At 36.8% G+C, this 72,089-nt stretch overlaps 4 protein-coding genes and 1 long non-coding RNA gene across 14 annotated transcripts; 3 read left to right on the forward strand and 2 right to left on the reverse strand.

Annotated features, from left to right (window-relative positions):
• The first annotated feature begins 8,257 nt into the window (after positions 1–8,257).
• On the forward strand, positions 8,258–19,960 carry LOC148854430 (Glycosyl transferase, family 35). The gene is made up of 15 exons (XM_088940871.1): positions 8,258–8,741; positions 8,977–9,206; positions 9,301–9,402; positions 10,135–10,311; positions 10,489–10,764; positions 11,094–11,365; positions 11,624–11,741; positions 11,847–12,278; positions 12,439–12,591; positions 14,018–14,146; positions 15,178–15,414; positions 15,898–15,974; positions 17,552–17,738; positions 17,861–18,061; positions 19,565–19,960. Exons 1-15 carry the CDS (start codon positions 8,525–8,527, stop codon positions 19,679–19,681), a joined length of 2,925 nt encoding a protein of 974 aa, XP_088796997.1. The 5' UTR covers positions 8,258–8,524; the 3' UTR covers positions 19,682–19,960.
• Positions 19,961–23,786: 3,826 nt separating this feature from the next.
• Positions 23,787–25,718, forward strand: LOC148854431 (uncharacterized). The gene is made up of 2 exons (XR_016112562.1): positions 23,787–24,049; positions 25,408–25,718. It is a non-coding gene; the product is annotated as an uncharacterized LOC148854431 (long non-coding RNA).
• A 1,008-nt stretch (positions 25,719–26,726) lies between these two features.
• Positions 26,727–35,545, reverse strand: LOC148854432 (uncharacterized). Of its 10 annotated transcripts, none has more exons than XR_016095014.1 (10): positions 35,315–35,545; positions 34,789–34,869; positions 33,554–33,613; positions 33,011–33,113; positions 31,767–32,376; positions 30,379–30,514; positions 29,967–30,134; positions 29,765–29,875; positions 27,044–27,286; positions 26,727–26,935 (listed from the first exon to the last, which is right to left on the reverse strand). XR_016095014.1 is itself a non-coding variant. In XM_088941662.1 (9 exons), the coding sequence occupies exons 2-9, from the start codon at positions 34,867–34,869 to the stop codon at positions 27,095–27,097; spliced, it is 1,461 nt and encodes a 486-aa protein (XP_088797788.1). In that variant the 5' UTR covers positions 35,315–35,545; the 3' UTR covers positions 26,727–27,094. The 10 variants fall into 10 exon arrangements, 5 of the variants coding, with proteins under 5 accessions (XP_088797788.1, XP_088797789.1, XP_088797792.1 ...); XR_016095012.1 differs by having other exon boundaries at positions 26,727–26,939; XR_016095013.1 differs by having other exon boundaries at positions 26,727–26,939; positions 35,148–35,483.
• A 17,809-nt stretch (positions 35,546–53,354) lies between these two features.
• LOC148854433 (putative WRKY transcription factor 57) lies at positions 53,355–57,471 on the forward strand. The gene is made up of 3 exons (XM_088982840.1): positions 53,355–54,073; positions 55,050–55,193; positions 55,811–57,471. The coding sequence occupies exons 1-3, from the start codon at positions 53,640–53,642 to the stop codon at positions 56,190–56,192; spliced, it is 960 nt and encodes a 319-aa protein (XP_088838966.1). The 5' UTR covers positions 53,355–53,639; the 3' UTR covers positions 56,193–57,471.
• A 5,937-nt stretch (positions 57,472–63,408) lies between these two features.
• LOC148854434 (zinc finger RNA-binding-like protein) lies at positions 63,409–70,417 on the reverse strand. The gene is made up of 2 exons (XM_088941915.1): positions 69,839–70,417; positions 63,409–64,090 (listed from the first exon to the last, which is right to left on the reverse strand). Exons 1-2 carry the CDS (start codon positions 70,217–70,219, stop codon positions 63,530–63,532), a joined length of 942 nt encoding a protein of 313 aa, XP_088798041.1. The 5' UTR covers positions 70,220–70,417; the 3' UTR covers positions 63,409–63,529.
• Positions 70,418–72,089: the final 1,672 nt, after the last annotated feature.

A 72,089-nucleotide genomic window follows, 5' to 3' on the forward strand; every position in this document is an offset into this window, starting at 1 on the left:
TGTACAACATCATCGCTGTTCATTACTTCCTTTCAACATCACAACTTGGGAGATGAAGAAAAGCTTGACCAACGGAGCCTCCTATAATGTGTTTCAATTTTCTGGCTTTTGAGTCTGCTCCGGGCTGTTGCATTTGTCTTAATTTTTCCTCTTTGTAAAAGTCTTCTCATAGCAAATTAAACAGATAAAAAAAAAAAAAGTAGAAGATCTGCGATTCTTTGCTTTATCGGTTTGATAAACCATTCCTCCTCACCATCTATATAGAAGTTCTTTACTAAGCTTTCTGAGTAAAAAAAACCAAAGTCTTGAGATTTAAATAGTGGACATATCGGAGTCCATGCAGGAGGGCCCACCATGCAGCTTGGAGTGGATTTGTTGCATTAAGTCTTCTACTACCTGAGAACAATGGAGAGCCATTTGCGGTCTGAATTTGGATTCCTGTTCTTGCCATTCCAACTGATGAAATAATGGATCCATCAATGAACATTTTGTATGCTACAGATGACAATATATGCGAATGCATGAACACTGAGTGGGAGATATGTGATTCCATTCTTGGTGGAAGATAACTTTGCATCCTCCCTCCAAGAGATTGTTTGGGTGCATGATATTTTTTGTATGAAGAGTTGCATTTCTCATATCCCAGATCAGTCTAAAGAGTATGAAAAATTTTGCTATGAACAGTTGTTTCTCATCCCTCCTTAGTACGTTTAGCTTTGTTTCAATCCATTCCATGATGAAATAATGAAGCTCTTTTTCCTGTACTTGTTGTGGGTTGATACCCAGAGATGCAGTTAGCGGCATATGGGCATTCAAAAAATATGTGTCGCCAAGTTTCCAGTGACATTTGGCATAGAGAGCATCACTTTTCTTCGTCCTTCAGAAAAGGCATTTTATCTCTCGTTTTAATACCATTCCACCAAGATTTTTTCACATGAAGATTTGGAATCTCATAGGTAAATTGCATTTCCATATGAGATTCCAATTTCGTTGCTGTCCTGACGTGGATGCTTGTATTGATCCGAAAAACCTATAGCCATTCTTCACATCATACTCCCCTGACTGTGTTTTTCCAGATTAGTTTATCAGCTAAGTTCTGGTGTGAAATAATGGTTTGATAGATATACTGCAATTCCTCCTCCTTGAAATGGGCTTTAACCTTTTGTTGATCCCAAGTGCCATCATCAAAGATGAATTCTTTGACTGTTAGCCCCATGCATGACGATTTTAACTCTGGTTTTAGTTCTGGGTTTCCATTCGGTATTGAAGGTACCCAGGGGTCAGAGATGTATGCTACTTCCCCATCTTTTATTTGCCATGTTGTGTTTGGTTTCATTCTTTCCCATAAGGATAATACCTGTTTCCACCATGCCGAGTCTCCTGTTTGGAGAATAATGCCGATTTTACCAAAGTGATTCTGCCTGCTTGCGATAACAGCTTTGCCTTCCACAAGCTAAGCCGCGATTTTATTTTCTCCAACAGATCAGCTTGGTCGTTTCTATTTACACCACTTAGGGTAAGTTGGACCCCTAAATACTTCTCCACAGTTTTAAGCTTTCTCATGTGAAGGATCTGAAGTAGCAATTTTGCTTTTTCTCCTGTGCACCCCCGGACTGAAATATACCCCAGATTTTGCTGTGCTTATTTTCTGTCCCGAACACTCCTCAAATTCCCGTAGCATTTTTAGAATCCGTTGAACTTGTGCCAATTCAGCCTTACAAATCAGCATACAATCATCTGCAAATAAAAGGTGGGAGATTTTTGGGCCTGACCTACTAATTTTTATCCTCTGAATTTTATTTTTGGCTTCCTCCTTAGGTTATGTTTGGTTTGAAGGAAAACGTAGGGAAAGATAAGGAAGCCTATACAAGATTTGTAAAGGTTTCTCTGCCTTTTCCTTCCTTTCCCTACTTTTTCCTTCAAACCAAACATAGCCTTAGAGAGCATGCATGATAGTATCTGCATTCCTACAATAAATAGGTATGGGGATAGGGGGTCTCCTTGCCATAGCCCATTTTGTAGGGAGAAGAATTCTTTATGGGTTCCATTTACTTTGGTTGAGAATTTTGGCGTTTCAATACACCATTTTATCATTTCACACCATTTTTCTGGAAAACCCATTTTTTTGTAGGATCTGGAACTATAAGATCTCTTCTCATTCTATCATATGCATTTGACATGTCAATTTTGATTAATAACCATTCAATTCCTTTTTTTTTTGTCTTTCCATCCTGTGCAGAATCTTCTTTTGTTAGTATCACATTATCCACACACTGTCTCCCCTTAATAAATGCATATTGATTTGGAGCAATCAATTTCTCCAGATGTTTTTGCATTCTTTGGACCAAGCATTTTGCTAAAATCCTATATATAACATTGCATAGACTAACGGGTCTGAATTGGTTTATTTTTTCTGGCAACTTGACTTTTGGGATGTATACCAGATTCGTAGAATTTATTTCTGGAGGGAACTTTGCTGTGTTAAAGAAATCCCGAACCCAGTTACAAGCATCCAATTTGACAATGCTCCAAAACTTCTGATAAAAAAAGGAGTGAAGCCATCAGGTCCCAGGGCAGAATGGGTCTTCAAAGATTTTACTACAAGTTCAATTTCATCATCAGTAGGAGGGAGCAGCAGTTCTTTTTCTTCCTCCTCGGAGAGTTTCTCAAATATCAGGTCCTGAAATTCGAGGAGTTGGCTATGCTCACAATTTCCCACCTCCTCTGCCTGAGTTTTGAAAGCTTCTACTACTTCTTATGGTGTCATTATCTCTTCCTCTGATTTTTTTTTCACGAACTCCAAGGCATTTCTTCTTCTGTTCCAATTTGTGATTTGATGAAAATATGTAGTATTTCTATCCCCGTCCTTAAGCCATAATTCCCTTGATTTTACTCTCCATAGTGACTCTTCTCTTTTCAGCCATTTCCCATATTCTCTCATTAGGGAGGCTTTTCTTTGCTGGCAATTCGTACTGTCTTCTTCTTCCAATTCTGATAACTGGACCTCTATTTCTCTGAGCTTTGTCTCGACTCTCCCAAATCTACAAGAGTTCCATTCCTTCAAAGCCATTTTACATCTCCTCAGTTTTTTGGGATTTCTACCTGTTCTGGAGAGGCCACCCATTGATCTTCAATTATGTTTTTTACGTTCTTCCTCCTCGGCCCATATAGGTAAAAAGTGAAACTGTTTTGGGCCTGTTATTTTCTGAGGATTTGTTTCTAATGTTAGTAAAGCATGGTCAGAGAGGACGGTTTTCAATGAGGTTATCTTGGCTGATGGGTGAGATGCCAGCCAGTGAACAGTGGCTAAGCCCCGGTCTAATTTTTCTCTTACCTTTTCTTGACCCCCCCCCCCCCCCCCCACCTTTTATTGGACCAAGTGAATTTACACCTCACCATTTCCACTTCTAAGAGACAGTCGCTATCCATCATAGAGTTAAACGAGGGTGAAATTCAATTGCAGGTCCTTCTTGATCCAATGTACTCACTCGGGTGAATAATCTCAATTTAGATCCCCTAGTAATACCCACTTTGGAGTATGTGTCATTTTCCTGTTTAATTCATCCCCAAATTGGGGCCTTTTATTTTTTTTCTGGGTGTCCATAGGCTAGGCAAAGATGCCATTCATGGGACGTTTATGTTGGATTTATATGTAGTAAAATCCACCTATTGGTTATCTCTTGCATGATGGTTGATTGTTCAGCTTTCCAGCATCAGAAAAGACCTCCTGAGAGACCTTGAGATGGATTGAAACAGGTTTGAGAGTAACCCAACATCTTTCCTAGATGTTTTAATTTTTCCTCATCTAGTTTGGTTTCAAACAAGAATAGGATATCTGGGTTCAGTTTCCAAACCTGTTATTTTAAGAATCGGACAGCGTGAGGGTAAAGAGAGCCCATCCTGGAACGGATCTATTTCCTCGAGGAGCAAAAGTTTTAAAGTGATGGATAGCATCTTGTGGGTAAAGAGAGCCCATCCTCCAAACCCTTTTAACTCCACCCTCAATTCTGGTGAGAGTGGGAATAAATCTCACGTCTTCACCAATTGAGCTGACTGGCACTTATTTTGTATTTGGCTTCATATAAAACAAGGGAAGTTATCATGGAAATTTATCGCATGTTGCTGATCTGTGTATTAAAGGAGAATTTTTCATTCCCCATTTGATCTTTTCTCAAGCTTGAGTACAAGGTATTCCCATTTGGTCCTTTTCACTCATCTTGGGCGTCAAAGTCTCGACCCTTTTTATATCTTTTACTTTTTTGGTCATTGAGTTTTTCCCCCTGGCACGTGAGTATGGATCTTCGACAACCATTACAACCGCACATTGGAAATATTTCTTCAGTATTGTCTTAATTTCAATTCCGATTTTGACTGTAAACCAAACGGTTAAAATCGGAATTACCCATTCTTACATTAAAATAGGGGAATGGCCATCCTTCCCCCCCCCCCCCCTTTTTTTGAGAATAAAATCTTATTGATTCTATTCTAAAAAATTTTAATAAAATCCCATTCCTGTCTGTATCAAATAGATTATGGGAATAGATCATTCTAATTCTAATTCTAATTTTAAAAAATTTCCATTTTGATTCTAATTCCAACTACAAATCAAACAGTCCCTAATATTTATTGAGGGAGAAGGAATGTCCATTCCCTCCTATGAAAAAAATACCATTCCACAGGAGCTCAGGAATGAAAATGGCATGATTTATGATTTTATGAGTTTGGTTCTGCGCTAATCAACGGCGGCCCTTAGGGGAATTCCGGCGCATCATTCGTGTAGTGTTAATATTTATTTGCATTCTCACACTAATATTTATCAAAAAAACTTCTTATATGTAAGATCGGGATGCTCTATTTGTGCACGAAATGAAATCTATTCGTGCGAGTAGATTTTAACGTGAGAGCAATTCATTTCCCAATTGTTAGATAATTATCTAATTATATTATTATATAATTATCTAATTATATTATTATATAATTATCTAATTATATAAATATATAATAGTTATTATATCGAATCATTCGAACAGTTTTGTCAGAACGACCAATTGTTCGACTCGGTAATTGGACCTCTGACCGGTTTGGTCTTTGGGTCGGTTTTAAAAATTATGATGTTATGTCATTGGGGCATGTGACTCATATGACCTAAAAATGGAATCGTTCTAGCCATCGGTTTAAAGGGGTCAACAGTTTGACCGTCCAGTTCGAACAGTCGAACTGTTCGACCTGATAACCAGACCCTTGATCGGTTCGATCTCTATGCCGGTTTTAAAAGCCATGATGCTATGTCATTTAAGCGTGTGACTCATACGACCCAAAAATGGAACCGCTTTGGCCACTAGTTTTCTAGTCGACGGTTGACCATCCGGTTCAAACGAACATCCCATTCTGACAACAAAAATTAAAAAAGATAAAAAACAACCAAAAGCCATTGAACCGGTTGACAGTTTGACCACTCAGGTCAATGGGTCATTGACCGATTCAATGGTTTTTGGCGAGAGACTAGGATTAGGGTAAAACGAAACTAGTTGCTTGGAAAGTTTTCAATTAAAAAAATAAAAAAAAGGACAACCCATTCTGACAATAAAAATTATAGGCACAAAATTGAGCGTGTGAAGTCCATTAAGTAGTACCATAATGTATTATGTAATTCGAGCATGTGACTCATACGACCTAAAAACGGAATCATTTTGGCCATCGGTTTTTGGGTTGACGATTTTATTGTTCAGTTCGAATAGATGGCCCATTCTGACAACAAAAAATAAAAAATAAAAATAAATGACCAGAAACCATTAAACGAGTCAATGGTTCGACCACCCGAGTCAATGGGTCGTTGACCGATTCAACGATTTTTTGCCAGGACCAAGATTAGAATAAAACAGAACTAGTTGCTTGGATGGTTCCGAATTAAAAAAAAAAACGGCCAAAAACCATTTTACGGATTAACGAGTCAATAGTTTGACTACTCGAATCAATGGATCACTGACTGATTCAATGGTTTTTTGCCAAGACCGGATAAACATATCAACATATCGACATTTCCATTCTAGCCCCTAGCCCCTCTGCTAGTTCTTATTATTTAAAATAATATTTTTTTGGTAAAAGTAATATGACATCTTGGTTTTGAGTTCTCATTACCTAAAATATCCAAATTAAGACATGCTAGGTAGACCTGTTCATGGGCCAGGTCGGGCTCAGACTGAGCTTTCACTCTGTATTAACAAATTTTTCTAAGGCTCGAGCCCGAAATTTAGCCCATGCTGTTACTATTGTTGAAGCGGCTGAATAGAGAGAGAGAGAGAGAGAGCAATTATAAAGAAAAAAAATAAAAAATGTATATATTAAATTATAAATATTATATTATTTATATATTTTATATAATATATAAAATACATATTATGTATTTTATAAAATATATAATGTGTTAGGCCCAAGGTTAGGCCCACGGGCCTAATTACATGACCAAGCCCGACCGGGGTGCAGGTCGGGCCGGGCCGGACCATCGGGCTACCCGGCCCATGAACACGTCTAACGCTAGGATGCACTTGCACACTAAACATGTGACGTCGAAACGTGCCCGAGGCCCAGTGGGTTGAGAGGATGGACCAATCATGGGCCCTACAACTCTGCCCACGCAATTGCCTTGCCTGCATATCCCACTACACACTGCATAGATATTTTCCTTTTTCATTCTTTGGACTAGGACATTTAAACAAATTTTAAGATAATTCCTATGGAAGGGCCCGCTTTTCATTATTTCTCCCACTCTCTCTATTTATAATAAGCGTTGGATTGGGATCTTATTTAACAATCACAATTCACAGATGGCTAAAATCAAAGCCGCGAGGATAATCTGAGGCGACTTTGAATTGGGATGAGGATTTTACGTGAGGATCTCTATAATGTGAGTCCTCAATCCTCATCACGTATACATATTTTCTGATTAAAATATAGGAACATGATGGGTTTTAATATGGACTGTGAATTGGAATCTTTTGTCTGTAGCTCTGACGCAGATATGAAACAAATAATTTATGTAGTAGATCTTACTCCGGCCACGAGCTTGCTACAGATCCAAATTTTCAACCAAGACGTTGAGTCATTGAGCAAGCTTTCATCGTAAAAATGGCATCTATTCTCCTAGATTCCTACGACCTATGCTGGGAGGGCCCACTGAAGAAAGACATTCTAAGCAAAGTGACAAATATTCAGAGACAGAGACAGAAAAAAGAGTAGAGCAAAAAGGGCGTATAACTAAAATAAAAGAGAAGAATCCATCAAGCCAAAGCCCAAAATATCTGGGCCACCGAGCAGCCGAAGCCCCACATATTTCTTTGATTGCCCATCTCTTCTATCCAAACCACCGAAATGCCACACTAGGCCCACTACCAAGTACCAATTACCAAACCATTTCCTTTAATTACCACTCATTTGTTGTTTTCATTGGCAACGTTTGCTACTCTCAATTATTTTGTTTGTCGTGTCCCAAATTCCGCTAGAAAAGGATTCTGGACTCTAGATGTAGATCATTCATCTTTTTTCTGTTTCCGCGTGCATAAATATCATGGTACTCCTGTCATCCATCCATGTTTTCAAAAGAATAATTCCATAATTCCACCCACGTTATTTCACTGAAGCATGGAATTACAAATAGGATGGATTTCGGTGGATAAATTCATTGCCAGTGTTTCGAGCCGTGCCATTTTCTTGAAAAACGGTGCTATATCAGTATCACTTCAGATAATTAATTATATGTTTTGTGGTGTTTTCTCTTTTTTTATAATTATTATTAGTAATAGTATATGCTGATGTGGCATTAAAAATGCTTATATGGCAGCAACCAGCAACGGTCTTAAATAAAAATAAAAAAAAGATTTTTCAAAAAATAGCATACCAATGTAACACTGTTTTCTCAAAAAAAAAAAAAAAAAAAAACAGAAAAAGAAAACCCTTCAGAAAAGTGCATTGGTTTCAAAATGTCCATAGTCACAACACAAAAACGTTTTAATAAAGCACCTAATTAAGAATCGGTATTGTAATTTTGCACCAAAATGGGAAATCGTGCCAAGTGTCAGCTTCATATTCATTTGCACAGTTGATGAGGGAGTAGGTCCCCCAGTTTTGAATTGGTACACCAGTTGACGGTCAAATAAGAGTCCAACTGTCAATCAGGGATATTGCTACTTGTGGCAATTTGGTAATTTTGCAGTTAAAATTTGGCGTATTAGAGAAAAATATCTATTTTTTTGAGCGATTTGACGATGAGTTGGAGCATTATTAAATGCACATCACACAGAGTGAATGAGTGAGGACCGTAAGTGAGCGACATCTATCGCCAGCCTTCGTTTTTTCGCTCGTGTTCAAACAAGGACGTCCAGAAGCCATCTCTGATATTAGTAGATGAGAGAGAGATTACGCAGATAGCTGCCTGGGATCGTCAAGAAGACAAACCGTCTCTGTTTCTCTTTCTTGCATTCTCTCTCCCAGATCGTCCGTCGATCTGTGATTAGGGCAGGGGCTAACAATGGCGACTACACCATTCTCTGCAACTTCAGCCCGATCGGATGTCTTCATACCTTGCAGTTCCATCTCGAGATTTATCGATTTCCGCTCCAAGCACATTGCTTCTAGGTTGTTCTTCACCAGAACCTCCAATTCCCGTCGTTTCAGAAGATCTCTCTCCGTGAAGAACGTCGCCAGCGATCACAAACAACAATTGCAGGAGACGGTTCCCGATGAAGGTATTTGTTCTCTGTTTCGCTACCTCTCGTGTCCTGATCTTTTATTTTGATGGCAAAGTGTCTCTTGTTGTATTTTCTCATGTTCTTAAAAGTAACTTTTGGACGATTTCGTCCACTCTTTTGAAGATTTTAGGTATGGCTTTTGATTTTAAGATTTCACGTACAAGTTCTGAGATACGACACTGAAATCTCTAGGTAATTTTTCTCCTTTGTAATTGTGATTTGGGATTTGCAGGTTCTCTGGCTCCCTTCACGCCTGACTCTGCGTCCATTGCATCGAGTATTAAGTATCATGCTGAGTTTACGCCCACCTTCTCTCCCGAACGGTTTGAGCTCCATAAGGCTTACTTTGCCACTGCTGAAAGTGTCCGTGACTCTCTCATCATAAATTGGAACGCAACGTATGACTACTATGATAAGATGAATGTGAAGCAAGCCTACTATTTGTCTATGGAATTTCTACAGGTTCGTATTGGGAGCATCAGTCATGGTTTAGAAAATTTCATCAGTCAAAATTCGTTTTTGCAACGAATTTTTAGCGTGCTGCGTGGTTTTGCAGGGTAGAGCACTGCTAAATGCAATTGGCAATTTAGAGCTAACGGGGGCTTATGCAGAGGCTCTGAAGAAGCTCGGGCATGATCTAGAGAATGTGGCTAGGCAGGTCAGATCAATTTACGCTATTCTACTTCTGCACTACTTTGCTTGATAAGATTTTGGCCACTATTTGTGTATCTGTACTGCTCTGCCAAAAACTCATATTGATCCGATCGATGGTATGCACCGTCCTTTATTGCATGAATCTTGTTATCATTTATGAATGCATAAGTGTCAATCAGCACCTTTTTGGAGGGACGACCATTAATGAAAACAATCACAACAGTAAAAGGCCATTGCTCAATGTTGATCCCAGCTACCTGGGGTCTTGGGAGGGGTGGATGGACACGGTCCTAAACTTAAGGCATTTTTTTTTTTTTGCACAAAGTGACTACTCTCAAACTCGAACCCGAGTCCTCACACTTGACAGCGAGATATTGCCATTACACCAACTAATGGCCCCCGAAAACAATCACAACAGTTTGTTTCAATATTTTTCCAACAGTTTGTTGGAAAAATGGTATCCTTTTGAGTATGTGTCCATCTCCATTCAGGATGTGGCCTGCCTACAACGTGTTATTGAATATTGTTTGATGGAACCTGTAATTATTGGGATGGCTAATAGGAATTACAATTGTTATAGGATTTGGTAGTTGTCCTTCTGCAAAATTCTAATTGCAGGATTTATCCTGCCCAAGCCGTGTAAATTGTTTTTGAATAGATTTTGTAAATTCTCTTAATGTGCACATATTACCGATTTGAGTGTCTAAACTCCTGTCTTTTGGTTGATCAATAATAGGAACCCGATGCTGCACTTGGAAATGGTGGCCTAGGGCGGCTTGCATCCTGTTTTTTGGACTCTCTGGCAACATTGGATTACCCAGCCTGGGGTTATGGACTCAGATACAAATATGGTTTGTTCAAACAGACCATTACAAAAGATGGTCAGGAGGAAGTTGCAGAAAATTGGCTTGAGGTTTGATTTCTGTATGCTCATTATTAATTACTTGATAATCTCTTTTGATTTAGGAAATCTTTTCCGTTTACATTCCTTGAACCTTGGAATAGTGTATGCTATGTTATTTTTCTAGTTACAGTTGCATACTCTTTTGGATTCCATTTTCTATTGATTGACCGCAGTATCTACTTGCAGATGGGCAACCCCTGGGAAATTGTAAGAAATGATGTTTCCTATCCCATCAAATTCTATGGCAAGGTTGTTCAAGGATCAGATGGAAAAAACCACTGGATTGGAGGTGAAGATGTAATTGCTGTGGCCCATGATGTCCCTATTCCAGGATATAAAACTAAAACAACAATCAACCTTCGGCTATGGTCCACAAAAGTTCCATCACAAGATTTTGATTTGCGTGCCTTTAATGCTGGAGAGCATTCCAAAGCGTATGAGGCCCAAACAAATGCTGAAAAGGTTTGCATTCTTTCAGAATAGAGTGCCACTTAAATGATGTCAACTTGATCCAGATGTTCATTTCCTGTTATTTCTACAGGCCAACAATATGGGTTGGGGTGCTGTGTGCCAGTGATAGAAACACTAAGCACATAAGTTGAGTGGGATTTATATGTATGGGAAGTGGACAGAATACTATATTCAGTGCCTCCCTGTGTTATGTGCCTCCAAGATCCCACTTGTTGGGTTCTTATCCAAATACAAAATTCTTACTAATATTTGTTACCATTTCTTAAACCTGATTTGACAACTGAAATGGTGATCACTACGACTTTGTTTTATGATATCAGATTTGCTATATACTATACCCTGGGGATGAGTCAAAGGAGGGAAAAATTCTCCGTCTAAAACAACAATATACCCTGTGCTCAGCATCTCTTCAGGACATCATCACACGCTTTGAGAAAAGATCTGGAGAGACCGTTAATTGGGATCAATTCCCTGAGAAGGTTGCAGTGCAGATGAATGATACTCACCCAACACTCTGTATTCCGGAATTGATGAGAATATTGATAGATGTGAAGGGTTTGGCCTGGAATCAAGCTTGGGATATTACTCAAAGGTATGGTCTTACATTTGTATATTGACACAGTACACATGTTTCTATTTTTTTGTAGCATATTGCACAACTTTTACTTCTACAAGTTCCTTGAATATGCTTATTTGTCCAATCTATTTGATGTCTGTCTATCCCCATTGCTTGTCTGCTGGAAATAAAAATCATATATGCATGGGCACTTCACAAATGCACACAATTTTTTTGCATGATTGTTCAGTTTAGGTTCAAGTTGTGGTGATCAATCTGTAACTTGTCTTCTAGAACTGTTGCATACACAAACCACACAGTTCTGCCTGAAGCATTAGAAAAGTGGAGTTTGGAGCTTATGGAAAGTTTGCTTCCCCGACATGTAGAGATTATAAAAAAGATTGAAGAGGAGGTACTTATAAATATGATGACATTTCAAATTTATCCATATTTATGTGGTAATATTCTATTTGACATTTCTTCTAATGATGACTCCTCTATTTGATATTTGAATCAGCTGATTGATACCATAGTTGCAGAGTATGGTACAGATGATCTTGAGTTACTATACAACAAACTGAAAAATATGAGAATCTTGGACAATTTTGAATTTCCTGCCTCAGTTGTTGAATTATTTGTTAAATCACAAGAAAGTTCTGCTGCTGCATCTGTCGAAAAAGATGCTGATGCTGATTCTGTAAAAGAAGTTTCTGATTCTATTGAAGAAGTTGAAAAATCTGATGAAGAAGCTGAGACTACTGGTAGTGATGATGAATCTGAAGAAGAGGATACCAAGAAGAAACCAAAGCTATCATTAAAACCAGATCCGAAACAGCCAAAGGTGGTCAGAATGGCTAACCTTTGTGTTGTTGGTGGCCATGCAGTAAATGGAGTTGCTGAGATACATAGTGAAATTGTAAAGGAGGAAGTCTTCAATGATTTTTACAAGGTAATGCCACTTTTCTAAAATGCTTTTTTTCTTTTTTATGTGCATTACAATGTGCTTCTGTTCCATGATTTAGTAGAATTGAACCACTTGGATTCCTTGTTTTCATGCTATTGCATTATTTTGGTATTGTTAACGATTCTTCAATATTATCATTTGGCAGTTGTGGCCTGAAAAATTCCAAAATAAAACAAATGGGGTGACACCGAGGAGATGGATCCGTTTTTGCAACCCAGATCTAAGTAAAATCATAACCAAATGGACTGGTAATGAGGATTGGGTTCTCAATACTGAAAAGTTGGCAGAACTTAGAAAGGTATTTTATTTTTAATTTCCAATTTCATTTTTCATATGAAAAATGGGTTTCCTTTTTTCTACTAATATGTATTCACTAGTGAAATAATTGATCTTTGATCAGTTGTACTTTTACCGTGTCTTCCTTTGTTAACACAATGCTTTTTGCTAGTAATGGCAATACGCAGTTTTCATGATTACCTTTCCTCAAAAGATTGCATGCTAGAAGGTTTGTTCTATATAATGAGGAAACTTGGAACATCTGATGATGCCAGACACATAAAGACATGGATACTTGCAAGGACGTAGATGTGAGAAATGGGGATATGACTCCATCAGTGTTTTAAAAGTGCAAGGCACAAAGCGAGGCACACCTTTTTTTGAAACACGGGACAAGTTTTAAAAAGTTCACAAAAATGCAAAAAAATAAGTGGAAATTTTCAAAAAAAAAATCAAAATGATTAAAAATAGTATTAACTAAAAATGTAAAGTTTAATTGTAAACTGAATGATTTAAAAACCATTAGCTCAAATTAAAATGCATAAGCATAACATATAAAACATATTCACAGTGAAGATGCAAAAATAAAATCAAACATAACATACAAAAGATATTCAAGCATGTGAAACGATCAATCTCTTTGTTTCTTTCCTAATCACATTATGCATTCCTAATTCTATGTGTCAGCTTTGTATCAAACCCCTTGAGGCAAGCCCAAAAAAGTCTATGCTAGGGTCTTAAATTCGTAATTTCCACTGTATATACTTTAAAAAGCATAAATTTATTGATTGGGAAAGCATACCATTTTACATATAAAATTTTTTTGATGTATGATTTGTTAAAATACCATTTTACATATTTTAAAAGTATATTAATGCCATAGAATGTACCTAGGAGTGTCCATGCAGTATCTAGTGTCATCTCGGGTACATAGGATTTGACCTTGGAACACTTGGCATTTGGTAGCATAAAGTAAAAAGCGCTCATAGAGATTGCCTGACTCCATTTTACATTATAAATGGAAAAATGAAAAGAAAAAGAAGAAAAGTAGAAGAACATTGTAACTTCCACTTGATATGTTACGTCATTGATGTAACTTTCTAACCAATGCTATTAGAGAAAGGATTTAAACTTTCTTATCATTTATTTACCTTGCTGGGTAGCTTTTGCTTGGATGATCTGTGTTAGAATCATTATACTTTGGCTTGATATTACACTGGACAGGGCTTTTAATTTCTCATGGATTGAAAAGCAAGGGTGGGTTGATAATTGATACTCCTAAATGTTCCCTTAATATATACTTGTCTGCGATATTTTTGTCATTCATGTGCAATTCCTTTACTACTTTTTCATTTATTTTCAAATTAAAATGTTATATTATGTACTTATAACATTACCTTCTTACTGTCATTTATCAGATTTTCTAACAACAGTATGCTTTTCCATAGTTTGCTGATAATGAAGATCTACAAACAGAGTGGAGAGCAGCAAAAAGGAGCAACAAGTTGATGGTTGTGTCACTTATCAAAGAAAAAACAGGGTATATTGTTAGCCCCGATGCAATGTTTGATATACAGGTTATTCGCTAACCACAACTACATTCTCTTTCTTTTTCTTGTAGATTTAAAATGAAATTAATGTTGAAATAAAAGATATGCACAATGAAATAGTGATCCTAGTATTAAAGTTATTACATTCTGATGAAAAAAATAAAGGTAACACATTGGTTGGGGGATCCTTTTGTCTTCGGATCAGTAGTTTCACTACCCTGTTCAGCATGGTTCTCAATTTATTACCTTCGAGCTCTACTAGGGTAGACAATATTGTCAAAATCTTACGGTTTACGATACGATTTATGATTTGAATCATGAATCCCAAGGATTTCGATTTGAATCTTATGTCTGAATCATTTTCTGCATAATCCTCTGATTTGATTCATAAATGTTACAATTTCTATGGTTCACTACGATTCAAATAAATTCAATTAAGAATTAGTTCTCTACTTTTTTTTGGTTTATAAATAGTTTTGCCAAGGGAGTTTTTTTTTAAGTCCATACTATAAAATGATTTATTTACAATATTTAAGACTAGAAATTCAGTTTATTTTCCATCATATGTAGGTTAAAGAGCTCTTGTATGTAGATTTATTTGATTTTCAAGTCAAACTTGATTATATCATCTTAGGCTTCTATTATATAAGTGGTAAATTCTATTGTTTTAAGTACATATCTGGTAGATATAGATTAAAAATAGGTATGGTCACTTTCCTATATATTTAGCCTTTTAATATATCTATATTTAATTTTTTGACAAATTTGTAAAAAGTAGAAATAATCTTACGATTTACGACATGATTCACGATTCAATTCAACTTTTTCTATGATTATGATTTTCAAAACATTGGGGATAGGTGATTGGCCACATCACAAACCTTATCTTGGTCTAGGTATCCTGACTTTAACCACATTGCTTGTAGTTAGTGAGCTCCAAAGAAATGCCTGAAGCACTGAATGGGCCACTTTGTGTCTTTACTAAATGCTAAATCTCTGGAATACTATAGGCTTTTGAAAGATACAAAAATAGTTGTTTAATGTTGATGAATTCTCAGGTGAAGCGCATCCATGAATACAAGCGTCAACTATTGAATATTTTGGGAATTGTCTACCGCTACAAAAAGATGAAAGAAATGAATGCTGAAGAAAGGAAGGAAAAATTTGTTCCTCGAGTATGTATATTTGGGGGGAAAGCATTTGCAACATATGTGCAAGCAAAGAGGATAGTGAAATTCATCACAGATGTTGGAGCAACAGTAAATCATGACCCTGAAATAGGAGATCTATTGAAGGTATAGCTTGGCTGATAATCTTATGTTATTTTAAGTTGCTATTATGATCTTTAATTTTATGACTAGTTGAACAGTTGCCATTTTAGATCATTGTGAACAGTGCACTAATTCTGAAATGCAGATATTGACTGTTACAAGTGTCCTGAGAAATATTTTTGCATTATTTGTTAAGTTAGTCAGTTGACTAAGTTGGATCAGTCAGTGTTACCTCAGATCCCCTATAGACTCATCATCATCTAAGCCTTGTCCCAACTATATGGGGTCGGCTAGATGAATCCTGTTTCACCATTCCATTCGATTTAGTTCCATATCCATTTGGCACGGATAAATATGTGATTCTATTCCTATTTAGACCCCCTCCAGAATAAATAAAAAAGGGCAATAGGGAAGCTTGTTAGGTCTAAACATGTGATTCGATTCCTGGCATCAAGCTGGTTATGCTACTTCTGTTTTCTTTTCTAATATTTTTTCTGTGTTTTCCAGGTGGTCTTTGTGCCTGACTACAATGTTAGTGTTGCAGAGTTGCTTATTCCTGCCAGTGAACTTTCACAGCATATCAGGTATTCTGAGGCTTCAAGCTGGATACCCTCCAGGGAACTTGTGCTACACTGTTCTCTTTTGCTTTTGTCATTGACTGATATCTTGTAATTGCAAAATCTAAATAGAAATGGTAAAGGTTTTAAGTAGGAAATGGTAACCGAAACTAAGCCTTCTAAAAGCGGTCCTTTGGATTCCTTCTGCAAATGCAATACTTTTGAATGAAGAGCCACTCTAAATTGTTAATCAACAACATGACTGAATAAATCTCCACATTGTTCTGCTGTTCATTTCAGAAGCATGGTGATTTTTAAAACAAACTAGTACGTGTGCATGTTCTTTACATGTGACATTTTTTAATGATGATGATGATATAGTAAATAATATGTTTCCAAAATTTCCTACAATTTTTTTTATATTTCTATGTCTATAAAAATTATTCTTATTTGTCAAACGTATTGATGAATATACAATATTAGAGATGTGCCCAAATGTTTTCTACAATTTTTTTATTGTATTTTTTATACTTTGTGTGTTTTCCTATTTTTGAATTATTATTATTATTATTATTATTATTATTATTATTATTATTATTATTATTATTATTATTATTATTATTATTATTATGACACCAAAGGGTGACACATACGACGCAAAAGATTGAATTGTTGACTCGCTACCAAACCGGAAAATAACTCCATTTTTGTGTTGGTTTTTTAAATTTGTATTTTATTTCTATCACCAATAAAAACAATTATTCTTTGTCACACTTATTTTTCTTTAATATGGTTAATCAAGGTTCAAAATATCGATACGCCCGATAAGCTGGTAGGGGCGTATCGGGCGATATCGATACTGTTTTTTTACTTTTTTTATTTTTTTCAAAATCGGTTCAGGGGGGCCAGTTTAACGCTCCTCCACCCCCTGAACCGGTCAGAACCCCGATACACCCACTGTAGGAGCGTATCGGGGAGGTCCCGGAATGATACGTATTGGCCGATACGGGCCATTATGTGTCGATACTTTGAACCTCGTGGTTAATTAATAGAGGACTCAATGAAAGAATGGGAGTTGATAGCCTAGTTAAGACTTAATGAGAGGGAATTAATGAAGAGAAATGTAGTAGTTCAAATTACATTTTGTGCCTAGGGACCAAATTCAAAAATAGGGGTATTCTAGTCAAGAATAGGATTTTAATAAATGTTAATGGAAGTTAATACCTTAAATATAAGACTTAACAAGAGGGATCTGAATGAAGAGAAAAGTGGTTGTTCAAAGTACATTTTTGTCCTTACAATTAGAGAGGGATCAATTTCAAAAATTGGGTTATTTTAGTCAAAGAATCCACACTCTTATTAACACTTCTAATAGTGGTATAGATTTACGGCATTCCCATTCCCAATAGCTTTGTTTTCCTTTCATGGTTGTCTCAACAAACATGTTCAGTATGAAAATGTTAACAAAAGCACCTTTTGTTCATTCAGCAAAAAAAAAAAAAAAAAAACATCTTCTGTTCTCTTGGTGTTAGATATGCAAAGCATGTTTCAATTTTTGGTAATTAGCTCTAATCTTGTTTTCTCCTTTTCTTTATCTTGGGCAGTACTGCTGGTATGGAGGCCAGTGGAACCAGTAATATGAAATTTGCAATGAATGGTTGTGTCCTAATTGGAACCTTGGATGGGGCCAATGTTGAAATAAGGGAAGAGGTTGGAGAAGACAACTTTTTCCTATTTGGAGCTCGAGCTCATGAGATTGCTGGGCTAAGAAAAGAAAGGGCTGAGGGCAAGGTAAGGTTAAATAAAAAAAAAGTAACTAATTAGGAAAGGGAGGAGGAATCACACATTCCTTCGGCTCAAACTCATTTTGCATGCTTGTCCTGTATATTTGATCCATGTCATCTTATATGCAGTTTGTGCCTGACCCTCGGTTTGAAGAAGTCAAGGAATATGTCAGAAGTGGGGTTTTTGGGTCCTATAACTATGATGAAATGATTGGATCTTTGGAAGGAAATGAAGGTTTTGGCCGTGCAGATTATTTCCTTGTTGGCAAGGACTTCCCCAGTTATCTGGAATGCCAAGAGAAGGTAGATGAGGCATATAAAGACCAGAAGGTATGCCTCCTCTGTTTCCTTGAAACATATCCAAGTTACATTACTTACACATTAGGCATATTGATAAATTCCTGTCACACATTAAGCAATAGCTCCGGCCTCATCTCCTTATGCCTGAGAAGAGGACCTTGGATTTTAGACAGACCATTCTTATAAAATCACATCAAAAGGGTGCTGTGAATATGGTTGTGGGGCCATTGCGGCATTGTCAAGTAGCTTTTTAACATGTATTTGGTTGGGTTGGCACATTAATTCTAAAATTCAAAAGGGAATGTTGGTCTCTGCATTATTATCTCTCTATCTAGTCAGTAAGGGGAAGCCCTTATTGAAGAGGAATTGCTTAGGAAAGAGGATATTGAGGGAGAGCAAGAATGTCATTATGTTGTAGTCAATAATTAAAAATAAAACAGAAAGTACAAGATAAAACCTAGAAGTTCTAATTTAGCTAATAACCCTAGAAGGCTGAATATTGAAAAGGTAATCTGGAGGGAAAATCTGTACTGATTTGGGAGATTGGTTTACAAAAAATAATATTATCATGTTGTATATGATATTTTCTAGAAGAATGATGTGGATAGATGGACATCAGAGATGGGTGAATTTTAAATGCACAGTTCAGACATCTCTATCTATAATTCTATGTATAATATGTGCATGTGTACAGTTCAAAATTATTGTGCTTGCTAAATGTGCTTGAAGTTACCTCCCCTTTTTCAGCTTAGAGTGGGTAATGCCCAAAAGAACCCCTCTCTCTCTCTCTCTCTCTCTCTCTCTATCTATCTATATATATATATATATCGCCTAGAAATCGGGAATTTATCCGGATCGAATTGTGTTGGAGAACTTAAGAACTGGATATGAATCTCACTTTTTTTGGGATTGGTTATCAATATTGGGATTTTATGATTTTGCTGTGTCATACTCATGCATATACTTGTTTCATTTTTGCCTTTGGGGGCTAATGAGAAATGACAGGTTGTTACCCAATGACCAATGTTGGTCCCAGCTAGCCATCCAAGATTGAGGGGGTTGACTGGATCAAGGTTCAAAATATCGATATGCCGGTAGAGGCGTATCGGGCAGTATTGGTTGTTCTTTTTAAGTATTTTTCAAATCCAGTTCAGAGGGGCGTCCACCCTCTGAACCAGTCAAAACCCCGATACACCCTCTGTAGGGGCATATCGGGAAGCTCCCGATATGATACATATTGGCTGATACGTGTTGATTTTTTGAACCTTGGACTGGATATGAACCTAACCTAGGAATTTTCTGCATGAAGTGGTCGCCTGAACTAGTGAGCCCCTAATAAACTAGGACTCGAACCTTCTTTAAAAAGAAAAAGAAGGTAAAAACCAAGTCATTCCATGCCCTAGCAAGCTTGCCTTGGTCATGTACTCCCAATGACTGCAATCACCGATGCATTGGATTGCAATTGCATGTACAATCTCTACATCAATTTGTTGGTGCATTTTCCTGACATTTGTAAAATATATATTTGTGCAGAGATGGACGAAGATGGCAATTTTGAATACAGCCGGATCATACAAGTTCAGCAGCGATCGAACTATTCATGAATATGCGAAAGATATATGGAACATTGCACCTGTTGAATTACCCTAGATCTGAACCCTCAGATAAATCATAAGTAGAGCGACGAGAAAAAAAAATGCTAAATGGTAGTTGTGTCAGGCTCCTTGGTCCCATTTATATGAGACAATTAGAGCATTGCATTTTAGGTTCTTGTTCTTTGATGCCAATGTTAGTGGGTGTAAAGATATCAAAGAAGTGTACGGTGAATGTAGGTCAATAAAAGTAGTTGGGATAATCGGTGAACGTTATGTTTCATCCTTTTTGGGGAATTAATAAGAAAGAGCACCAGCATCATTTCTTTTGATAAAAGCATTTCTCAAGTGGGGATGGCCCCGATATACTATTTACTACTCGGGTGTTCTTTTTCTGGATTATGAGGGGGAAAAGTTGGTCAATATGTGATTTTGATTCCCATTGATCAACACTTCTATATTCTTTTTTCAGATTTATGTGATGATTAAGGAAAGTTTATTTTCCAGGTAAGTGATACTCAATTTCTATTGGGGTGTTCATGGTTTGGTTGATCGAACTGGGGTTATCTGTTTTTGAAAAACGGGCAACTGAAACTGAACTGAAGCTGATCGGTTAATTGGATGATCAGTTCAGTTTGTTGGTTTTTTATTATTTACACTATATATTATAAAATGTATATAAATATATGTATACTAATCAATCCGGTTAACCACTGGTTTTCTATTTTGGTTAATCAAAATCGAATAAATACTTTTGTTTTTTTTTAAATGTCAAACTAAAATTGAACTGACTGGTTTGGTTAATTGAATTTTTGGTTTTTTTTTTTTTTGCTCACCCCTAATCTCTTAGGTGGATAAATAACTTTCCCACCTGGGGGAAAATTACCAACACTTGAATGGGACAAAAATGCCCCTTTTAATATTGGATTTTTATGGCTAAAATGGCCATTGCTTTATTTACATGGGAAATAAAAGAACATGGGTAAATGCACTTACCCAGGTCAGCCTTTCTTGGGAAACACTTACTTGGGTAAGTGCATTTGCCCAGGTAAGCAACTTATCAAAAAGCAAACGGGGCCTCAATGTATCTAGTGCAGCTCTATAGATGGAAGCCATATGGTCCAGAAATGGTGGTATCATAAATCCTCATCATCTTGGACCTCTAAGGGTCTTTAGACAATATCCTAGAGTGAGATGTCTTAAATAATGACAAGTTGATAACCCGATGATTTTTTTTTTTTTGGAAACATCAAAAGATTAAGGATCTTATATACAGAGATACGAGTTATGCCTCAAAGAGAGGGGTCTAGGGATCAAAATATGGGTTCTATTTACAGTGGCCCTTTTTTCTTTGTTATGAGTAGGGCCCACATCATTCCTGTTTACATACGTCATTTTTAGTTCCACAGAAAAAGAAAGCAGATACTTCATGTGCTCGATCAAATGCCTATTCATTCCACCTTATGTTTCTTGTGGTTCTTCTGAGCTTTAGCAAATTTTCCTTTGCATCCGACAGAATGGTAGCTTGACTGATACCCAACAAAATGAGTCTTCTCAGGCCTCCAATGATTGCCCAAAGCTCAGCTTTTGAGGCATTAAAGGCCTTGCATTGTTGTCCTTTTGCAATGCAAATATTGTGTTTGTAAGGTTGAGCTAGTAGTTGTGTTCCAGGATCCGTCAACTATAATTACTAAATGGGAGGTTAGGGACAGCTGGTGAGTGAAAAGGGAGGTGTGTTCATGTTGGTGACGAGTCTGGAACCAGATTGGATCTTCTGTGTTTGGGACGTAAATGTTTGCTTTTTTCATGATTTCAAGGGGGTCCGGGGACCTCTTCATTTGAAGATCACTTCGTTTCTATGATCCCATAGTGCTCTCAAAATGGCTAGCAGTCTAGCCATGGAGAAATCTTGGAGATCTTTTTTCTCATGATTCCATTCTAGCCACTAGGTTAGGAAGTCTAGTGATCCTGATGCAAGGAAGGCATCTGGATTAAAGCCAATTTGAGCTAATATCCATACTGCTCACGCTAGAGAACATTCGAAAAAGAGATGCGCCTGAGTTTCAGGAGCATTTCCACAAAGAACACACGAAGAGTCCCTTGAGTGCCGTAGGAACCAAGTTGATTGCTTCATTTTGACTCCATTCATCAAGACTTTATAGCCAAAAAGTTAGCATCAAAGGGGAGCTTTTGTGGCCCACAACCTTGACCGCTTGATTTGTTCTCTACAAGGACCCACTGTTTTAATTCTTGAGAAGCTTCTATAGGCCGACCAGACTAAATAATTTCTATCCTTTGAATTCTTCCACAACAATTTGTCCCCTTGGTTTTGAGGGTTCAAGGGTATGTTTAGGACAACCTTGGCTGAGGAGTCTTCGAAAATTTGGTGTAAGAGCTGGGAGTTCCATTCTCCCCTAGATGTGATGAAATGTTTCACCATCCAACGCCTGTCAGTGGAGAATTGGGGATGTCAGGTTTGAGGTTTGTTGGTGGGGAGCCCGAGAATCCAAGGGTCCATCTGGGAGTTTATTCTTGTTCCATCTCCAATTTCCCAACAAAGGTGAGGGGTTAGGATGTCCCTAACACTTAGGATGTTTCTCCACCAAGAGGAATGAGACCTTTTGGGTTTGGCTTCAAAGATAGTCTTGTGTCTCAAGTATTTCGCCCGAATATGTTCCTTCCAAAGTTTCATCTCTCTCAAGGAGTCGCTAGAATTGCTTGGCAAAGAGTGCCTTGTTCATTGGTTCCACCTGCCTGAATCCTAGACCTCTTGCTGAGTTTGGTTTGCAGATTCTGTTCCAAGAGATATTTTGGTCCCCATGCTGATTTGTTTCCCCCCTGCCACCAGAAGTTTTGTTGTAGTTGGTCTAGTCTCTTTAGGATTTTCTTTGGAAATAAGGATGTAAGCATCTGGTAGCCTGGAATGCTCTGGGTTATTGCTTTTAACATAGTAATTCTACCTACTTGGGAGAGTACTTTTGCTTTCCAAGTGTCCAACTGGTTTTCAACCTTTGAGAGAGTTTCTTCAAGCGGCTTGACATTGCCTTTTGTTTCATCCACCCAGGAGCTTAAGTACTTGATGTTGGGTCGCATCAGCTTCATACCCATTAGACGACTGAGGAGCTTTTGGTGGGCTTTGTGTGTGTTCTTACTAAAGATGATGCCCGATTTTTGGAAGTTTATTTGTTGGCTTGCTAGTTGTTCAAATTGGAGGAGTATTGACTTGACAGCAAGGAGGGATTCCAAAGAGGCTTTATTGATAAAGAAATTGTCGTCAGCAAACAGGAGATGCGAGAGTGGTTTGGAACTTTGGGCAAGTTTTATACCCTACAGTCTACCTTCCGGTTCCTCTTTGTCCAGTAGTTTTGTAAGGACCTGCATACCAATTATAAAGACATAGGGTGATAGAGGGTCTCCCTATTGGAGTCCCCTGTTAGTATGAAACATTTCAAGTGGGCTCCCATTGAGCTTTATTGAGAATGTGACTGTAGTAATGCACTGTTTAATTAAATTACACAATTTCTCTAGGAAACCTAGCCTTCTCAAAGTTTGGATAATGAAATCCCAACCCATTCTATCAAAAGCTTTTGCCATGTCAATTTTTAGGATTGTCCATCTAGTTCTTTCTTTCTAGTGCTTAATTTTATGGGTTATCTCCTTGGCTAGGATTATATTATCTGAAATATTCTTGCAGCCTGATTGGAAGAAACTATTTTGGGTAACGGGGGTTTAAGTCTATTTGCCAAGACTTTGGCTAGCACCCTATAGACCACGTTGCATAAACTGATAGACCGGTATTGATCCACAGTTTCAGCTCCTACTTTTTTTGGAATGAATACTAGATGAGTTTGGTTTAATTCTTTAAGCAGGTGCTGGCTATGAAAGAAATTTGCTATCAAGTTTGTCAGGTCCCTCCCTAGAATATGCCATTACTTTTGGAAGAAGAAAGGTGGAAAATCATCAAGGCCTAGGGCTTTGTGGGGGTTCATCTGAAAAATGGCTGCTTTGACCTCTTCCTCAATTGGGGTTGAGATGAGTTGGTCACTTTCTGATTCAGTGATAGGTGAAATCAATCCTTCCAGAGTGTTTACATTGAATTCTTCTTCCTACCCACTTATTCTACGGATGTGCTCTTTGAAAGCCCTTCCTATCTACTCTTTTCCAGAAATCCAATTTTGGCTCCCTAGCTTGATCCATTCAATGTTGTTCCACCTCCTCCTGTGCTTTGTCTGAAGATGTAAGAAATGAGTGTTCCTATCCCCTTCTTTGAGCCAAAGTTCTCGAGACTTCAATCTCCAAAGCTCCTCTTCATAATTGACTTTCCAGGTTCCGGAGCTCTTATTGGGGGGAGGTGTTAGTTTGGTCTTGCTGAAGAAGGAGGATCTAGTCTTCTAAGTGCTTGACCTTCTGAGCGGTATCTCCAAAGGTGAGCTTATTCTAGGATTTCAGCTCTTTCTTGATGAGTTTGTCTTTTTTGTGATTTTAAAGGCTGTAGATCCTAGAATTGGTTGGTTCCAATTTCGGGCTATGATTTCTTCACAAGCTCCATGGTCTGCCCACATGGGGAGAAAATGGAAGGTTTTCTTTCCTTGTGGGTAAGTGGGAAGGGTATCAAGAAGGATGGGGTTGTGGTCGGAGTTTATAGCCGGGAGAACCAAAACCTTGGAGTCTGGAAATACGTTTAGCTATTCTGTATTTGAAAAAGCTCTATCGAGTCTCTCCTTGAGTAGATGCCAACCAGTTTGTTTGTCGGTCCAAGTAAAGTAGGAAGCTGAACTGCCCACTTCAAGAAGGGAAAAGAGGTCAATTACCCTTCTCAAGGGAATAGAGGCCGAGTGAGTGGTAAGGGATCCCTGATAATCCTAGGGGTAAAGAATGTCGTTTAGGTCTCCCATCATAAGCCATGGTTTGGACTGGAGGTAGATTTTTTACTGCATGAAGAATTCCCAGAAAGTTGCTCGATCACCTCTACAGGGGTGTCAGAAAGAATAGGGACCAAGGTTTGCCTTGAGGTCCATGAGAAATTGATAGTTCAATGAGCAACCCGATATTAAGACTATGCGAAAGTTATAGCAACTATGATCAACTTCTGAGTTTTGAGACAATTGAAAATTGTCTGTCTCGTCCAATTTGAAACTGACGAACGAAAGGCTCTAATGGCAAGATGGACGCCAAAACTTTATCAAAAACAATTAACCCAAGCCAAATATCCTTTCCCGCTACTCTCTTCACCCTCACTCACATCAATAGCTTGAAACCCATTCACTGCTGCCATCTTGTCATTGATACCCTGCAATTGAGCCGCTGCCATCTTGTGCTGAGTTGTAACTGAGCCGCTTCCCGTGGTGAAAGACGACCCTGCAACCCTCCATCGCTATTGCCATATTGCCGTTGATACCCTGCAACTGAGCCGCTGCAATTGAGACGCTTCCAATAGTGAAAGACAACCCTGCAACCCTCCATCGCCGCTGCCATCTTGCAGTTGAGCTACAACTTAGCCGCTTCCCGTGGTGAAAGATGACCCTGCAACCCTCCATCGCCGTTGCCATCATTCCATTCTATCGATTCCCCTCTCGATCTTTGGGTTGAGTTGTATCAAAAATCGAGAAAATAAAATAGATCCCTCTTTTATATTTTTTTTCCTGGGTTTGGTTGGGATTTGAAGAGGCAAATTAAGTCAAATAATCAAGTGCCCCAAGCTCGAACATACATGCGTTGGCTTAATACATTGGCTATTGCCTATTAATACACTTAATAATTTAGTAAACTTCAATGCCTAATCAGGAGCCAATACTGCTTTGGAGTTTTTAATCCAATTCGGGGCTTCATGCTCAGATCTTGGGCATTGCAAACTTTCCCTCAATTATAGAAGTGTTGGCATGGATACATTGGGACCTTCGGAGCTGCAGCAGAGCTGTCCATTCGAGTTTTGAGTTCTTAGTGTTTGGCGGATACTTGAAAAATCATCCTTTTACTGTATTTAATTACTGTCTTTATCATACCATTCACATTATACAGAAACATGCACAAACTATACTAATTAAACTTTGAGTTGTAAAGTTTTATTTGATATTTAAATTTCCATGTTACTGCAACAATATTTGCCGTGGGGAGAGAGCAGCGGAAAGGATATTTGGCTTGGGTTAATTGTTTTTCATAAAGTTTTGACATTTATCTTGCCATTAGAGTCTTTCATCCATCAATTTCAAATTGAGATGAAGGTGACGTGCTCAAATTAGATTGGACGGAACAGAAAATTTTCTGTCAATACAAGCTGGTAGACGACAGGAAGTAGCAGAAGACTTAACTGCATTTGGAAGCAATGCAAATAAGTGTTCATACAAATATACAAAGTGTAAAACAGTTCACATAAATTGTAAAGTTGGATTGCTTTTGCATTGACAAATTTATCTTCTTACCAAATAGATTTTTAGCTATAATGGATGCAAACACGAATTCCAATAAAACATATATCTTTTTTTTTTATCAAAATCCCACTTAAATGTAAATTTACTTCTTTTTTTGTTGATGTACTTTTACATCTTATTATCAATATAAATATAAATTGAAAAATGTATTTTCTGTCATTTGTCAATACATAAATGTAATGTTGCTAAACACAAAACTGAACCACAATACAAATTTACCCTGAACTAGGATTTATACTCCATTTGCATCGTTTCCAAATGCACCCATGATCCGTTGGCTTATCACCTTTCATGGGCGCCACCATTTCTGTAGTCAGTTGAACTTTGTAGTAAACTGCTACACCTACCATCCGACATTCCGATGGTATTCTTGTAGCATATCAAATTATCCCCTTGAGCTAATCACCCTTCCCAATTTACTTTGCAATTTCACATGTACCCAAAACTACCCTTTATACCGAATAAGTAGCCACTAGCCACCAAGCACAAGTCACAACGACCAAAAACTGGCTTGAAGGCTTGACACACCTAAAATTTTCATTAAATGTTTTATGAGGTAGCGCGACTTGTGGATTGACTCGACCAAGTGATGATCTCGTAGACGAGACGAGAATCGAGATAGATAGTTATCCACTGTGTGCATCTATCAGATTGAAGGTTGCTGCTAGACCTTGATGAACAAGAAAAGAAGGGTTGCCATTTGATAAACATTTTAGTTCACGGGAAATTCAATATAGACAACTTCCTACTGCACAGCAAGGCTGAAGCATCAGCTTCAGATCTAAGAATACAAGAATAGGCACAATATATAAGATTTAAGATTACAAATCACAAATCCTGTCCTGCAATTTGCTCTTCATTTCACGCCAATTTCTCGAAGACTTCTTCCTTGTCAAGAATTACACCACATGATGGTCATGAAGGTGAAGATGAACAATAAAGTCATCAAATGATTGCTCGAGACAAGAACTACCGAGTTCAATATCAGTTACCTGAACTCATTTTGATGAGAATAGCTATTTGGAGCATTTTTCTGTTCATGATCATGACCCGTGAATTTCCTCCGGATGCCATGCTATTGCTTCTCTGGATAATATGTCATGACCAGCTGAATCTAATTCTGAAACCTGAGGTTCAACTGGCTCTTGGGATAGGCAACCTATGGAAGTACTCCTAAAAATCAAACAGTCTCCACAGGTGCAAACTTCATTTGTTTGTGGATATACCATTAGTCCCTACATGGGGAACTCAGAAGCTACAATTGTTAGGAAATCCCGAAGTTGGAGAATTCATTCACAGGAAAATGGCATAAATACATAAAGGTGTGAATAACTTAGAAGAAAATATACTCTTCTTACTACCATGTCTTCAACCTGTGGTTGAACTGGTGGTCAGATTAGTCAACCCATCACCTAGCCAGGTTTCTGGGTCCATTTTGCCCCCGAAGGGCCTGAACCCCCTTTATTACAAAATGCATTGACTTGGTCAATCATCTAGTGACCCCTCTTGTTGAACTGTTTGACCCATTCAGCAGGTCACGGGTTAAACATTAACTCTCCCTCTCTCTAGCCATTTTCATCATTATAACAATAATTTTCATTTATCACACTTAATTTTATTTAATATAATGAATATATAATATTCACACACTTGCGGAGGGGCCCTACTTCGCAGGTGCTGGAACGGAACCATTAACTCAATCCCTTGCCAAAATTGTTGAATTGGTCAACGACCCATTGACCCGTTCAATGGTTTTTGGCCATTTTTTTATTTTTTTTAATTGGGAACCATCCAGGCAACCGGTTCCATTTTATCCTGATCTCGATCCCTAGCCAAAAATCATTGAATCAGTCAACGACCCATTGACCCATTCAATGGCTTTTGGTTGTTATTTTTATTTTTATTTTTGTTGTTAGAACGGGCCATCATCTGTTCGAACTGAACAGTCAAACCGTTGGCCCAAAAACCAGTGGCCAGAATGGTTCCGTTTTCAAGTCGTATGAGTCACACGCTTGAATAACATAACACGTATGGTACTGCTTAATAGACCTCCCACACTCAATTTTTTGCCTATAACTTTTTTTGTCAAAACGAGTCATTCATTTTTTTTATTTTTTAATTGGGAACCATCCAAGCAACCAATTGTCTTATCCCAATCCGATCCTTGGCCAAAAACCATTGACGACCCATTGACCCGAGCGGTCGAACTGTTAACCCGTTGACCTGTTCAATGGTTTTTGGCCGTTATTTATTTATTTATTATTTTTATTGTCAGAAGGAGCCGTCTGCTCGAACCGAACAATCGAACCGTTAACCCAAAAACTGGTGGTAGAACGATTCCATTTTCGAGTCGTATGAGTCACACGCTCGAATGACATAACACGTATGATACTGCTTAATGGACCTCATACACAATTTTTTGCCTATAATTTTTGTTGTTAGAATGGGTCGTCTGTTCGAATCGGACGACCGAACCATCAACCCAAAAACTGATGGCCATAACGGTTCCGTAATTTTTGTTGTCAAAAAGGGCCATCCATTCGAACCAGACGGTCGAACTGTCGGTTGTCAGAATGTTATTAACAACATTTATCAATAATAGTAAGTAATTATACTATTTAATTAAAAAATCATTAATGATAGTTTTAATAATATTATTTAATTATTTTTAATATAATAGTAAATAATAAATTTATGAATAGGATTTATTAACAATATTCATTAAATTGTTTATTTACCAAAATTAAATTAAATTACCAGTATTTATCAATAATAGTCAATAATTATAATATTTTATTAAATAATCAATAACAATACTTTTAATAACATTATTAATATAACAATAATTACTAAATTTATTAACAGTATTTATTAATAACAATATTTATAATTTTAATTTAAAGTAAATATCTATTTATTAACAATATTTATAATAACAGTAATTATTAATTATAATCACTAATTATATATTTATTAAATTACTGTAATAATCAGCAATTTATTAACAATATTTTTTAATAACAGTATTTATAATTTTAAAGTAAATATCTAGTTATTTATAATAACAGTAATTATTAATTATAATCACTAATTATATATTTATTAAATTACTGTAATAATATTACAGTAATCACTGTTATTCATATGGCAGTAATTACTGGGTTGAATTCCATTTCCTGCAAGGAGGGAGCACCCCTATCCTATATATATATATAAGATAAGATGCCCAATTTTTTCTGTAATTTCGTTTGTTATCAATTTTATTTTTCTTAAAAGAAAGGTATAGTATATTTGCATTAAAATTCAAGAAGAGAATAGAAGCCCATATGTACACTCGGGGGCTGTACAATGGGAATGTACAGCCCTTGACCTGGTTGATCTGTATGGTTGAACCACTGACCCACCACCTGGAGGGAAAAGCAGTCTCATTTCTGGGTCATTTTTTAAAGCATTTCTTACTATGTTTCCCTTAAATATATATAAATTTAATGGCATACAGAGGTTCCCCTCCCCAACACCAAAAAACAGAAGAAATATGTTGAGTAAGCATTTAATTCACATTTTACATGTCAGCCTACGAAAATTACATATTAATCTTTTGTAGAGTGTGGTGCATGCAAGATTGTGAATGAGATGAAGTGTTTGTTCTCATGGGGGTTGATGAAGTAGATCCAAAAGTTAAATTCAAGAATAAGAATTAGCAAGAGCTATACCTCTAATACATTTTGTAATCGGTGCACCTCCATGGATCTTGATTCAGCTAATTTCTGGGCTTCACGAAAACGCCTGACAGCAATGAAGGATTTCTTTTGTTCTTTCCGTAGCTTGCACCAATGAAAGGAAAAAACCAGGAATTTAAAATACATAACCTCCCAAAGGTTCCTACTGAATTCCCACAGAGCAAGGCATAAGTACCTGTGCCTCTAACTCAGCTATTCTCTGTAAAGATGCTTGTTCAATGCAAGCACGGCGCTTGCACTCTTGTTCAAGCATATCTCTGGTTTGGTATCTTAGTTCAGCCATTTCTTGAGTTAAGTCCTCCGCTTCTTCCTTTGCCTTGCACTTTTCTTCTATCAGCTCTTCCTAGGACATACTGAGATTATTAATTAAATGCTGGCTAAGATACTACAAGTTAAAGCAGTCTTCAGTCTCGAAATGTAACTTGGCTTATCAAGGCAATTTATTCATGAAATTATACAAGACTTTGATTTCATCAATCTTTATCTGTAGCACTAAAACAAGCAGATTACCACTTACTAATCCAACCAAGCTGAAACCTCACCAAGTCAAGTTGGAATTAACTGCAAGTATGAAAATAAGGCAGTACCTTGAGCTGCTTCACAAGAAGCTCAGATTTGTGGATCTGGCACAACATCTTCTCCATTGCAGCTTTCAAATCTTCATCTGATGCTGCCACAACAGCCAGCTTTGAAAGGAGTGGGCCCAGCACTTCCTCACAAGTGCTTCAAAAACAGAACTGAAATTTGGTAAGGATGTAAAGATGGAATAAAAAGTAAAGTTCAAAATTAGTAAGAATGTAATGATGGAAATCTTGAGCAAGAATATGTTGTATAGTCTTATGTATACTTTTTTATGGCTTAGAACAAATACTTTTTACCTTTCAAGGAAGAAACAAGATGGAAATCTTCAAAGTCGATTTCAATATGTGAATATTGACAAAATGAAGCACAAAGAATGATTAGTTTTCAGAAAACCACATCACCAACTTAGATGACCTATGAAATTATGTTACCCATATGGGCATTAAAATCACCTCCTCATACATCACATTTGTGTGTAAACAATTCTTCGGTTTAAATGCATTTTCTATGTTGAAAGTGTCAGCTAGCACCTAGCTTTGCTGGTAAGTCTCTAGCTGGTTGTAATGGAGACCTGGGATCAAGTCCCACCTTCACCAGGTTTTAGGGGGGTTTAGGGGTTTGGGGGAGGATACTCCCTGTTCTGTAGCCCATTGCAAGAGGCCAATCCCAAAATTGTTTGAAAAGCGAAAACATGTAGACTAATTATTATTGTTATTGTTATGTTCTCATTGTTGCTGTTGATCAGAAATGAAATGATCTTTTATTACCGACAATTAACGAAAGAAAGCACACCCACAAGAGAAGAAATGAAAGGTTACTTCAAGAAATGGGCAAAGCAGTCTGTTGTTGAGTAATCCATGATAGAGTGTCAGTTTGGTTAGCTTGGGTTGACCATTTGTTAAATTTGGAATTGGTCCATTTCAAATGTATTTGAAATTCTTCAAATCGGGCAACTTGATTTTCACCCATAACCCATGACAATTTGTATTGACACAGCTTAGCAACCTCAAAGTGCAACAATGCACATCAGAAATGCTCTGTGCAGTTTATTTTTTGACAGAATCATTCAAAAAAGTTAATGGAAGAGAAGAATATCAGGTTCCAATTTCCTTGACCACTTGCAAATTGGGAAAATGAACTTTACATAAAAAGTTGATCAGATCACAATGATAACTAATCCAGTAAGAAGTTTGTCCAGGAGAATCTAAAGGCAAGAACACAGAAAAATGTTAAAGATTTAATCCAATGTTAATGCATGTGTGCCATCTGTGAATTGCTAATCGATGGGGAGCTTTTTCCTTTTTCTCTCCATCTAAAGCAAATGGTTAACATAATTCAATGCAAGCTACGGGTTGGAAGCTGAGTAGCAGATAAAGAAGCCATAGCCACATACCTCATTTGTTTTGATGCAGGAAGCTTGCTCTCTCGCTTACTGCAAGAAGACTGAAACGCAGCTTGTGAACTATACTTGTTTTCAAGCCAATGACCAAGGTTTTCTTCAACTTTCTGATAAGGTATTGATGCACTGCTCTCTGATGTTCCAAGCCTCCCTCTTAACTCTCTGTTCTCCTCTTCTAAACAACTAATCATTTTTTGTGCTTCCTGAAACTGGATTTCAAACTCTTCAATCAACCTATCCATCATAACTTTCTCATGGGCGGCTTCCTCTTGGAATTTCTTGGCCTCAAAACACCTTTGCTCCAAGGCCATTAGATCAATCCTCATGCTTTCTATTTCACACTGGGATTCCAATGCAATAGATGAAATTGACTCCTCCAGTTTGTCTATGCATAAAGATGAATTTTCGATCTCCATTTCCTTGTTCTCCAATTCCTGTGTCAAGAATAACCTCTCTGATTCAGATTTCACTAGTTCATCCTTCAACCTGCTTACTTTCTCTTGCAAGTTTCCAAATTCCACTAGCTTAAGCTCAAGGCTGTGGACATGCTCACCCAAACAACTTGCCTCTATGTTTCTTAGGTTTAGTTGATCCTGCAAATGTTCTGTGAAAAGTGTCAACTGATTAAGCCCAAGAAGGCTATAATCAACCATGACCATGCAGAAAGTGAGGTTTATGATTAAAAGATGGTATATTACATCAGAATGGGAAGCATGGGGACTCAGGATGCCAGTTACGTAACATCAAGGGTTATCAGGAACAACCATTCAGAAGCTCCCACCTAGGAGATCTTCTTGGTGAAAGTGAAAAACCAACCTGATTGCATGAATTTAATCATCTGTCATAGATAATATTCCCGACAATCAGAAATGAAATAGCAATGAGTCAGCTAATTTATAATATGATTACAAATATCTGATTTGGGTGAACATTTGAGGACTAAGATGTCTATGATAGACCCACTGAAAGGTGGCTCAATGTTTTGATCATTGCAATTGCACAGTGAAAATGGATTAACTTGAACTTAAGTGAAGTTGAATGATTTCACTAACAAAAATTCTTTTACAAGAAACTCCCTAGAAAGTATGATTTACATGAAAGGAGAAATAATTAACTTCTTATTTCTAAGGTAAATAATAAATCTCTCATAACTGATGATGAACCTAAGAAATAAATTCAAATAAAACAGAGTCCTAAGAAAAATGACAGAACAAATATAATGAGAATGGAATCCCAACCTATTTCCTGGGAGCAATTACTCAGTTCTCTTTCCAACTTCTGGATATATTTCTTGTCCTCCATGCGAGCTTCCACTAGTGACTTTATATCCAATTCTAATCTCTAAATTGAAAAAAAGAAAAAAGATGGAAGTTCATACAATTCTCTACTGGTATAAAATCCATGAACCTATAACAACATAAACATAAAAATAATTCCAAAGTTATTGGGAAACTAGTAGTCAAATACTCCAATAACAAACTAAGAACATTGCAGAGTGAAGTCAATTGGCTAGCCTCTTAAGATCCATGACAAATAGACAATTGGTGTTTCTGTTTTGATAAAAACATGGTTTGGAAGTTGTAACTTGGACCTATTCCTTCGTTGAACTTGATGATTGTAATCCAAAGCTGAAACTGAACCTAACCATCTTAAAAAAGAACCTACCCTAAATCTGCAATGTTGCAGACATAATTTTCTAGTGTAAAAGACAAAATATCTAGATTTCAGAATACATTACTTGAGAAGAAGGAAAAGAAAAAGAGAAATCAAGATACACTTACTCTAATCAGTTCGGCACTTTGAGATAGTGATTCTCTTAGCATGTCCTTTTCTTTCCTCAGCTACATTCATAAAAATTAAGGGGGAATAAATAAAATTAAATTCATTTGAATCAAGTGGCTGACAGGTTAGCTAAACATGGGCGGGGAAGGGATGTTTTGTATAGTGCAAATGTAATGCCCTACTAAATGATTTGGGCTCTTATTTCTCTTATTTCTCTTATGTAATGCCCACATAAATATGAGTAATCATTGTTGGTTTTGTGTACACCACTGGAATTAAATAAACAACCAGGAAGAAACATGTATGGTATTTAAACTTGGAAGCTTTACTATTCATGGCACACCTTAAATTTACAGGAGAAAATAAAACTAAGGAAAGAAAAATTTTTCCTTATCATAACTCAACATAATCTCTTTCAATATCAATTCTGCCAGAGAAAAACACACAACTGCATTTTATGGATAACTTTATTAACACACTGTACACTGTTCATGATGATACATCAAAAAGGGTTCTATGATAGCAGAATGTTAATACCAAATTGTTAGTCGCCATTATTGAACATCCACATATGAAGTACCTAATTCTGCTAATATCTGTTCCTACTTTTAAACCTTATGAATGCTTAGGAGGACAAAACATCTCCCCACAATGTAAAAAATCAAGATATCATAAAATTGCACAGTCGTCTTAGTATCACTGGATTTTTAAATCCTGCTTATCAAAAAACAAGGATTTATAAACTCCAAGGAGTAAGAAATTCCTCAAGTTATTATTTTCCAATGAAGACATTGTAGACCCTGAAATCAACAAATCAATTTGTTTCCTAATTGAGGCCCATCAATTTGATGCCCACAAGATCAACTGCTTGATTTTGGGAGAAAAAACAACAAGGCATGATAGGTATCTTTTTTTAAGAACATAGCAAATTCTTGTTACTCAATAAATTCCAAGTTTCGGTAATATCTTCCATGATCTACATATCTTTTTACTAGACATTAAGAAATATACGGGATATGTCAATAAAAAAAAAAGGGCTTTTAGTTCTCAGGGCCCAACTGTATGCACCTAGGTACCCTTTTTTTTCTTAGGCTGTGTGGAAGGAATGGAATGATTAGTACTATGAGAAAATAAGTTCCCCATTAAGAAAAGAAAGGAAGAAAAAAGCAGAACAGTACCTTTGTAGACATCGTCCAAAATATGCAACAAGAAAAGAAGAAGAATGGAATTATACCTCTCTACACATTGTTCCTATCTGCAAGAGTTCCTCAATGTCGACAGTGTAGCCACTATCACTCCTGAAGCTACTAGACATCTGTACAGTTGTAACGTGAGAATAAAAGTAACCAGTAAAAATCCTTTACCGTGAGAGGAAGCTAATAAACACCAATTTAATTAAAGAACCAAAAATTAAGAGAGAAAAAAGATGGAAATAAGGACTCCACCAAACCACCAAATACCCATAATATCAAATCCAAGACCATGACCAGGAACAAGGCAAAAGAAACGCATAATCAAATATGGGAACCCAATATTTGAAGCAAACAACCAGGCCCTTCAATACCACGTCTAAAGAAGCGAATAACCACTCACCTCAAAAGGTTGAAAATCTATGGAAACCTCTGCGAAATCAGCTTATACAGACGCCAAACGATTTCAAACAGTGACCCGGTATGGGATTTTCAAATCCGCTTTCAGATATAATAATCAAATAGAGCTAAAGAGACAGAGAATGAAGAGAATCTGCCTTTCCAGATTACCTTTCAAGTGTTTCTCGAATCAAATTTGGAGAAAAGTTTGGAATCAAAAGTGTAGAGAGTGCTTTAGTAGACGACGAAGACCCTGTGAGTGTGAGACTGAGAAACGGGGAGCGCTGCTGCACCGCGCGCTTAATGCGAAAAAAGAGGGCCAAAGTGGCAAACACAGAAGGCCACACAGGAGGAGGTGTTTCAAGTTTCAACTTACAACGCTACCCTGCGGAATTTTCGCATGCATCTCACCGTTCTAGTAGATTCTCACATTAAGATTTCACTATGACGGTGAGATGTCGTTGACGTACGCTGTCAAAGAATTCTAGCGCTACGATTTCGTGGCGTCAAAGTTTAGCGGTTTGAGCTGGCGCTTCGAGAATGGGCTGGGCCGTGATTCGTGATTTCGTCCACCATCAGAGAGCAGCTGAGAAGGACAACTGAGAAATGGAGATTTGAAAATTCCCAGCAGGAGAGCTGCTAGTCTGTCTGTCCCAACACAGTGACACACCACTCACGATGCGAAAAAGATTCCAATCTGAACTCGCGGGCTTTTAAACGGTGTTAAATTCTGAAATTCACATGGGCTTGTGCTACAGCTGTAAATAAAGCAGGCCACCACAGATGGGCTAGTATAGGACCAATAGGCCCATAGTGGGTCTGAAAAACTTTCTGAGCCCTTAATCGGGGAATTTAAGGGTATGTTTGGTACTATTCTCGTTTCCAGCTGAAACCTTGCCACATCAGTGCCATTTAAGCGTTTTGAATTGCAATAGGAGTTTTTTTATTTGATTGAGACTGTTCTAATTCAAAATAGTTAAAAAACGTTTTGTCTGAAAATATCAACAATCAACAAGGAGGTGTTGGAGGAAGTGTCAAATTGAAATTTCCCCCAGTAGCCATTGCGTCTTACAATGTTTTAGCTGATATGGCACTTACCTGTCATCCAATGTGGCATGGTGATGAATTGATACGGTCACACAACACTTTGAGCAAAGCTATATAACCTCTGTCTTCTTCGCTGTACAGCTCTATCATCTTCTTCTTGATAATACTTTTACACAAGGTTTTTAAAACTGGATCGGACAGGGAACTCTTCTGGGTCTGGTTGCTGGATTGAACAGTCCGATCGTTCAGTCTGAACGGATAATCTATTTTAACAAAAAAAAATTAAAATTTAAAAAAAATGGCCATAAACTGTTCTCGGGTCAAATGGTTTGATGGTTTGATCTCCCAGGTCAGTAGTTCATTCACCAAATCAACAGTTTTTGGTTAAATAACAGTTTTAGAGTAAAACGAAACCGACCATTCCAGTTTTTTGCCTCACCATCCAATCCAGTCTAGTTTTGAAAACATTACTTTTACACACATAACACCCCTGTACATTGGAAAAAAATAAAATCTGATGAAATCCTGGAATTGGAAAATTCTTATCCATTAAATTGGCATAACCGTAATTGAAAGTGTGATTGATGTTGCATATAATTACATTACTGTTGAGACTATAAATATTAAGTGTTAACCAAACAGGTTTTTCCTCTAACCATTTAAACTTGCACTACCAACACTACTCAAAATGTTTAAACTTGAAATGGAAATCACATTGATTTGGACTAACAAAATCAACTAAAAATGGCATCCATTAATCTGGGTACTGTTAACATCGAGTATTGAACTTTTAGGCCGTGTTTGGTTGCTGTGCAATTTACTTGCACTAGAACAAATGTATGGGAGTGCAAATGTAAAAAATGCAAATTCTGGTTTAGTTTTGTTTTGGATTTTATTTTATCCTATTTTATGTTTTAATTTACTTCATCTGTACTACAATCAAACAAAATAAGCTAAAATATGAAACAAAAATAGGTCAGAATTTACACTCAAATCATTTGCACTATTATGGTTTTGCATCAATGCAAATTTATTTGCATTGCAACCAAACACAGCCTTTAAGATCCGTTTGTTTGCAATGCGGCACTACTGCTAATAAGGGAGTAAAAATTAAAAGAACATAAATTCTGATTAAATATTGCTTTAAGTTTCATTTTTTACTTTGCCTCAGGTTTTATTTTACTTCATTTACAATGGAAACAAACCAAACAGAGTGAAATTTAAAAGAGAAGTAAATAAGAAATCATTATCAATTTATTTGCATTCTCATACATTTGCAAGGTACAAATGAAATTGCATTGCAAATAGACAAGGATTTAGGGTCCATTTGGTTTGCAGTTACAATCGGAATCGGAATCCTCTGGAATTGGAATCAGAATGGCTCATTCCTATAATCTGTTTGATTCAGACAGGAATGAGAATGGGAATTAAAATTATCAGGAATGGGATTTCATTCGCAAAGAAGGGGCTAGGAATAGCCATTACCTTAAATAGGGGAGTGCCAACCGAGAGTATTCTGTTGTCGTCGTCACAATAAAGAACCATAAGTCACTGCCACCACCACCATCATCATCACCATTCACCATTCATCGTTCATGATTCATCATTATCATCATCACTAAGTCAATCTGTCAAGTTGCATCAATATTAGAACCTTCTCAACCCCATGGAGGCCAGGTGGAATTTTGTGGAAGATATGATGATGGAAAGTTTGCATCGATTTTGGGACCTTAGACCTAATTTTTTTGCAAATTGCAATGCGATTTCATTTGCACGTGATTTGAATGAGAATTTTGATTATTTTTGTTTCAGCTGTTGTCTTTATTTGCATTGCAGATGAAGTAAAGTAAAATCCAAAACCAAAGTGAACCAAAATTTGCATTTTTCTCATTTTTTCATTCATGTGTGCGTATATATAAGTGTTTTCAAAACTGGATTGGATTGGAAAAAACTGGGAACTGATCACTTTTTGGCCAAAAAATCGTTGATTTGGTCAGTAAATTGTTGACCCAGTTGGTGAAACTGTCAAACTGTCAATTCGGATAACGATTTTTTGTCATTTTTAATTTTTTTATATTTTTATTAGAACAGGTTATTCGTTTGGACCGAACAATTGAACCATTCAACCTAGAAACCGATCTCAGAAGTCAGAATGATTCCCTACCCAGTCCGGTTTTAAACCTTGGTATATACAAGTGCAAAGGGAACCGGTTTTCATTTATTATTATTATTCTGCTTGGTCATTGCCCAAAAGAATCTGACTTGAACTGCCACACTCTCTTTTTTCCAGATAATGTTCTTCAATCAAATCCCGATCTCAAATCAATTTTGGGACAGACTCGAGGTGGGTAGCCCATTTGTCTCAAGTCTGATCCAACCATTTCATAGCCATAGGGCTTGACCCAAGGTCCAATTTAAAAGGGGTGTACTTTTTGTGGAAACAGGTGGGGGCGTCCGGCGTCCAGGCCCAGGGCCAACCAAATAACAAATGACAAGCTACTTGTTGCAGAACATAGGGGGATGGCCACTGGTCAGTTTCCATTTTAGCTTGAAGCCTAGCAAGCGAAGCATCGAAGCTAATTTGGGCAGGTCTATTTGTTTATGTGATTCAAATTTCAAGGTAGTAATGCTCTGGACACAATTTATTGCATTCATGGATGCATCCTTTCATGTTTTTGCATCAGCATGAGCAGCAAGAGGCTGCAAATGTGTGTTGTGTTGTCCAGTGTAAATGAATCAAGTGGTGTACAAAACTCCAAGAGCAAACATAGAAGATGACTGTTGGAGAATTAGGAGTCTAGACTAGGCTCTGCATCAATGATCAGAGATCTACTACTGCAGCTAGCTACTTCTACTACTACTACTACTAATTGATGACAAATGGTGACAAATTCAGAATTGGGGATCAGAAAAGAACCCAACAATTTCGGTTTCTGTTGGTAAAAGATGAAGGACCAAACAAGTGTTGATGACAGGGATTGGAGTGGTTAGTTCAAAGATGAAAGCACTGGAGCTTAAGTTCAGCTATGCTGGCAGCCAACCTCCTTTCCTTTTTAACTTCTTTCTGGAATGGTAGTGATATAAGCTGGTTGGGCCTGGGCCCATCAAGATTTTCTTAAATTTAAACCCATGATACATTATGAAGAAAATCCATCTTTTTTAGTTTTCTATTTGATGTATCCTATTATTTTAAGTTGGATTAGTGGGTGAAGGAGTTGTTTAAACCCCCTCAATTTTGTCTCTTTAAGATATGTTTGTTTGCAATACGATTTCATTTGTACCAGTACAAATGGATGGCAATGCAAATTCTGGGTTATATTTGCTTCCACTTTTACTTTCTTTCGCTTTAGCTCTTATTTTAGGCGAAAAACAAAACAAAGTGAAATCTATAATAAAATTAGACCAAATTTTGAACTCTAACTCATTTACATTTCCATGCTTTTACACCAAAGCAAATAAAATTACACTGCAAGAAAACAGGGCTAAGTACTTCTGTTAACAGAAGAAACTACTCTTGCTAACAGAATAACCAAAATTCTATTTCAGGTTGAGTAGACCTCTTAAAAAAAAAGAAAGAAAGAAAGAAAAAACTTAGTTTTCTACTTTTCTTTGTGAGAAAGAAAAGAAAGGAAATGACAAGAAGAGATAACAAGAAACCAGATTAGGAGACCAATTAGGCGTGGTTCCTGCATTGCCATTCGTTGCCTCCGACAGTGGCCCTAACCCTGCAGGCCTATATATATATAGTTCCTTCAACAATCTAAGCTGTCCAATTTATGAGGCCCCAACCATTTCTTTCTGGACAAAATTTCAGGGCCCAACCATTCAATATTAACAGCTCAATTTGTTTCTTTTTGGAGAGCCAAGCTAAAAGCAATAAGACAGAGCACTTGACGTGAGAAGATTTGTTTATGGAATCACTAAATTGAAGCAAGTACTGAACAGTTTGGGATCTCTTGAACCTTTTTTTTAATATATGTATATTTTGAAACTCACTCATTTTTTACTGAAAACTCATCTTCAGATAGTGATTATTTGGAGCACAATTTTAACCAAACATAACCTCAAATTGAAGATAATACCTAATCCCTTTTTTGTGTTGCAAATGACACAATTACTACAAATTGGACCCAGTCTGTTGTATATCCATCAACTGAAAACGCTTGCTTGTTACTACTGTTGAGTGGTCAATAGTAACATTGAATGAATGAACCCCACCCACCTTGTGAATAATAATTAAAAAAAAAAGGTTTTATAATTAGAGCTTATAATGAAGGTTGATTGATAAGACAAAACTGGCCCTAAACATTATATTCTAGGTGTGAGACTAACCCACATGTCAATCCCCTCTTTCCCACCTCACTCCTCTAGATGTAGAGATTCCAGTCCACCAAAACCTGCATTGGACACTGAATTGCAACGAATTCCGACTGGTGCAAACAGACATTGGTTGATAAAATTATAATTTGGAACCAATCGTTTTGGTTAAGTCATTTTCAGCCTCATCTTCTCAATCACATTTCCACGAATAGGGGGCGTAGAGACACTAGGGTCTAGGCTCAGCCATCACAATATCAATGGAGAAACCACTACATTTCCAATAGCTTTAAAAAAAAAAAAATCCTTCTTTCTTCCATGTGTTTTCTTTCCATTAACCTATTTTGAGTTCAACTATTTTGCTGAATTTTTTTGGGGGGGAATTTTGATCATTACTTGCTCTTGTTCACACTTGACAGTTGCAATGGATTGGGTTGGGAACTTGGGATTCCTTTCTTAATACCATATCCATCCATTATATTGGATGGGTCCCTCGGTAGTTGATTCTCAACCAATCCAGCCCAAAGGCCTCTCTCTCTCTCTCTCTCTCTCTCTGTTGGGTAATCCAAACCCATTGTCATTCTCCCGGGTGAGCTGGATGGACCCTTTGAGGCTTTGACCCAACCCATTTGCTACTCTTGACCCTACAACTGCCTAATACCAGAGAAGAACTTCAGTTGAGCAAATTACCAATAAATTAAGCAAAATGTCCACTTCATTTGGCAATTGGCATCTCTACTGTTTCAATAATTTGATGATACAAATGAAATGGATACAGTTATTGCATTATGAGGTTCATGAACTGTTTTCAGAATAATTTGAGCAGTAGGAGATTGTGAATTGTGTTTTGAGTGAGTGTTTCCCAGAGCAATTCTATTGCAAGGTCACTTTCAAAACCTCAAGAGGGGCCATTCAAATGTTTCTCCAAGGATTATGGCTTTACCACTAACTTCTCTAACAACAACAATACCAAATAATTACAGGAAACATAAGATGGTGGTGCTGATATCATTTCCGTGTCTTCTTCTTCATTTTAGGGACCATTTGGAAGGACTGAGCTGAAGATTTAGCTAAACTGGTTCAGCTGCTTTGAAGTTCTCCGAATTAATTATTCAAAGAGAATGAAGCCAACAACCCTTTAAATAACTGACTGACAACCAATTTGGGCTCTTTCCATTTTCACCAATATAGCTTTATAAAACTGTCCATCTGGGGCCCATCTTGAAAAGCCAGAAGTCGCTGCGCTTCAGCTCTCCCAAACGGCACTTATTCTGTTTAGTCAGCATCCAGCAGAAGATCCATGCAATTCGATTTCATCATGAATCTAGATAGCTAGGAAAAAATTAGGAAGGTGGTTTTCAGTATGATTTTTTTTTTTTAACTTTTTGTTTCTAAAATATGCTACACAGCAAAACAATGCTTTTAAATATGTATTTTGTAAAAAAAAAAAGAGAACAAAAATCAATTTGATTCAGAAAATAAACCTTTTTTTTTTAAAAGAAAAAAACAAAACCATGTTTTTATTTTTTTTATGTCTGATGGGTGTTTGGCAATTGGCACACACAACAAAATGGATTTATATACACCCTCTTACAAAGTGCCAAGTCAAAGCTTCCATGCAACATATCAACCCATATTTAAATATGGATTTGGGTCCAAAGTAAACAAAAAAAAAAAGAAAAAGTGATATCAAAATTTATTTCTGAATATTATATACTTAATGAAACATAATATCAAGCCACCAGAAAAAACCATGCTTTCCAAAAACATAAATTCAAGAATGGATTTCTCATTTTAATATTGGAAACGAGAAACGCATTTTAACAACCAGCAAAACATGAATTTTGTGTTTTTGTTTTAAGAAACGATGTTTTCCGAAACCAGGTGTGGCCTGTGGAGGCTTTAGTTTTGCAACTTACATAAAAAGGAAAAAAAAATTCACATTAGATTGTGATATACTGATATATGAGTTCGGCTGTGCTTGGTTGCAATGCAAATAAATTTGCATTAATGCAAAATCATGGTAGTGCAAATGATTTGAGTATAAATTTTGACCTATTTTATTTTAAATTTTACCTTATTTTGCTTGATTTTAATACGAATGAAATAAATTAAGATATGAAACATGATAAAGTAAAATCCAAAATAAAATTAAACAATAATTTGCATTTTTTACATTTACACTCCGTACTAATACAAATAAATTTGCAGTGCAACCAAACACATTAAGTTTTGGCCGGAGAAAGTGGTTGGGCTTGTCTAATCAAGGATATTAATTTCAGATGATTCTTTATTGAATAGATGTTCAACCAATACTATTTTTTAGAACAGTACTCCAATCCACAAGTGAAAGCTGAATCACTGTTCTGAATTAGTATCCAGGTGGGGAATTTACTGTACACTGAATTCCTTGTCAGTGCACATTAATCGCTTCTTCTTATGATACCAAGCAATCAAGAATAGCCTAATTAAGGGCAAAATCTTACCAGACCAGTCCTTATTTGAAAAGGGCTCAAGGACCCCAGATTGTATGAATGAAATTATTGCTCTCAATTCAATGCAACAAGGTTCAGGCAAACTTTTAAGCTGATTTTGTTTTTTTTTTTTTTGGCAATTTTTTTAAATTATTCTTATGATTTAATTAATTGATTAATTTTATCTTTATTATTTATATAGTCTTAAAGTATTTTTACTGTTTTTAATAATTGATATTATCATTAAGTAAAAATGAAATATTAAATTTAGTTTCTATTATTTTTAAAATAAAATCCAATTGATGAAAAATTTTATCAACCGACTATAGTAAAAAAAGTTTGGGATGAGAAGCAAGAGAACAGTGGTGCTTTTGATTCCTAACGAGGTCATGACGTGTGAATTTCTCTCCAGCGTGTAGATATATAAGCGGATGGACAGCTTTTTGGAAAGCCAACAATATAGTTACTCCAAGGAATAGTTACAGGGAATTGGGAAAGTGAGATCACATGCGTCAATTTATTCCGAGCTGCGGGATTTGGAGAAATCTCGCACTTCTCTAATTGGGAAAGTGAAGATGTTAGTGTGCAACACAGAGGCCAATGTATCTGAAACTGATGCTGTACATTTTTAACCTACTGTTGATTTGGTTGGTTGAACCGTTTGAATTATCATCAGTCGGAATTTTATGTTCGATTCAATCAAGACTTGTTAGGTGGTCAAAAATCATTGATTTGGTCAACAACTGTTTAATCTGGCTGGTTCGATTGTTGATCGAGTGATTGGGTCATGGGTTGTATATAGATTTTTGACCCAGCGACCGACTCATTATTTTTGCGAAAAAAAATCCCTTTTCTGGCCTTAAATTGTAATTTTAATATTTTTATAAATAAATAATAAAAACTGAATTAAAAAACATAAATTAAATATAAAATAATATATATAACATATTTAAAATATATTTATACATTATTTATTATTAAAATATACATATATTTATACACATACATATGTATATATATACATGGTCTGAACTGTTCGACCCGCAACCCAAAGGCAAAATCGGTTCAGCCTCCGGATCGGTTTTTAATACTGGGTTTCGTTGTTGCAGAAACCACTCATACAGAGATTCTTCTCTCTTTATCTTAGCATAATGCGGGCTCTGTCCATTGATGTGCCTCAGCTTGCCTTTTCTTTATTTGAGTGGGATGCACTCATACTGTGATTCTGAACAATGGTTCCATGCTGACTTTGGCCATTTCTTTACCTTTCTTTCCACGCGGATTTTGGGGTTTGGAACGGAGGGAAGAGCCTAGAGATTGGATTTACTTCTTGGCTAGCAATAATAACAACCAAAACCACTTATCCCTCCAAATGTTAGGCTTATTAGAAGTTGTTGGAGATAAACTTGGGAATAAAGAAGAAAAAAAAAAGGAAGAAAAGAAAAAAACCCCAAAGGACGAAGAAAAAAAACCCAAATGCTTGTTTGTCCCTTGGTTCGAAAAGAAAAAGGCAACCTTTGGTTCCGTTGCGCTTTGGTTTGAAATTCTGTAATAGAGTTCAACTCTTGGTCTCGATGCCCTGAGATTTCTATGATAAAATGGGTATTTTAGAAATTTTTGAAAAATATATCAGTCACATAATGTCACATATGAGTAGTTTATTACAGAAAATTAACAGTATGGGAGGTTTTAAACAATTATCAAAAATAGTAGGAATACTTTAAGACAATATATAAATAGTAAGGATAAGTTAGTCAATTAATTAAAACATAAGAGTAATTCAAGAAATTTGCCCTTTTTTGTGTGTGTGAGGAGGGGGGGGGGGGGAGGAGAGCTCAATTTGGGATGAATACAAATATAAATATGTACGGTGCAAATATAAGGTTCAACGTTTTGCATCATACATATTTGTGTTTGTATACGGTCTTACCAATTTGAGTCTTGGGGAATTTTCAAAATTAAAGCACAACGCATCCAATAAATGGTGGGGCATAGAGTTGATAAAGACTTTGAGATTGAATATATGGCTATTTAAAATTTCCAAAATGCACTAATATTTGTTGTACATTCAATCAAGATTTCAACCAATGAGGTTGAAGACTTCACATGCTCTCCTTATCTTGTATTGGTTCATGTTCCACAGCGTATGCTTATAATTAAAACCTTTAACAATATTAAAGATTCAACTGTGATATTTCACTTTATCACTGATTTATTTTTTGTTTTGATCTTTCCCTATTTTCAAAGCCGGTTTGCTATCTGATGAAAGGTAGCAGATCCTCTGAATTATCCACATCAACTTTAAATGCTAAGTGACTAGTTAAAGATTTGACATTTCAAAACCTAAACATGAGATTGAATCCCACCTTTGATATTCCAATAACTTACAGCTGACTACGAACACCAATTCCCCATCCAAAATAGAAGCTTGGGGCTCTCTAAATGAACCTAGACCAGCTTGACAAGTGTCAAATAGCAAAATCACTGTAAAACGTTTTTGTTTTTTGTTTTTTTTTTTGTCAATTTAAAATAGAAATTAAAAAGATTGGTCTTTATTTTCTGCTCATTTTGATACTTAATGATGACGACAACAAGAACGATGATGACAATGACCATGCATGCCTATATTGAAGATAATGGCAACTAGGGAAGTGATAAATAAACAAATAAACAAGTGTGAGATGTCCAAATACCCTGATTAGCCAAGTAAAGAGATCTATAGGGTCCATATTGTATGCTGATGAGGAAGCTGAGAAAATGAGTGAAGCATACGACATGAAATTGGATTGGGTTCCCCGTAATTATTTTATCATCTCTAATTTGTATGGCTGAGAGGCTCTGCTGTAACTTGTTTTTTTTTTTTTTTGGACTCTCATGGGAATTAAATTTGATCAAAGGAGGCCAACGTGATTCAGTTTGAAGCCTTGTCGTTTATTCTTTGGCAAAATATATAACAAAACTACCTCCTTGAATTTTATTTTATTAGAAATATGGGAATCATAAACTTTGGCTTTTTTCTCCTAATTGGGCCCGGTTCAACTCTAACATATAATTTATATGACAAAATGTAGGAAGACCCATGACACAATTCCCAGAATTACCCTCAAACCTCCACTGGATGGATACAGAAGCTACTTGTAATTCCTGTGAGATATATAGCTTATTATTTGTACATACTTCTGCAAGATGCCTCACGGCAAGGTCAAATAAGATAAAAATAGGCATTAAATGCCTAAATAATTGGTTGCCCATTTGTTTGTCCACGTGAATCCCATGTGTTATCTGCCACTAGTATCTCCAAATCAAATCCCTACACAAGCACGCAACCCATTGGGCCTAGTCGCCTAGACAGTCGTTAATTACTAAAGCTGGAGGTTCAGAGTTCAATCGGTTGGATTTGGTAATGGTAGGCCCAGCCCGTTAAAATAAAAGCTGGAAGTTCTGATCACATCAGACTTGATCCAATTCGGGGGCAGCATGATGAGCCTAACAGTTCCACCATCCTAGGTTTAACTTTCCAATCAATACACTGATACTGTGTTTGGTTTGAAAGAAAATAATTAAAAAAACATAGAAAATAGAAAATTGAGAAAAAATAGAAAGTTTGATAAAATTCGTCAAGAAATTTTCTCTCAGTTTTCTCTTTCTTTCCCACTTATTTTCTATCAGCTGGGAGAAATAAGATGTTGACCCATGAAAATTAACCAATTAAAACCAATAAATGAAGTACATAATACAAAACAAGGTAATCGTGGGATGAAGTAAATGGAGAGAAGTCGGAGTCGGAGCAAATAAAGCGGTGGGGACACCAAAATTATGGAGCTGAGAAGCAAACAAGTTACACAAACATACAAAGAGGCTTTATCTTTTCTTCTGACTGTTCTTACATTGCATTCACAACTCACTCCTCTGACTTTCGAGTGCTATTATTTAAACGGATATCAAGATTTAAAATGTGCAAAGCAGGAATTAAAGTGGGTCACAGAATTCCATGCATCATTGGGCCCATAGAACACAACTTTTTATTTGTTCAAATAATTAATTAACGACAGTGTTGCAAAGGTGCAGTACAATTATACATTTGGAGAATAATTACACAGGGAAAATTAGTTAAACAAAATTCCAAATATTTGTCATAAGTTGAATAAACAAATTGGAGTACTGTTACGTTTTTTTCAACTCAACTTGTCCAAGGTTTTGGTTATTCAAGGGGCGTTCTACAATGTCAGTTGTTGGTTTCAAAAATAAATCAAAATCATCCAGTTTGAAAATAGATTGTTATATATTTGGTTGTTCATATGTTTTTTTATTTTCAAAACTGAGGCTGAAAATATGTTTTTGAATTTCGGGTTTTGTAACATTTTTTTGGTTAAATCAAGTCAATTTATTTTTCCCTTTTAAAATAAAAATAGAACTCAAGAACATGTTTTTGTTTTTTGTTTTTTCTGATGTAGTGATTCCAGAAACAAACTCAAATCTCTCTCTCTCTTGAGTTGGTCCTTCTAGTTCTAGCTATTATTCAAGTCAATTTAAACTGGACTATCTTAGTTAAGTTAGTAGGTTTTAGAACAAAATTCTATGACATGAGTTGAAGGCAACCAAGTAACTAACAAGTATTGAGCAAAAAACATGCATTGATTGTTGTGTACTACATAGAGGTACAATTGTTAGGTTATCATGTTGATGACTTAGTAGTTGAGATGTTGATGACTTAGTAGTTGAGATGCTCATTTGGCATCCCTCCAAAAGAAATAAGGCATGGGTTTAAACCCGTGGTGGAACTGTAGGCTCTTTGTGGTATGGCCAGTGGGTGTCATGTAGAACTTGCTCTGTCCTCTCACCCCTGAGCCCCTTGCTATGTGTATTATTTAATACCATAATCAAAGAAAAAGTTAGGTGATCCTTTTTGTGAATGAAAAAGGGCTATGTTTGTCATTACCCAAGAGTATCCATCCACATCTATACCATATTAATTTTCTTCTTATTTCTAGTTATGCTATACTTTCATATAGAAACTAACTGATTATCTCAATTGCTTGTTCATTTTTTTTTTCTTTATTTTCTTCATCGTTTCTCTTAGGCAGTGTTTGGAATCAATGCTGTTTTTAGAGAGGTGTTTTCTCAAAAACGGTACTGCATAGGCATTTTTTAATGCCATGTCAGTATACTATTGCTAAAAATAGTGAAAACAAGAAAACACGAAAAAGGACATTTTCTTAGATAGACCACACCTTTTCCGAATTCCAAGGCGTGGTATAGGAAAATGTTTTTTGGGGAAACGTTTAACCAAACATCGGTCGTTTTCCAAAAAACTGATTTCAGATGTAGTGTCATTTTTAAAAGAAACAACATTGATGCCAAACACCTACTTATAAATGGTTTTTTCATGAAAAGAATTTTAGGTGTTGCCTATATATATATATTTGTAGAAATGGAGAAATCAGACTCCTACACACAACCACAACAAGCTACATTCCTAAAGTGGCCTAAATAAGCCAACCTGTCTGCCATGTCATTAATTTTCTTCTCTAAAAACATGCTTATAATGTTTGTTTCTGGACTTCGCATAGGTGTAAAATGGGCCATGCCGGCTTACGGGCCATCCTGTGTCGTGCCACCCTCCCTAGGGATATTTCAAGTAAAATATCTAAACCATGTTTTCTAATACTAGGATTTAATATTGTAGTTAAGTACTAAAGAGTAGAAATGTTCTCCCAATATTTTTTTAAATTTATTTTCCATAATCTAACAATACTTTTAAATTGTGGATTCTTTTCATATTTTGCAAAATAATTACTAATTATCATTAATTGATAAGCTAAATTACAAATAGTTGGATAATAAATGCCCGATAATTCATTAGTTGCATCATAAAAATGTTTTAAAATATCTCTTATATAAATTGACATTTTCAAGTCTTCCACAAATATAATATAAGTAGGCATTTTTGCATTATAAAAATCACTAAGAATTTGTTTGTGAGAAATACAAATTTCTAACATAGCATAGGTAGAATTCCATCTATGTTTAACATCTAATATAAAATGTTTATATTTTAAACCATAATTTTGACATAAATATTTAAATTCTTGTTTTCTTGCTCTAGAACTTTTAATATATATATATAATACGATTTCTAATTTTAGAAATATGAGTAGAAATAATATTTAAAGCATCCTGAATACATAAATGTAAGATGTGACATGCACATCTGATATAAAATAATTTACCATTTAAGAATGATCTTAATTGAGATTTTAAAATATTTATTTCTGAATCATTATTACTAGCATTATCAAAACTAATAGAAAATAATTTATTGTCAATTCCTTAAGCATGTAAAGTATTTAAAATACTTGCAGCAATAGCTAAGTTAGTATGTGGCCATTCAAGCCTAGTAAAACTTAAAATTCTTTTATTTAAAAGTCAATTTTCATCAATAAAATGACTCACAACACAAATATAACTTATGTCAAATTTAGAAGTCCAAATATCAGAAGTAATTATAACTTTAGAATTAAGATTTGATAACATATAAATTAAATTTTGTTTATATGAATGAAAAATTTTTAAAGCATATGATCTAATAGTATTCATAGAAACTTTTTAAAATTGTGGATTTATAGAATTACGTAACCATTTTTCAAGTTTAGTATATTTAGCTAACAAAAAATGGTTGTTCAACATCTACAATATATTTTGCTGATCTTGCCTCATTTTTTCTTAAGAATATTTAAAAGTACCAACCCTCCCCCCCCCCCTGCCCCGCCCAATTTGTGTTTGTGTTGTTTCTCTCCCTTCTTCTTTCTCATGGGTGAGCAAATGTTTGCCCAAATGGCCGGTACCACCCTTGCTACAATAGATAAAGCATTTCCTACATTTTTGACAAACAACTATTTTTTCCTTCCCCTGAACCTCCTATACTTTAAATGTTTCTCCAACCTGGCTAATCAACTTAGTGGTGTTTTTTTCTTTCCCCTAATATCAATATTAGGGGTGGAATTTCCATCAATATCAATAGCATCTATATCGGTGCTAACACTACCATGCTACGACTGAATATCGTCGACATTGAACATGTTGGGGAATTGGTTTCAAGAGGAGCAAATCATTTTTTTTTTCTAAATTCTAAAAAAAAATTAATTTAATTGCACTTATCCAGATTACCGGTTCAAAATCCTAACTTGATTTCATCGGTTGAAGCTTTTCAACTCCAAGAGTCTAAGCCTCCCAAATTGCCAACTTGAGATACTTGAGTTGTTTAGCAAGCCTTCTTGTTGAAACTTCAATAAAGTTGAGAATTGGAGAATTAGAGAATGTATGAGAGATTGAGAGATTGAGAATTAGTGTGATGAGAATGGTGAATGAAGGGCTATTTATAGGAATTGAAAATAATTCAATTGCCCAAATTACCCTAAAATTAATCATTTTTTACTTGTTATGAGGGGTATTTTGGTTATTGTAAAGTTATTTATCACTTTACCCAAAATGCCCTCCAAACTAGTTATTATATAGCTATTGGTGGGCATTTATGTCATTCTTTCTCCCTCCAAAACCAAAATACATAAATACCCCTCCTATATAGCTATTGGGGGGTATTTCTATAAAAAACCCCCAAAAAGCTGAAAATAATTGTGTACTTGGGGGGCTGAGTGTGGCCCGTTATGGGCTTGTAGGCCATGCCATACTGGCCCGTGGACTTGAAACCCCAGGCCCAACACGGCCCGGACCATCGTGTCATCATGCTTTGCTATATGAGGCCAGTCCAAATTCGGACTGGGTCGTACCAGGCACAAACAGCACGACACTATTTACACCTCTAGACTTCGGGCTTCCTTGAGATTTAGACTTTATTTGTACTAAGTTTCTCCTCTTTTTTTGTATAAAAAAAATGCTCGCAATAAAGTTTTCTCCAACAATAAACTTTGTACTCCACGAAGGTTCTTCAAGCCGTTTTAAACTGAAGATATGCAAAGATAACAGAATATTTATAGGTTTGTATCATCGGGCGGGTACACATAAAGATGTATCTTTTCCATCCCAATTCCATGGAATTCAAATGAATAACCTCCCAAATGTTGAAATCGTCGAGAAAACGCAGTGGAATTCAACTTGCATTTTCTTTATAGGAATATAAGTGGATCCTTGATCGGCGAATTAATGCATCCATTAAGTATTATTGCACAATCACAGCAAAATTAAATTAAAACAAACCAACGACAGGGACACGAGGCCATACATTTCATGGTGTGGGAGTGGGACCTGAAGATTGGAGAAATACGCCCAGAATTCTGAAATTACAGCCTCCTATAATTTATTAATAACCCCTTTATAAACAGTATCCTATCCGTGGATTTAACATCAATCCACCACCGTTAGATTCATCTACTGTACGGTAGTGTTAAGAATTGTAAGATGGGCTGAACAATCTTTCTCCGAAGAAGATCTAATTAAAAGTCAAAGGCCCATCGGATCGGTAGTTTTACGTCTCCTGCTATTTCTATTTGTACGAAGAAACCGTAGACGTCTAGAGAATGACAGAGCTACGCTCGTATATTTATGCAAGACAGGCAGAGCGAGAGAGATGGTCGTAGGTAGTCATAGTCATGCATAGATAACGTAGCTATCAAGTTTAGGGGAACTTCTGGATGGAGTGGGACCCATGAGAAAGTGGTACCAAACCAAAGAGATGTCGTCATCCTATAGCAGGGGGCCCCACGCCTACAAACTCGTTACAATCTAATCCAACGCGTTAATCTCAGCGGTTGGTATCGCTGGGTCGAGATCGGATCTGCTCATCTCCCCAATAATGGGCATGTATGGTTCGGGGGCGGGGGGACCGCTAAAAGTTAGCACCCTGCTTCTCCTTAACAATGAAAAGAAACAACGTACGCGACCCAAGTAGGACTGTAGGAGAGAGGAGAGAGAGGGGAAAAGGAATAATATTAAAACCGTTAACAGTTAGCAGTTACTAGACGGCCGACATCATACAAAGGAATCATTCCGCGTTACTGACAGCCCTTCTTAGAGTAAACCATGGGTTACGGCGTTAGCTCTCCCAGTTATGTTGTCGTTATTTGTCAGTAAAACTGATACCTTCGTACAAGGTGTACAGGACTGCGACCTAGGAGGAACAAGTGAGTGAAGCAACGACGTACCCGTACCAGACTCGAGTCACTGCACTGTGCGTGACATCGCGGTACCGTGTCTTTCCGTGCCCGCAGCACCACCTCTCTCTCTCTCTCTAAATATAATTATTATTTTATTAGGAAAAAAAAAGAGGAAAGAAAATGAAGAGAAAAAGGCCGTGATTGCGTGAAGGCCAAGTTAAGCAATAAATAAAAAAGATTCGGTATCTATCCATGCACCTTTGGTCGGGTGGTTGAGCAATAGTCTCCAGACTCTCCACTCTCCCGAGTCACAGCGCCTTGCCGCGCCGACCGGCTTCCGGACTCCGGTCATCTGATCTGATCCAACCTTTTTTTTTATGGGTCACACCAGGCCAAATACTCGGCGTCGGCGAAACGGCAATCGATCTGTGTGTACAAGCCACAAGAGAGGTATGATATGAATATGATAAATGGTAATCCAAATGGGTGTTGTTTGTATTAAGAAGTGGCAACCGCGTCATTCTGTGTACAGTGTACGCGGTGTCTGAATCATAACTTGAATCCTGGTCGTTGAATTGGAACATGGAGGCCCCACTATTACCTACTTCCAAGTTAGATTTCATTTGGATTGGTCAGTGTTTCTGCAATTCTGCTCCCTACGTGAATAAAGCTTGAAGTAATCGCCATGGCATTAGCATGGGTCCAGCTTTCTTCTGCTGACTGCTGTAGAGACTGTAATCACCCTCTCACCCTCCATTTAGGCCTCTCAAGTCTCAACTCAACCCAAGAAACAAAGTCTAGATGCTGTGGCCCGTAGTCTGTGGGTGGTCCATAAACTAAAAATTAAATAATAATCCGGCCCACCTCACTTAATTAGCTAGTTAGCTAGCAGTGGGCGCTAGCTATATGTAAAATTAGCTTGTACTATTGCATGTACACATCTACGTACACCACTCAATTGGGCCCAACTCTACACTCTCTCTACACACTACACTACTTCACCCCGCTCCCCCCCCAAAGACAAGCAAGCAAAGGAGATCCAGAAAGCTACAGTTAAGATAAATATCGGCAAAAGTCTTGCGACTTACAAACTGAGTTGACGGCGATTTTTTTTCTTCTCGTCTATTTTTACTATTATTATAATAATTATGAAAGTTATCTTTTTCTTCTACCTCCCGCTTCTGCGTGTTGTTTGCATTGACGGGACAAAGCTTTCAAAAGCCTCCTCTATAAAGTTCAAAAATTACGCGTCCTTTCCATTCCCAAGTCCCAACTGAAATTTTAATTTTAAATAAAAATAACCCCAACCCCCAATTAAAGAAAAATAAAATAACAAGAAAAGAAAGCACAAAAGCAACCTTCCTAAACCCTAACACTTCTCTCTCTCTCTCTCTCTCTCTCTCTCTCTCCAGTCTTCCCCCCACACCTCCCTCGTTCTTCCTCTCTTCTCTCGACTTCGAGTCTGGCTCAGCTTCACACTCGATTTTAGCGGCAAACCTCAGATTCTTGCATCTCGCAACAAGTCTCCGCCAAAATTCCGGCTCCGGCATGGGCGACGATGAGACGAAACCGCGACTAGGAACCGATTTTGCCTGCAGTTCTGGCTGGACACTTGGTAGCGAGGCCGACAGCGACTACTTCTTCGGCAACGATCGAGAAAGCAGTATATTAAGCGAATTTGGGTGGAACTTGTGCTCTGATACAGACAGGAATCGCGAGAAAGACGGCTTTTCGCCCTTCCATCAGATCGGTTTAGACGATGGCTCCGATTTGGTGGGAACATCTGCCTTTCTGTTACCACAAACTCCTCCTCCTCCGCCTCCTCCTCCTCTTGCACCAAGTAATCTTAACCCAACGGTTTCGGCGGGACTGGTCGATAAGCCCGGCGACGCCTCGCCGTCGAATCCGTCGGTGTCATCCAGCTCGAGCGACGAGCCGCAGGAGAAGTCGACAACATCTGACGCCAAACAGCCTGAGATACCGTGAGTGGTTTTCTGTGATATCCGGGGTTTCAACTTTCAACTGCGTTTCGTTTTCTCCAGGGGCAGAATCGTAATAAGCTAATCTCTTGACGGCCAATTTGCAGGCGTCTTCGTTCTCAGTAATTCTGCGAAAAAAAATTAAAAGATTAAAACTGAACTTGTTTGTTTTAGCGTTAATCCCGATTCATGCCTCTAGAAGGTAGAAACCTCAGCAAAAGAACAGTCTTCGTAGTTCATAGTTCACAGTTCATACATGAGGGCTGTGGACGGGTTTTTTCGTCATTTACAAAAAATGAAAGGGTTGAAAAGGGAAATTTCTCTAAAATCAATGACCTTTTTTGCCATATTTTACGATTTCCTACCCAACCGTTGTTGCGGCGGGAATTGCGATATTTTATAACTTTCCGCTATTTTCTTGACAAGCACCCTTCGGCCTTTACATCTTCCATCCTTTTCTTTTTCCTTCTTTTTTTCGATAGTAAAATATAGAGCGGTAAAAGTAGAAAATTAAAAACCCATTTTCATAAATTTTTAGAGTTTTTTCTCTCTCTCGTTTCTCATTCTTTCATATGAACTCTGAGCTTGAACTTTCTCTTGTTTCTTGCATCTGTTGTTCTCAGCTTCAAGAACCTAATGAAAGAATTAACGTGGTTTGGTCCCCATTTTTAGTTTAGATTTATTGGGTGTGGAACTTGAGATAGTGTTAAGATTTTGTTTTTTCCTAAAAAAAAACCCGAACACCATTTTCAAGAAGAATTTGTTTCCTCATAATTTATTTTGGTTCTTTATTGCATTGCCCATATTTGTTACTTGTAGGAATTAGGAAAATTCTTGTTTATTTGCTTTCGTGAACATAATGCATATTCCAAATTAACAGGCACCAGTTAGGAGATGCCTATATTCCATGAAACCTTTTTCTTTCCATTTCAGGTTTGTGCTTTTTTAATTTGACATCTGTAGGCAAAATGATGTGCAGGAGTAAGAACAGAAAGAAGGGGCAAAAGCGGACTAGACAACCACGCTTTGCGTTCATGACTAAAAGCGAAATCGATCATCTTGAAGATGGTTACCGGTGGCGGAAATATGGGCAGAAAGCAGTCAAGAACAGCCCTTTCCCTAGGTTAGTACCTGTCTTGACTCTCATATATCAAATTGATTCTATATTCCCAACCCCCTTCTTTTAGTTTATTTTAATTAGTACATTTTTATTCTAAATTTCTTATATGTGAACACTGATGAACAGTCTTCATATATTATCCTCTCTTGGCTCTTGCTACCTTGGTTATTCTCTCTCTTTTTTTTTTCTCCTTGTATCTCCATTTGTTTCACCATGAACATGAAAGGAGCAGAAAGGTTTTTAATTCAAAATGTAATTTCTATGAGTTTTCACCCTTTTTTACGGAAAACATTTTGTTTCTTCTTTTTCTAAACAAACACAATCTTTGTAAGCAGAGACTGATAATACAGCCAAGTTTTCAAAAGAATATGGCGTTCTGCTTGTGTTAATCCTACATATGAAAGGTTCAGAAGAGCGATAATGGCACAGCTCACAAAACGTGCAACAAGTCCCTTAATTCTCCATAAAAACTGACTTTTCCACTCTCAATTGTCTTGAAATAATCTGTTATCAGTCTCTGTGACAGAGGGAGAGCGAACAAGAATAAGTGGAAAATTAATATATAAATGGCTGGAAAAAAAAAAGAAGTCTGATACATTTGTTTTATACTTTAATTACAGGAGCTACTATCGCTGTACAAATAGCAAATGCACAGTGAAGAAAAGGGTGGAACGCTCTTCGGAAGATCCGACTATTGTAATCACAACATACGAAGGCCAGCATTGTCACCACACCGTGGGCTTCCCACGAAGCAGCGCCATGGCTCATGAGGCCGCCTTGGCATCGAGGCTCAACGATTCTGCGCCGCAGCTATATTATCCTCGAGTTCAGCTCCCTCTGGGAGGTGGGATTGATGTCACGCAACCTCACCGAGGAACACTGTCTGCAACTAGGCAATCCCCACAGACCCAAATGCCGCGAGAACCAACCCCACACCCACAGCCTTCGACCGACGAAGGGCTCCTTGGTGATATTGTGCCTGCTGGAATGCGTAGCAGATGACAATAGGCCAATAGCGAAGCGATGGTACACTGAGCTCATCAACTTCTCTGAAATTGCTTCTGCTGCAGGTTATGTTTAACCAAAAGAAACGGAAGATAAGACCCAACTAATTTAATGGAATTAACGAGAATCAATAAAGCCCACCATATTAAGTGATATATAGCAGATATACCATGACTATAGCACTGTGCAGAGACATGGTGTACGTGCAGCAGGATCGGGGTCATTGAAGCTTCCTCTTTTAAGGATATCACACACCAAGGAGATAAGGAGGTAGAGATAACATTACACGAAAAGTGGCCGCGGCCGTGGAGATGATACAGTGATTTTAATAACCCCGTGATCTTTCACATAATCAGAAGACAGATTCAGTGATTTGGGTCGTTCACCAAAAAGGGAGATGACTTACGTCCTCAACCATGCAATGCACTTTGTGGGTTTTGTGAACTCTCTGTAGAGGAAGAGGAGAGATGATGATCTGCTGCTGCTGTAACATTAGATGAACGTGATCATTGAAAAACTGAGTCAGAACCCTTGAGTTTTATGTGAATACTACCACCACAGTCGGACATCGGGTGGTTGGGACTTATTCTGCAAGAGGTGGGGACTGGGTGATGAGCCACCTTTTTAGTCTGGTGGCCATGTATTAATTTGATCAATCTCAACTCTCTGTCGTCTCGCTCATTTGAGAAGCTGACAGCCAGTCGATCGATTGGAACTTTGTTGTTGTTTTAAGTAGAAACTCAGAAGAAGCAACCTACCTTGGAGAATCATGACCCATCGTCATCCGCATGCATTAAATCTAATGATGACAAATTGGTAAAATTCGAAAATGGTTGGTCAGGACACATTGACGTGATCATAGAACAATGTGTTTGTTGAGATGTTTTTACTACTATAATTGTATGCTTGTTTCTTTTATTGTCATTCCATCATTGTTAGTGCTCTTGGCCTACCTTATCTTGATCATCAGTGAGGTCTACTCTACCAATATATTCCATTTCCATTTTCCATTCATTATTACTCAAATGGCTTTGATGCATGTATATGTACATAGTGTCTTTGGTGATTCTCCAAACTAAACATCTTTTGTCATGTCACAACTCCCATTTTTTTGTCCTCTCGTGTTACTTGTTCAATTGTTTGTATTTGTTTTTGATACTTCAATAGTTACTGCTTGTGGAATGATTTCAGACTTTCAAGCATCCAATATTCAATACTAGTGCTTGATTATGTTATGGCATTTTGGCTATATAAAAATTGGAGAAACTTTCGGTGACTTACTTTTTTAAGTTCATTACTTAATTAGTTATGAAAAGAAGTTATTTGAAATTTATGGCTACTTGGATTGTGTATGTTATATTACCAAGCTTTACGTACGTACCCATGAGAAGATGGAGTGCAGTATTGGAGAAGCATATAATTAAAGTAGTAGATGGGTCATCATTTAACGCATTGCATGGCGCTATAACAGGGAATTGTTTATGAATAGGTAATAGTTTAATTGGAACGGAAATGGTGGCCAATTAGGTTCCTGAAAGTCGGATACGGATCTTGGGTAATGTGGTGTTGAGGTTTGAACCATACCTGATGCAAAATCCGGTGTGTTTTTCTAGTTAATAGATAGTTCTGCCAACAGTTGTGAACGAACCATTCAGCCCATATATATAAAAAAAAAAAAAAAAATGTTAGAAAGACTGGGACCAGAAGTGCCAATTAACCTTATATTTGGCTGAAGATGCCATCTAACTGGAGAGTTCAGGTCTCCTCAAGGAAAAAACTCTAAGAACATGGCATCTCGCTCCCTTGCATGTATGTTAAGGCTATGTTTGGTTTGAAGGAAAAGGTAGGGAAAACCTATACAAGGTTTGTAAAGGTTTCCCTATCTTTCCCTTCCTTTCCTTACTTTTTCCTTCGAACCAAACCCAGCATAAATTCATGGAGAGACGTTTCCAATGTGTGACTGGATGCCTGTGATTTCAGAGTGTTTATATATAATTTTTTTTCAGAATTTTTGCTTCTAGAGTTCTCGTCACCTAATTGAAGGAGTAGACGAAGATAGAAATGCATGTATGCATGATTGTATGTCTTCTACAAATAATTAATTAATTAACAAAGTCCTTACTGTTATTAATTAATTAACACAATCTTTGACCAATCAAACACCCTCCAAATTTTGTTGTTATTATTGGCGGATTAAAGGAAGGGGATAAAGCAGGGTGCAAATGAAATCTGCTGACCTTTCACAAGAGTGCTTGTAGTTATGCAGTTCTAATCCCACGCCTCGAAAGGGATCTATGCCAAATAACCATCTCAACTATTGGGTTATCAACAACTTCTCTTATATTATGACCTTTACTTATTTCCGGATTATTTTAGGTATGCATAAACTTGGCAGCCAGTAATTGTTCAACTTATGTCTTAGTCTCCGTTTGGAAAGAGTACAAATACAAATATGTACAACACAAATACATACAAAATAATACAAAATATAAGGCTTAGTTTAGAAGGAGTATAAAGACAAATATGTAGAGTGCAAAACCTTATATTTTGTATTATTTTGTATGTATTTGCATTATATTCTTACCAAAGTGAGCCTTTTGGAAACAATACAAATACATAAAAAATAATAAAAAATATAAGGTTTTGCACTCTACATATTTGCATTTATACTCCTTCCAAACTAAGCCTTAGACTCAGTTCGGAAGGAGTACAAATACAAATATATACAAAATACATAGTTTTTCACTCTACATATTTGTATTTATACTCTTTCCTTCCAAACTGAGCTTTAGGCTCAATTAGGAAAGAGTACAAACACAAATATGTAAGGTGCAAATACATACAAAATATTTTGCTTCGCACCCTACATATTTGTATTTGTATTCCTTCCAAATTGAACATTAATCTCTATCTCAAGTTTGAGTTTAAACTTCTTACCTGCTCTCATTTCATAGGATCCATGTTCTCCCTTTGTCTTAAAGGTCAAAACAACCACTCTTTTCCACTTAGAGTGTACTAAACCAATTGGATGGGTGTAGTTATTTCTCTAATTATAAAATAAACGTTAATTGTGTTGTTGGAGGAATAGGGGTAGACACAAATCAAGCTAGCTATTGATCATGAGATATTCAAGCTTAATTTATGAAAATTTTAATTTGGTTAAGTCTAAATGGAGCATAAGAGCAATCTAAATTCCAATAAATACCTAATTTTTTTTTATATGTAGTACATATATGAGACTTGGGGTAAACCGAGGTGGTGGAGAAACAAAATAACAAGGAATTAGAATCATATCTTACTTTTGGTGGTGACATTAATTCTCCGCCCACTACCACCAGCAAGTAGGCAAGTACCACCCATTAGATGGTAATATCTTTGCATTATTTTTACGTTTCTGTGTGGCACTAGCGTGAGCAGCCTTTTGTCTTCTCAGCATCTTTGCTCTCTGTCCGTCGTCGTTGGATGGTGCTGCTACCATTAAATATCAATATTCATACAATTTTCTTTTCGAAAAAAAAAAAAAAAAGAGGGGGACTCACTCTTCTTTCTGAGCACACAGTGGCATGATATGATTGATATCTTGGGCGCAGATCAGATTATCCATCCCATCGCCCCTTTTTTATTTGGGATTTTTCCACCGCTGCAACTGAAATGAAATGGCAGTTGCACGGTCATCGAGGTTGCTTCCATCGTAGTCGTAGTCTCACCATCAAAACTCTCTCACGCTTTTTCTTTTCCAATTAAAGCCGGGCATATCACTTCCCAATATCCCCATTTCTTTTAATACGGAAATTCCATAAATATCCACTTTTTTAGGACAAAAGTATCCTTCAATGTCTCCAATATCTCCATGCTGTTATAAAAGGGTATTTTCTGTCTTTTCATTCAGGATGTACTGCTCAACGAAAGTTAGATGTGACCAAATTAAAACACGTGGCGATAATAATTTAATTTAAGAAAAGTATCATGTACTTTAGGCCGGTGTCAATTTAATACCCAAACTTTAAAATGCCATAATATAGTAGTTAAACTTTTATTTTGTGTACAATCTAGTACCTACTCTTAATGGACTATTAATTATGTATATGATGTGATCTCATGTGTGATTTAAGAATTTAAAAAATATCAAAATTACCCTTAAAAAATATATTATTTATCATCTTCTTTCTTAGAAAAATGAAACATAATCCAAATGGCCCTCCACTGGCCACCAGGATCAAGAGTTTAAGATTGTCCGTCTAATGGACAACACACACGTGTTGTTATCGTGATCTTCATCGCCGGCCGCTCTTGCTTTCCTTGTCTCTATTGCTCTTACTCTTTGTCTGTTACTGACTTGTTTACTTCAACACTCTTACATTCCGGTGGCAGCAAATGCAAGCGAAGTTGCACTTGCAAGTCCCATCTCCATATCTCTCTGTATTTCTCTTCTCTTGGGGCTCTTCTCTCTCTCTCTCTCTCTGTAGCTTTGCAAAGGTACAGGCAGATGAATTTCACGATGTCTCATTCTAAAACCAAACTCCATCCTTCCCTCCATTCAAAGGACCCAGCGAATTCCTTCAAACACAAAGACAAACGCGAAATGTCTGAAACAAAACTAGACAAACCGTTCTTTGCCAAATCTAGCTCACTCAACATCTCACTACACTGAGAACCTGAAGCCGATGAAAGGTTCTCGGTAAGATTCATACGCTTTAGCACCGACTCCAAACTCTCCAAGCTCAAGAGAGTCGAAGCAACAAACTTAAAATCGGAGGCTAACGAGATAGAACTAAGATCGAGAGCTGAAACTCTGGAATCCTTACATGTAACTCTGCTGAAACCGCAAGGATTCTGATTCTATTATCAATTTTGGAGTAATTTTGGATTTAAAACCGCAAGAATTCCATCCCCTGAATCTGGTGGTAGCAGATGCACAATGGCGGGGAACAGTGGCATTAAACAATGTTCATAGATTGGAACAATGGTAGTGAACTTTTATTTAGTTCTGACTCTATGAACATTGGTTTTCTTTCTCTGGTTTTCTCTTCTATGGCGGGGATTAGTGGTGGTGTTCAAAGGAGACAATGAACAGTGGTGGTGAACAAAAAAAAAAATTAAATGAAACTTAAGGAGCATTTGTGTCTTTTCCCATGACACTTAATGGTGAGTTAACGCCACGTATTAGATTGTCACAAAATGAAAGTTCGGATACTAAATTGACACTTGGTCTAAAGTACAAAGTACCTATAGGGAAATTTCCCTTTAATTTAAGGGTAAACTTCTTAAACTATGCTTATGTAAATACACTCTTAATGTTTGAAAATTGACTAACGCTACCCTATTGTTTTTGAAAATTATCATTATCATTAAAACATTGATGAAAGGGCTAAAATGTCCATTTTGCCTTTAAATCAAATTAAGAACTCCTCCCGTTTGGCAATGGCGTTTAGACCCCTGTAGCTTAGAAAATACAGAGCTCGAAGACGAACCTTACAACAAGACCACTGCAATACGATTGTCTTCGATCTAGTTTTTGCAGGCGATTCCAAAACTCTATAAATCTACCCACGATAGGAGGAGTCTTCAGTCAAATCGACCAACTTATTCACGACACATTTTCCTTCTTCAAGAGCAAGTCCGATCGTGTACCACCCCTTGCGTGATAATACGAATATAGATCACCAGCGTTCGGAACTTCGGGTAGCTTCAAAGCACGGTGAAACCCTCCACTCCTCTTCCTTTCAGCATGAACTGATTCTTATGTCCTGTTACTTTGTGCCTGAACCCAACAGTAAAGAAAAGGGGGGAAAAGAGAGAGGAGAAGAGAGGCGGAGGATAAAATTGGATTTTAAAAAACGTATATATCACATGCGAAAGTTTTAATGGACCTTAACTACAATTATCATAAATATTAGAGATAGTATTAGATAATTTTTAAAAAGTAAAGATACATTTAATCAATTAACTAAACCAAAGTATAGTTTAAAAAATTTACCCTTAATTTAATTTTAGTGGTTCCGAATTTTCGATCGATCGATAAAAAAGATTAGAAAAGGAAAAGAAAAGAAAATAAAATAAAATAAAATAAAACATCGACTTCAATTTTCAAAACATCCAATCAATCACATCACATATAAGTAAGAGTAAAAAAAGGTATCAAGCAAAGCAATACATTCGCCGCAACATGGGGGGTGGGTCTCGGGAGGGGACATGGATGGATGGATTCAACGGCAACCCCGAATTCCTCGGCGTTCGTTTCGGAGTGAGAAATTCAGCATTGTCAGAAACATGGGTGGGTGGGGACAGGGGAGCCCATACCATATCATATCACCGTAACGTGTTTCACAAAATTGCTATCTAAGGAATCAAGTGCAAAATGCGGTTGCATTTGCATATCAACGGTCCTGATCTGCCACAGTACAGACCCAGAGCAGGACCCACCGGTGCCGGGTATTGGAAAATAACCCGACTCCGGGCTTTTGGCTTTCGTGATCTCATCTCATGTGTCAAACCCGAATCCGAGGCACGTTAGATTAGCACAATGAGTGAGCAGTAGTGATTGTGTGACACATGTCCTAATTAAAGCGTTGTTCGCAAAAATTATTTATTATTTTATTATATTTTTAAAATAATTAAAAAATAAAAACAATAAAAAATGAAAATTTAAACGTATTAGAATTTAGAACTCATTTATATTTTCTTTTTTAATTATTTGTTATTTTTAATTATTTTAACAAAGATAATAAAATAATGGATAATTTCTATCTAAGGAGTAAAAACATTTGAATAAAAAATGTATTAATTGGGACATATGTCACACATTTATTACGTATTCACTCATTATGCTTACCTAACGTGTCTACTACATCTGAACCAGTGATTTGCAACCTACAAGCCGGCGAAAAAGCACCCCATTAACAAAAATGGGCCCACTACAACGAAAGTTAAAAAAACTAAAATGGGCCCACCAGCGATTTCATATTTTCATTAGGTCAAATGATGGTGGTATTGGATGACTAACTAAAGAGCAACCATCTCTCTCTCCGGAAGAAACAATGGGATCTGTGCCAAATAGGCTTTTTGGAGTAATAGAAGCATTGGCACTTAATATATAGACAATAGATGGACCATTTCTTTTTTCAATTTTTATTTTTTAATTTTGGCAAAATGTCTCAAATTTGTATCGTCAGCAACCACTATTCTTGTACAAAAGAAACATTCTACAAATAAATTTTGGGGAAAGAGAGAAAGTTGATTATATTATCTTTCACCTTAAAAAAGATATCACGCCATATTTCTAATCAATCAAACCCCCCAAAATGGGAAAATGGTGTCCTGGTGCAGTTCTTCCTTTACACAATTCTTATTTTAGTTGCCTGTTTCTTCAGCTTTGTAATATGCTTTTGTCCTACTACATGATAATTGAAGATTGTTTGACTGTTGCACACCACATTGCAAACTGTGCAAACCTTTACAGCACCTGGTGCTGCCCCACTTTCCACAACATTTCTCTTCTTTGTCTCCAAGTCCTCACCAGGGGCTGATGATGGGGGTGCCTTCTTTTTTGTCTGTTGCACATGAACACTTTTGCCTTTATTTGCTGTGAAATTTTCCTTTGGCCCTATAATAGAATCCTTTGCCACTGGGGCAGCTGCTGGAGCATTAACATCTTTCTTTGCTGCTTCTAATTTCTCCAAATTCTTCCTATGTTTCTTTCCCAGTTTATGTTGATACAGTACATCCTTGCTGTTACAGTCAATTTTGCAAACCTCACACCAAGCAGATTGTACAACTTTTGTTTTCTTCGAGCCTTTCTTCCGGGCACCATTTAGGGGTGGACAGATATTTGAGTTGCCCCAATTGGCAGGATTGGGATTTACGATAAACAATTGATCCGGAGGTCTTATCCCACCCTGCATGATAACCAAGCTAGATTGATTTTCTGGGCTACCAAAACACGACAAATGAACATGCACAAGTGAGGGCTGGGAAATGGCAACATGGCACTTTTATTCTTATTATTAATTATTATTTTTAATGGTTTGCAACATATCACCCTTAAAGATCAAGAGATTCAGAAATTCAAAATATCATGTAAAGGGTAAAAGGAAATAAGGAAAAGAAAAACACATGCACAAATTAATGTAATTTGATGATGCGACAAAATACAGAAGGGGACAGAATTCAATAAACATCCTGCACAAAGCTAAGATAACTGATGCAGTTCTGTTTCTGCACAATGTAGAATTTTCAACTCCCTAAACAAATTACTGCATAAACAGTCAAATAACAAATAAGAAAAATTTAAACATATTGGCATCAGGAAAGAAGCCAAAATTTTCATAAAGTAGAGGGGTAAATGTGTAAATGGAAGCCGTACATTCCCATAGCATAGATTCTCGATTACATGATGGTCCATGACAAAAGCTTCACTAAGATAAATTGAACCAATCACATTATCAATTGCACACTGAAAAACATAGATGCTATCCATAACCTCTAGCCTTTTTCACCAGTAAATTTCCCTACAAGTTACAAGTCGGGGAAAAAATAATAAAAAATTTATGGCTTCACAATTATTAAAAACACCCACTGTCGTAGAACAATCCACCAAACCAACAAAGACATCTAGAAGGACAAGTATTAAAAAGCCCCTCCCTCCCTTGTAGGATCAGGAATCAGATTCATACTCATCATAGCAATACCCATGCAACTGGAGCAGCACTGCTCGATCATCACGGATAATCATAAATTTCCTATTTCCTTTTAGGCAATATCACCCACACTAAGTCTGTTTCCCAGCTGCAACCTCTCATAAAGTTGAATCGGATTCATACTCATCATAACAATACCCATGCAACTGGAGCAGCACTGCTCGATCATCACGGATAATCATAAACTTCCTATTTCCTTTTAGGCAATATCACCCACACTTAGTCTTTTTTCCAGCTGCAACCTCTCATAAAGTTCTAATCAATTATTATTTCTAATTCTAACACAAGCTTAGGTTTTTAGCATTTGCAATTTGGATGAATAGAGGGAGAACTTCATCATCAGCTCATTACATAGTCATAGACCACAAATGGATATGGTTACTTCAAAAAACACTTGTAAGGTACTAATAAAATGTACCAATAAAAATTTCTGTCACTAAGGAGCACCAATCTAGTCAGGCTGCAAGTTGAGTTGCCCAATTTGAAGAACTTCGAATATATCGGACTCAGGTTCGAGTCTGTGCCAATTGAAAATTTAACAAATTCCCAATGCAACCCAGTCAAAGTTGGACCTCTAAATGTAGTACCACAAAGAAGGAAAACTCCATGTTCTGAAATTTGGCTGTTAGTGTACATATGCCCAAATATTTAACTTTATAAGACATGTTTTATCTCTTTTCTCAATTTGCCCATAAAGATAATTCATCGCCATATATTGGAATTTCAACCATTAAATGGACATAAGTCCACTTGCTAAACTACATCACCCTCAAGATGGGGAAAGATCCAGTAAAGTATCTGCCACTCAAACATCTACTTCACTCTGAGAAGAAATGAACAAGTGGGGTTTTAATTAAGAAACCAAGGCAAAACTCTAATACTTTCGAGGAAATAGGTTTTAGGATCTCTAGAAGGACAAGGTACATAACATGTTCATGGCCTAAAACAAAAATTGACTTTTAAGAGTGGAAACACCAAAGAAATTTGGTGTAGTTAACTTCAATAGTTTGAATGAACCTTGAATTATAACCATAGTATAAACAACTACCAATGACTACAAAATCTCTAAGTTCTATTTCAAGTGTCCTCATATTGCCAACATTCAGCACTAGGCTACCTTTTTATTCACCTGAACAGCACGCTTTTACTAGAAGGACATAAATTGAACACCACTTGACTATAGCATAGAAAGTTGCATAGTGTGAACATCCTCATGGAATCAGCCATTGTTCCTGAGCCTTTGTGTATTATAATAGTGTTGGGAGTATTATGATAGTATATTACAATACTGTACTTGTTTCCTGAAATTCCTCATGTTTATTTCCCTATTTATGACAATCAAGGGCTTCCTTGCCATTGCAGTTAGTCTTGCAAACCTCACATCTCAACCTTGGTTTACTTCAGGATCTTGTTTGCCACATAATTAACTGAAGGATGAGTTTAGTTGTGCCATTCCATAGGAGTTGAATTTGCAGACATCACTCTCTCCCTGTTCAGAGATTTTATAGACGGGTAGACTTGGAGATTGATTCGAAGATAAAAAGGCAAGCCAAATGTAACAAAACTCTAACTTTATGCAAGTTGCACTTGTAATAATTGGATAACAGGGACTTTTTTATCAGAAAATTCTAGTGAATTATGATTTAAGTTGAGATTCTGAGATCACTTTTGAACTTAGGAGTATGAGTAGGTTTGTTCAAAAAATCTAGCTCTATCAAAAAAAAAAAATCAATCAGTTATTGTATTAGAAAGCAGTACAAGGTCTAAGAGTTATTAGTGAACAAAACTGCATTATTACAAAAAAAAAATGGTATTTCTTGTCAAATTTTAAGGCTTGCTAGTGGTTTTTTTTTTTTCTTTTTTTGTTAAAATCTAGCTTTTCAGAAATAGCCTCCATGTTATATTATGTTTACCAAAACAACAAAGAATATAATCTGTTGACTATGGTTAATAGTTGTTTTTCATCACATTTTGATTCCACTTGATTATTTTTGAGGTAATTATTCCTCCAGCATAGTGGAGACTACACCTTACAAGAGATCATCCTTGAGGCAGATCAATAATCAGTTCGTCCATGTGGTGGTATAGTTTTTCATCATAAAGGAGTGGGTGTCTGGAGTTTGACTAAAAGAGTGCCCATTTTCTAAAGTTATTTTTTATAGTAAATATGAAATTCATTAAACATTTTCTAAATTTTGGAGAAGATAATTTTCCTTTGATTTGTCACTTTGTTTTCTTTTGATAAGTAATGGTAGTTTGTACTGAAAGGAAAGAAAAGCTTCCCATGTGCAAGGAAAAACTAAAACATTGCCAATATTGATGAGCACAACTGGACTCATTTCCTATATGGAAATTGGAATACATGAGAAACACAAACTGCAACAGGTACATTCTCTATCTTCTACATATTAAGCCTAAAGAGACTTTGCATGTTTCATCATTATCGTCATCCAAGCCTTGTCCCAACCATATGGGATCAGCTATGCGAATCCTGTGTCACCATTCCATTCTGTTTAGAAAGCTATGAGCAGCAATTAAAACAATAAAATGTCTTCCCTCTCCTCTATAGGTTTACTTTGTTAGCACTCCCCATCTCAAGGTCAAATGCAGAGTGCACCCAATGACAATGGGTTTCTATTCTGTGGTTGACCGGAACTCCTCATCAAGGACCAGATAATGAATTGGAACTTTGATGTGTTTAATGAGAGCCAAACTGCGCTGACTCTCTTCTTCTATTCCTGCAGTGTCTCTGCCTGTACAGTCTAGTGGCAAACCAGGTAAGGTGAACTCATAAACTTCCCTCAGAATCACTTTATATGAAAGAGAGACAAATATGCAATTCTTCTAGTCCTTCATAAAAATACAAACCTCCATTGCTACTTACACTAGACATACTAACTCTTCTCGTTTCTTGAAGAAGCAGTAGGGGTGCTCATAAAAAAAACCCAAAAACCGAACCGAACCAAACCAAAAAATATGGTTAACCGAACTGACCGGTATATGTATTTATATGTATATTATATATAAATATACGTATTATATTTATATAAATAAATACATATATTATATTTATAACATATAATATATTATAAATATATTATGTATATTATATATATTTATCTATAATCTATGTTATAAATATAAAAAACCAAAGAACTGAACTGGTCAAAAATCGAAACCAGTCAACCGGTGGTATTGGTTCAGTTTTGGTTTGGAGATATGGAAAAACCAGTAGGACCGGTTCGGTTTCTAAAAAACCTTCATGGTTCAGTTAACCAAACCGTGATCACCCCTAACAAGCAGGATGGTGTAAAAAAGATATGTCCTTCCCCCATAAAACCCACATTCATAGTTAAAAGTTAAGACTTGGTTTTTTTGTGAAAAAACTGAGTTCCAAACACCAGCCAGAACTCTCGAGTCATCAGATAAGTTGAGCTACAAGACAAGAGAAACCAAATAGCAGAAAAGACTGCTCAATTAGCATTGAATTAAACTGAAATAAACTACCTTCTTAGCACTCATTTTTATGGTCATACCAGTATGAGAAAAAGTAAAATCACCACCATACTCCAAGGTGCAAACCCTTATGTTTGTACAGCTGACTGACTTAGCAAGCAGGAATTCAACGTCTATCAGTTGTGTATACTCAATATGAAACAGCTGACTTGGATAAGCATTAAGGTAAGACATTAAAATTACAGTGTAAAGTATTTAGTTTTCATGAAAATATAATCATCAAATGAGATGCACAGGGTTGTAAAGCCTTTGACTAGTGTAGTAAAGTTGAGAATGTTGTGATGGAAGAATAGTAGAATTAGGAGGGGAAACAAGAAAGGCAGAAATAAGTGTACTGAAAGAATTTTAAGGGTAGCATCAATTGGAGACAGAGTAGGGAAAATTAGTTTATGATGTCTAAGCCACATGATATTAAGACCAACTAAAGCATCATTGGCTCCAAAAGGATCAAAGAGAAGGACAAAAAGAACTGGCTTCTGGTAATTAGGCATCTTTGGTTTTACTGAATCTATTCTTTGTGGAGTTTGAGAGGTAGGAAAGTAAGAGTGGGTGAACAAGGGTCTAAGGTTAGCTTTGGGTTTAAAAACCATTGGAATTCTTTTATGGTTCTCTATTCTGTTTCATGGTAATGAGTGGATTGATCTATCCTACAGACATTAGGCCAAACCATGTAATATTGGTGTGCTTCTGTGCTACTTATCTTGCTATTTTTCTTTGTTGAGATTTTTTTGTATGGTTAACATTAAAGTTGACAGATCTCCAACATGTCATAATCTATGTATTGTAACCTATAAAGGTTCCTCCAACAGCATGTAGTCGCAGGTTACTGATCAGGCATCCATAAAAACATGACCATTTACTATGATCTTTCCCAAAAGAAAAGGTAGCAATAGTTACAAATAGCATGCATAAACACACTCTGAGAAAGGCAACCAACAATATTAATTAAAATAAAACATAACATGGGAGAATACATTGATAATAACAACAAAGAGCTAAACAAATTTCATCAGTAACAATTCTGCCCCGTAAAAAAGGAGATGGGGGAAAGTTTACAGTTAAAGAATGAGAAGACAATAGCACTAACAATAACTCAAGAAAAATAGTGTGGATTTACAAAGACCCAACCTAGTTGTTACAGTCAAATTATCACTACATAAAATTAAGCATCAATTCATTTAAATCACAAAAACAAATCCCAGTGTCTATAACAAAAACAACAACTGCAGCTTAAAACCCCGCACGATGTAACATATAAGATTAAGAAAGAAAACCATATAACAATAAAAGAAACCCGAAATTATCTTTAAATCATCAACCCCACAAGAAAACGAGCTCAAAAACCGAAACGCTCCAAAGTTAGAAAGAAGAAACTCCTAAAATTACAACAGAGAGATATGGATAAAATCCTAGCGAGACAATAATACTTACGGCTGCATAAGCGACAGGATCCGCCCCGAACTGCCGAACGGCCTCCTTTGCTGCCCAATTCTGGGCGGCGGCACATGTATCCGGATAATACGCCGCGACAGTCGGCGTACCCACCTGCGACGCCTGGTTCAAGGAGGCATAAGAGTCGATACCAGGTGGCCGAAGGCCTGGCTCGGGACCAAGGTCATAGTGGGTAGAAGGGATTTCAGGGTGTTTAAGAACCGTCTGAGGAGCTCCTAAGCTGGGATTTTGGGGATGGTGTGGGTAGTAAAGATAATGGGAATAGGAGGGAGGCTGGGCCTGGGCGGTGTAGAGCTGGCCGTAAGGGTGTGTTAAAGGGTTAGGGTTCGAGGGAGGATGATGCATTTCAACAAATTGCATCCAGAAACCGAGAGACGACGACTCAGACTTGAGAGTCTTCAACTTGAGAGAGAAAGAGAGAGCCTCTGGCTCTGTATCTGTCACAGAAAGAATCAACGATAATCTCGTATCATCTCGCTAAAATCCAAATTCACATCTGCGGCCCCACAGAGGGCGCCCTGTGGGGGACGCCCCACTGCATATTCCAATTGTCAATTCTGTATTGGGAATAGGGGTGATTATTTATAAAGATTTGTAAGAGATTAAAGATTTTAATTCTAAGGTTTTAGATTTTATCAAATTCGTATTTAATGAAATATATAAATTACTAAAAAGAAATTATTAAACCCTAATCTTTTGGGTTCTCTCTCTTCCTCACCAATTTCACAAAACCATGCCACGCCCAATCTCCCTCTCTCACCAAAAGACAAATATTTTAGTGATGAAGACTCCATTGATGAAGATAAATCTGAAGTTTAGAGTGATTGTAAGTTTTTGGGTAAAATTGAAACCATTTTCAATATTTTATTACTTATTTATTTACATTAATTTGAACTATTCTTTCTTAGTTTGCTAATATCTTTTATATTTCACTTTTTATTTGTAAGAGTTGAATGGAAGATGAAACCCCTTATATAGATGTTTACAATTGTTTTGTGGATATTACATGAGTAGCATGACAATTATATATATATATATATATATATATATATATATTGTAGCAATAAATAATGTATAAATATATTTCAGATATGTTATATGTATTATTTTACATTTAATTTATGTTTTTTAGTTTAGTTTTTTATTTTTATTTATAAAAATATTAAATTTTGCAATTTGAGGCCCAAAAGGGGGTTTCTCACAAAAATAGCAGGGCAAGGTGCTTACGACTCCTTGGGATGCATAGATCTTGAAAAGTTACCCAAAATAAAAAAAAATACCCCAATTGGACATCGAAGTGCAAAGTTATGCCTTCAAAAGTTTGTATGCATTGAGTATGCAACTCATGACTTGATCACTAGGTCAAATAGGTCAACGATCGAACCGACCAGGTCGAACGATTCTTGACCAAGTCAATGGTTTTCAACCATCTGACAAGTCTTGATTGAACCAGACCTAGAATCTTGGCCAGGTAATGGTTCGAACAGTTCGACTAGCCAGGTCAATGGCGGGTTAAAAACATTGATTGAGAACATCTCCCACGTGAGAAATGTTCCCAATACACACTAAGATGTGCATGTGGGGTGTTTGTGGGGCGTTGATGTGATCTCCACTAACCCGTGACTGTAAGTCAAATAATTTATTTAGTTTCCATTAATTAATCTGGGTTAATAGAATTGTAAATTGTAATGCCCCCAATATGGTATGATGAGCCTTTGTTATTTGTTGTTCAATATTTGAGATCCTCGACAAACCCTATTGTAGACCTGGCAAAAAGTTAACCCAACCCGAAAAAAGAAAAAAAAAAAACCTGGGTTAGGGTCTCATGTCCAACTACTTTAATTTGAGCGGGTTGGGTCATGGGTCAACTCGCTAACCCGACTATCAAGTGTAATTGTGACTTTTTATGTATTATTAGAAGTTTTCATTCTTTAACCTTTACTATTTAGGCCCCATTTGGTTCGTAGGAGTAGGGGTCTAGAATTGGAATCAGAATGGACTATTTTGATTCCAACTATTTAGTTGGGTGGAATCAGAATCTCATACCCATTCCTACTGGAATGGCATTCCCCAATTTGAGGGAATGGCCATTCCCTACCCCTCCCTTGGGAATGAAATCCCAATCCCTACTAATTCCAATTCCCATTCCCATTCTTGTCTGAATTAAACAAACTATAGGAGTAAGCCATTTAGATTCCAATTCCGATTGTAAACCAAACAGACCCTTAGT

This window comes from Nelumbo lutea, chromosome 4 (assembly GCF_056320005.1).
Source record: "Nelumbo lutea isolate HS-2025 chromosome 4, American lotus-T2T, whole genome shotgun sequence".
Classification (NCBI taxonomy): Eukaryota; Viridiplantae; Streptophyta; class Magnoliopsida; order Proteales; family Nelumbonaceae; genus Nelumbo; species Nelumbo lutea.

Excerpts from the sequence above, each read along its gene's own strand:
- LOC148854430 (XM_088940871.1), top strand. The coding sequence starts at position 8,525 with ATGGCGACTACACCATTCTCTGCAACTTCAGCCCGATCGGATGTCTTC. Across the intron at positions 15,975-17,551 it reads GAACTTTCACAGCATATCAG|TACTGCTGGTATGGAGGCCA; the intron begins GTATTCTGAGGC and ends TATCTTGGGCAG. Across the intron at positions 17,739-17,860 it reads AAGAAAGGGCTGAGGGCAAG|TTTGTGCCTGACCCTCGGTT; the intron begins GTAAGGTTAAAT and ends TCTTATATGCAG.
- LOC148854432 (XM_088941662.1), bottom strand. The coding sequence starts at position 34,869 with ATGTCTAGTAGCTTCAGGAGTGATAGTGGCTACACTGTCGACATTGAG. Across the intron at positions 33,114-33,553 it reads AAAGTGCCGAACTGATTAGA|AGATTAGAATTGGATATAAA; the intron begins GTAAGTGTATCT and ends TTTTCAATTTAG. Across the intron at positions 30,135-30,378 it reads TTCTTGTGAAGCAGCTCAAG|GAAGAGCTGATAGAAGAAAA; the intron begins GTACTGCCTTAT and ends AGTATGTCCTAG.
- LOC148854433 (XM_088982840.1), top strand. The coding sequence starts at position 53,640 with ATGGGCGACGATGAGACGAAACCGCGACTAGGAACCGATTTTGCCTGC. Across the intron at positions 54,074-55,049 it reads GCCAAACAGCCTGAGATACC|GAGTAAGAACAGAAAGAAGG; the intron begins GTGAGTGGTTTT and ends AATGATGTGCAG. Across the intron at positions 55,194-55,810 it reads AAGAACAGCCCTTTCCCTAG|GAGCTACTATCGCTGTACAA; the intron begins GTTAGTACCTGT and ends CTTTAATTACAG.
- LOC148854434 (XM_088941915.1), bottom strand. The coding sequence starts at position 70,219 with ATGCAATTTGTTGAAATGCATCATCCTCCCTCGAACCCTAACCCTTTA. Across the intron at positions 64,091-69,838 it reads ATCCTGTCGCTTATGCAGCC|GGTGGGATAAGACCTCCGGA; the intron begins GTAAGTATTATT and ends GTTATCATGCAG.